The 72,089-nt window shown below is 47.1% G+C and overlaps 1 protein-coding gene across 1 annotated transcript; it reads left to right on the top strand.

Annotated features, from left to right (window-relative positions):
• Positions 1-17,497: 17,497 nt before the first annotated feature.
• Positions 17,498-68,553, top strand: LOC144153216 (beta-hexosaminidase subunit beta-like). Its single transcript, XM_077684869.1, has 14 exons — positions 17,498-17,544; positions 26,205-26,406; positions 28,915-29,212; positions 32,502-32,570; positions 36,860-36,909; positions 39,501-39,611; positions 40,518-40,616; positions 44,578-44,719; positions 54,585-54,777; positions 55,406-55,562; positions 55,838-56,033; positions 65,581-65,671; positions 66,848-66,952; positions 68,466-68,553. Exons 1-14 carry the CDS (start codon positions 17,498-17,500, stop codon positions 68,551-68,553), a joined length of 1,848 nt encoding a protein of 615 aa, XP_077540995.1.
• The last annotated feature ends 3,536 nt before the right edge of the window (positions 68,554-72,089 follow it).

The raw sequence follows: 72,089 nt of genomic DNA, 5'->3' as shown, positions 1-72,089 counted from the left end.
AGGGCAGAGCACCCGTAAAGGCCCGTTCGCCTTCAACAATGGCCGGAGATAGCTGTGGCTGTCCGATAGTTTGGATACGCAGGTGGACTTGCTCACAATCGATGTGTACCTCCACGTCATTTGAAAGGAGGTAGTCCGCCCCCAGGATGTCTGCTGGCAGGTCCTTAAACACCGGGACTGCCGTGAAAGACCTCCCGCCAGCCACCGTCCGTATGGTCATGTCAGGGGCTCCGACGGGCAAAGCACAGTACCCGAGGACAACTAGCGGTGGCCGTCCCCGGCTTCAAAACGTCGTCTGGAAAGTGGCTTCGGTGGATGGAAGTGCGCTCGGCCCCCGTGTCAACCAGGGCCGCAACGTTGCCGATTTAATCGATATGCACCTGAACTTGGGCAGGGGAGGTACTTGGTAGCGCATCTGCTGGGACGTAGCTGAAAAATCCCTGTTCTTAGGGCCAGGACGCCCGAACGGAGCGCATCCCCGGAACCGTGGCACGCCGTTCCTCGACGTTTACGGGCCGCTCTGTGCCGCGCTCACCGCAGTGCGACAGGCAGCCGCCGAGTGCCGATGTCCCGAACTTCTGCCGCCAGGCGGATGAACGCTGGTGGGCTCAACCCCGGCGGCTGCACGGTCAAAATTGCAGCATAAACAGGGTCTGTCAGTCCTTCTGGTAGAGATTGTCTTGCAGCAGCAGGCTTAGCAAAGGTGGAGCCTGCGAGCAGGCGTAGTTTATCAGAGACAAATCTTGCGACGCCCTCGCCAAGCCCTTGGCCGCGAGCACGCATCTGCATCAGGCAGTCATCGTGGGCGCCTGGTAAGTCCCCAAATTCAGTTATCAGTGCCCGGCTCCAGCTTAGGCAGTTAGAGTGTGAGTGGCCGCCATAAAGATTCCACGCTCTGGCAGCATATCATAGACGAGTTTCCGCGAAGGACCGCTAGATAACTCAGCACACGCATGGAGAACGGCAAAGGCGTCTATCTTCTGGAGCCAGCTCACCCGGTCGCCGGGGAAGAAGCCATAAAACTCTTGTATCCCAGCATCTATCGAAGTAGCCGCACTGCTCAGGAACGAAGCAGGACAGAACTGGTGAAGCGTTCAAGTCGTCGGGTCAACTCGGCGACGGCTTCAAGAATATAAGTGGTGCTAGTTGCGTTCGGCGGCGCATTAGTACTCAATTCGCGCTCGTGTGCGCTGCGCTCGGACGAAGACGCTAGGAGATCTGGAGAGAGAGAGAGAGAGAGAGAGAGAGAGAGAGAGAGAGAGAGAGAGAGAGAGAGAGAGAGAGAGAGAAAACTTTTATTCGTGGCGAGGCTTAGTCCTAGCCAGTGTCCCTTAGGTGGGGAAGGCGCGCCAGGTAATCTTGAGCCCTAGTGGTGGTCAGGAGCTGTAGTTCGGGTGAGGAGCTCCCGATCACCTCCAGCCAGGAAGGACTCGGCCGCTTCGAAGTCTTAGAAGCCGGATGACCGTGAGGGAAATGGTTTTCGGAGGCAGGGTCGGCTGGGCTTTGAAGGTTTGGAACCAGTTGCGAAGTTTGGCAGCGGTACAAGAACTCCCGGGAAGTTCTTCTGCATGTAATCTTGCTTAGTTGCCCAAACTACGCTTCGTAATATAAAATATGTCTTCTTCAGTCACAGGTCCGTGATGACCGCCACGATAACGCAAACATCGGTCGTGAGATTACAACAGTCGATGTAAATATTATAGTTGTAGCGCGCTCTTAATTATCCACGGTCGAAGACAACGGCTGTGGTACAGAAGAGGTCAACGAAGCGCTGGAGCAGTGCGCGTGCAGTTTTCTGGAACTAGCGGAGGCAAGACAATACAAGTGCTGTCAAGTTCCTTTGCTAACCATCATCATCATCGGAATCAGCAGCAGCCTATCTACGTCCACCGCAGGGCAAAGGCATCTCCCATACATCTCCCATTATCCCGGTGCTGTGCTAACTGCCACCAAATTATCCTCGCAAACTTCTTGATCTCATCTGCCCATCTAACCTTCTTCCGCCCCCTTCCAGGTTTGCCTTCTCTGGGGATTCGCTCTGTTACCCTTAATGACCAACGCTTATCTTGCCTTCGCTTTACATTCCCAACCAGGCCCAATTCTTCTTCTTAATTTCTACTAATATTTCCTTAACACGCGTTTGTTCCCTGACCCACTCCGCTCTCTTCTTGTCTCTTAATGTTACACCCATCGTCTTCCGTTCCCTTGCTCGCTGAGTCGTCCTCAATTTAAGTTGAACCCTTTTAGTGAACCGACACTGGTAACGCATTTCAAATCCGCAAGGGCATTGTAAGAGCTAAAGGCTAAAGTCATTAAGAACTTTTGGAGTAGGATCAAGGGGCATGCAAAGTATCTTCTCCCCACAGGTAGCGCCCGTAGAGAACTCAGCAAAAACAGGTTGGCCGCAAGGGGGTGGGATCTGAGCGACGCCTACCTCGGCCATTTGGGAACAATGTTTGTTATACCGCGAAGGGAGGCTGTGTGCGTTAAAGAAGACACGAGCGAATGCAGAAGCGCGTGCAACATACGAATCAAATGGAGTGCAGCTAACTTCACCACCGAAAAAAGGGCGCGCGGTTTTGTCAACACTTTCGGGCCGCACACTTCCCTGAAAGTAAAGTGTTTCCTCAGTTATATAAAAAGCTATGCTTCACTGCGCTGCTGTGTTTCGTCATCTATTGCTCAAATACCGGGAAAAAGTTTTACCTGACTGAGGTAGCTGATGAACGCCATGGGGCTGCTACGCCATCCATCCCTCCTAAAACAAACTGACGGGGTTACTACAGAGCTTCGGCCGACAGGAATGTTGTCTCACTCGCGAGTAGCAGGGAGAAATGTCGAGGTTACCATACGAATTAGAGCTCTAATAACAAAGCACTCGTTGGCGCTGATGGAACAGATCCGTCTGTGAATATGGCAATGATGACGGCGCTTACCAGTTCGACGATGATGATAGTTGTTTTGATCTACTGACACATATCCAAACAGATGTGTCGCTCGATAAGCATTGCATTTTCAGCTTCAAGTTACAACTTTGAGTAGGTGGGCTAGCGTGTTTGCATCTTGGCAATGTAGACATCCTGAGGAAATCCAGTGAGCCGTTGCTAGAAGAACAGACACAAACGACCTGTTAAGGGCTTCCAATATCGAACGCAAGGCTGAAACTATGTCACTTTTATTGTGAATTATTCATATTTAAATGATTTTCCAGTCTCCTGTAACACACGTATGATTTTGAGGCAACAAACGAACCACTCAGAAGAGGCAGCGCGCAGGATACCACTAACCATATTGACTTAGAGCAAAAAAAAGTGCCAGGCTGGACTTTCTTTATTCAGTGGGCAATCCCCCGAAGGAACGGTGAAGAAGACGTGCGAGAGACCAAACGTCGCCGAGGAATACGGAACATTTAAATAGTTTTGCTCTCAAACTCATAGAATTTCTTTTGGTGTATACAAGTCCTGCCAGCGCTTTCTTCCTTTCTATATTTATTTTAACATTCCGAATGATTTCTAACTGCTCTGAATTAAATTTAAACAGGGCCCTCTATCCAGACAAGATCTTTCTCGGCAAACCCTGATGATTCGCTGATTCCTTGATTGGGTACGTGCCATTCACAAAGGAGCAACATTATCATCATCAATGTTTTGCCTTCGATAAGCTTGTCAGTCTCCAGCCACCAGTCAGTCTAGAAGGCCACCAAGAACTAGTTCTAGCAGCGCTGACTGGCGACAAGCCAACTGAGTTTCTTCGCCCAGAGTCGAACAATTCAGCGACTGCCCTTCAACGACGCATCAACATATACAGCGTGGATAGCCACCTTGCACCCGGCTCCACCATATCATATGTCGACGCCAGTGTTGAATACAGTGTGATTGCCACTGCCATTCATTGCACTATCCACACATCCCTCAGCATGACGTCCAGACTTCAGGTCCCGGAACCTCCAGCATCGTTCTGTGCGGACCTTATAGCCATTAGAGGAGATCTGCTTGCCATCACCGGAATCCCTTTGCAGCCCGGGGCGCCCATCATAATTCGCACCGATGCCCTTCAAGCATTCCGCTTGCTACGGTTAGCTAGCCCTAGTCCTGTTGTGGCCCAGAGTATTCACCAACTTGCGGGATGAATCACTCACAAGATTATGATTGAATGGGTTCCGCGTGTCCTTCTGACATCCCACTAGAAGGCCGACGTAGCAGCCCGGTTAGTAACCTGCATTCCATCTCCGACTTTTCCGTTGGAGCTGGACGATGCGACTCTCCTGGAGACAAGAAAGGAACACCTCCGGCGCCGCACACGTGCGCTTATTCCACTGTGTGCTGCCTCCCTTCCCCCGGGTCTTATCCGTGCCGAGGAGGTTGCGCCTAGGAAGATCCAGGTGGGTGGGGCCTTAACTCCGGCGGTGACTCACCAATGGCCTCACTCTCAAGATTGTTTTACAAACCCCGGTTGCCCAGTTTGCCACCCCAGCTAGCGATACAATAGCCGACATACACCACTTGTTGTAATCCTGCCTAGCCTTGCGTCCGACAAGACTGCAACACCTTGCGGCGACGGGCCTCCGCGTAGGGGACGCATCCGCATACAACGCGTGGAAACATGGGCCCCACCATCGTTCCTTCCTAGACTTCACCCACGAAGCAAACATTTTCATGTTCGTCTAATCATCTTTCCTCATCAGTAACTCATACTCGTATCTTTGCCCTGTGGCAAAATAAACGCCCTTAAAAACAATTTGACAATGATTCGTGCGCCCGAGGAATCACAGGCCAATCGCATAACGTGCCGAAGGGCGAGGAAACAATTATGCGCTAGGAAACAATTATGCGCGAACGAGGCATGCTCCCAGGAAAAGCGTCTGTTCTGCTGCGGTCTCTAGCAATACCTGATTGGTTCTGTTTTTGAATGTTTGCAGCACAGCAATTCAACATACTTTTGTTACTTCTTTGCTGTGTTTGGGAGACAGTTGCGGGTGTGGAGTCTATAATGATTCCGAAAACCCGCCATTTGCTTCATCGAGAATCGGTTAGATAAATCCTCATCCATAAACTAGGGGTATATACAACGACAGTTATTCTTTCTGCTTAATGTGGGTCCAAAAGGCTCTACAATGAGAACCTGCACGGCTCTGAAGGTAAGCTCCATTTCGCTCGGCCGTGTTCGCGGCTGGTATGGCACGAGCTGCATAGAAGCGGGTGGGGTAAAGCATGCGAAGTACGCACACACGCGCAAGGACAGACAGACAGACAGAGAGACAACGTCTTTCCTGGCTGCCGCTGCATGGCGCTATCGTCCATTCTTGGGGTGGCGGTACTGCTTTTCGTGAAAGCGGGCGAGCTACGCACGAGTGGTTGGTTCCACGCCAACAATCGCGAGGCCTTTCTTATTAGGGGCCATATAAGCTATCTTATATCAAAATATGGAGGCCCTGAAACGATTTTTTTTAATTTAAGGAATGTTTGAACTTTTCATACGCTAAACACAGGACGATGAGTAAATTGTTGCCGCTGGCGCGAGACCATACAACACAAGCCATTCACACGTTCGCTGTAAAGAGTTTTAGCTTTGCGCACGTAGCTGCACGTACATAGAGCTTTCACGGGTGACCAGTCAGCATGCCCAGGACGCAAAGAGTCGCCGTGAGTCTCACGGACCTACGGGACACTCGAAGTTTTACGTTGCGGTATTTACGCTGCTTCCTTACTTAGGGTTGACCAACAGGGTGGCGCCCTGCCCTCCCGCTTCGCAGCGATAACAGCTGCGTCGCTAATCCCTTGGTGCGACATCGTGTTCTAAGCTATTGATTTCGCCTTCGATTTTCCTATTGTCATCTTGACATAAGCTTTAAATTGACAAACAGCCCTGTTTTTTATGTAGAAGAGCGATTTTTCAGCTGTTAAGCCTCGCGAAGAAGCGTTTGTCGTCATCATAGCAACGGGCTCCCAAGGTCACGAGCATTATGTGTGTCTGCTAGCAGATGGCGCTACGAATAACGCGCAGATGTGGGCGGAGAACATGTGCACCTACACACCCTACGCGTTGAGTGCGTCGTGTACGCGTACCTAGAAAGGTTTGAAACTCAGTGCGCGTGGGCTACGTATACTTTTCACGTTTACGCACGTGAACTCTACACCCACGGTAAAATAAAACTGCTTGATGACTAGACCTCACGAGAGACAGACCTCTCGTATCGCGGGAGGTCTAGTCAGCACGTATAACTGAAGGTCTAGTCATTATACATTTGTATGTCTTTCCGATAAAAGCAGTAGGTGCGAGTTAGCGCCGTGTCGTCCTTCCGTTTCTGCTTTGTGAGTGCTTTCACAACCAGGGTGGATACCTTCCAACTAACGCAGGTGGCCGTTCTGCTGCTGTGTATGGCAGAATGATTAATTTCATTTATTTACTGAGATACCCCAAGGGCCAAAAAGGCGCTACCAGGGGGGTCAGGGGTGGGTTATTGCACGTCAAAAAAGAAATTCTATACTACAAAAGTCAAATGACTGCAGGTGAAAAGCCGGTACATGACTATAATTATGAACGTTTGCAGCACAGCAATTCAAGGTCCTTTTGTTAATTGTGCAATATGCTTGGGATGAGATACTTGCAGGTGGGGAGCGTATCGTGCTTCCGGGAAACCGCGGTCTGCTTTATCATTAATCGGTTAGAGATGTCCTCCCCCAAAAACCGAAGGCACGACTGAAGGCACAGCCGCTTGATAGCCGTTTCGCGTGGCTCCTGGAGAGCCGTGCTGCGCATGCGAGAGGAGCACTGACTGGACTGGACTGGACTGGACTGGATTGAATTGGATTGGATTGGATTGGAAATCGTTTTAGCAGCAGTAAGCATGATAATCAGCTAATCCTAGACAACCAAGAAACCCAAGAACAACTAGCTGAACCATAGCTCACGTTACGTATATCCTCACGTTACGTACTATAACCAAATACCAAAGGAGGCTGACTTGAACTCAAAAATGTTCGGTCGGTAAAGCTATAGCCGGAGCCCGGACACGAAGCACACTACATGGCATATACATAGGCCGCAAAGCACAAATCGACAGCAACAAAGCCAATAGAACTGCAAATGCAACGGTAAGGAAACTATAACTGGAAATAACAGCAAAAAAAAACTGCCGTCGTTCAGCTACGCGAAGGAACATTGTGTCATATATAACCGCTAAAAATATAACATTCACAGGCATTAGATGAAGTTAAACCAGCTAAAAATTATGTTCTTTTTAACCAATGCAGTCGAATGTGCAACCAGAACAGTACGTAACGGGGAAAAATTATTGCTTCAAACTAGGTTAGTATTATAATGCACCATCTTTTTAAAAGAAGAAAAAGCCAAAGCTGAACTGGCGGAGCGGCAGAGTCAGTCTTTCTGAACCAATCGGTGAGCTGTCAGTCCACCACAAAAACGCCGCTGAAATCCAGTTCCTCGTTGTTGTCGCAGGGCAGGCTGTTGAGAGGGTGCACCGAGATTCCCCTCCTGCATGTGTCGTAGAGACCCCAGTGAGGCATTGTGGGAATGCAAGTGGAGAGAGATTCGCACAAGTAACCGTGCCGGCACAAGCCCCTTACAAGTGGCCCTATTTTGCCGAATATGAGTCCCAGTCGTCAAATATCCGTACGATCTAGGTCGACCTGAGACACCTATCACAACCAATGTTGATGGGTCGTCTCTTTTCAAGCGCACTACATACATATATCTGAAATAACCCCTACAAGTGTATGCGGGCTACATTTTCCTTTCAACGTGGCGCAAAAATAACTAAACCGTGGGAGAACACGGGAAACGTAGATGCCAAATGCCTACTCATTTAGTTCTTTGGAAGTCCAGTCGTTTGTATTAATTTGCACTAAACAAAATAAAACGCGTGTTAGCAATTGCATGTTTTCTTTTTTTCGTTTTCGTGTTAGTATTATTTTTAGGCAGTTTCCCACATAGCGTGCCCCATAAACTCGCGGTAAGGAAGGTCGCTATCTGTTGAAGGGGGAACCATGCCGTAACTTGCCGTAAATCGCACTTGTCTGTCCATGTTACTGTTTCCGTTAAATACTGGTACCGCAATGTTACAGCAGAAACCAGTAGCGCGGAGCCCCTTCCCCTATGCTAAATTACTGCCCTTCGTCCGTACACGAATAATACAGACACTTCACTGTAGTTCTGGAGTGCGGTAAAGGTGCACTTAGTTTTAAATTACTGCTTACTTAAAATACTTAAAATACCTGCACTTAAAATACCTTAAAAATACCTTAAAAGTCCCTTAAAATACCTTAAAATACTGAAAATACCTTTACTGGGAAATTAAATAATGTCAGCCATACTTTTGATTTTCCCGCTGAATCGTATGTTCCGGGGCGTCTGTGATGACATATCTATGGGAAGTACTGAAGCGAGCGTAAGTGGACACGAGGGATGCAGCTAACGGCTGATTACGGGTGGAACGCCTTAGTAGCTGTCAGTCCTCATAGAAGGCGCCACCACACTGCTCGCGACCGCTTTTCACTCTCGCTTTGTTTTTGAACGGATTTGTGCCTGGATGATGTTTGTTACGGATGATAGTACTCGTTTTGTGAAGCATACGGTATGCTGGACAGAGTCACAGTAGCCAATGTCGCTTATTCCAGTTGGCCAATCTAAGCTCAACGCATCGCATGGCTTTACAGTTTATTTATTTATTTATTTATTTATTTATTTATTTATATGACTCATTTCCTGTACAATGGGTTTATTAATTATGAGGTTTTAACGCGCCGACGCTACACCAGCGATGAGGAGCGCCGTAGTGCAGCGCTCCCGATTAATTTTGACCACCTCGGGATCTGTAACGTGTGCCCAAAGCTTGCACACACGGGAGTTTTCTCTTTCAGCCTCAATCAGAGAAACGACGGCTGTGCAGCTATAACCGGCCTAGTGCGCGCAGTGTGCTCTGGTGCTCCTATGTTTACGCGTGCATTCATAACTACTATTGTGTACGCCACCATTCTTGCTGCTATAAAAAGAATGTTCATTACGTTTAAGCGCGAGCATCTCGTACTGCAAGCTGCTTAACACCTGTTTAATTTGCGTTGTATTTTGCCGGCGGCAGCCAATCTCACAGCTGCCCAGATTACGTCATAGGTTGTACTGCGGGAAATGAGCTTGTGGGTAGCATGACCATTCTCTTCTTTCCTAATTATATAGCTTATTTGAGTAAAGCTCACCTTAAAAGTGGTGTCACCTTTACTCTAACAAAACCATGTTTCAAATGAACCAAACTTGCAGTGTGTCTGCATGGCCCCTTTAGAACAAGATAAAGTAGCCGGGCAGGGCCATGCGCTGGTTCAACACATAAGCAAAAAAAATGAAAATGCATGTTTAGGGGAAGTATAGCCAACAAGAGTCATGCTACGAAGATTTGATGTCTTGTTATAAAGAAAATGCAATGTTTTAATTGTCATCCTGGTAATGAGGAGTCTTGAGATATAGCAAGTCTTAATTGTTCGCGGAAGAGTTGTTAAACGTATATTGTACAGTCATGAACAAATTAAATACGAATGCGCAAATATGAACGGGAACGCACAAATACCGCAAATTATTTCTAAGCGAGTCAAATTGTCGCATCGCCCAGACAAGCTGTGCTCTTTCATTCAGACCTTTGTTACTAAAAGATCTTATTCAAGGCTATGGCCACTTCACAACAGTTAGCGGAGTACCTCAGGGGTCGGGTATTTCGCCCCTCCTTTTTATTGCTATGACCTTTCCGCTTTTGGCATCTGGGCTGCATACCGGACCTGCATTTTCTCTATATACGCGGACGTTATAACGGTATGAACCGTCCACCCAGACCTACACCGGCAAAGCGTGTGCCTTAAACAAGCCTTGACAGACACGCAGACATGGTGTCAATACGCTGGACTGACACTTTCAGCTGACAAAACAGCCGTTCTGCCTGTGGGCAGTGCTTGGGGCCATCGCAAACTGGTGATCTCTGCCATAATACTGCAACCTTCCGGCCAACTCATATGCACTGCCAAATCTCTGCGCATGCTAGGGTTGGAAATTTCTGCATCTGGGTCGGCTGCCATGTGGCTTCACTCTGCCCGAAAAAAGCAGGCCAGATGCTTCACCGGATTCGACGCATATCTCAGATGTCTGGTGGTTCCTGTTCCAAGGTGACTTGCCTCCTGGTGAGGTCAGTACTGCAGCCTCGACTGGTTTATCAGGTGCAATTCCGGTACATGACTCAGACGGAGTGGGCCCGACTTGAGGCTATTAGCAGAGCCGAAACGCGCACCGTCACCTGCCTCTTTAGAATGACCCCGATACCATCTCTACAGGCTGAAGTGCAGCTGAACATGCTTGGCGAACTGGTTCAACGTCACCCAGCCTTCATGCACAAACTTACTGTTGTCACGGAAGCACCGGCCTTAGCTAGTTACATGGGTTGGTCCCTACCTGCTTCACCAGATCGCCCTGTAATCAGGGAGCCATGGCTGTATCACCAGGTTACAGACAATCGACCACTGTGTCGTCTTCACACTCTACCTACAGGAAAAGTAGGAGCGAGGGGAACACTAGTGACGGCTGAGACCCAGTACGAGGCAACGTTGGTACGAGTAACGTTGGTACGAGGCGGTAGAGGCCTTCGCGGACGCTGTGGCCCAGGATGGCGTTTTATATACCGTTATGCAGTGTTCCGTCTACACAGACAACCCTCAAACTTGCCTCTACCGAACCATACGCACCCTGCCATCTCTACTGACGCACCTCACAGCCATCTGGGATGGCCTACACGCACTAACACCGCCACTACAGCGCGCCCAGTGATCTTCATCATGCATCTTTATACGGACTCTACAGTGGCGATACGGGATTTAAGCCGATATCCAACAAATTCATTAATTCAAGGGACATCCACACACTACTAGACACGCGCCCCTGCCCTCTCTGGCTGTTGTGCGTTTGGCGGAACACGCTTCCCGCTTGTATTGCAGTGGATAAGGCTTGTCACCCTACGTCTATTCATCGGCTGCCGCCAATGTTAACAGCCGGTCCATTAGAAAAATTTCTCGAACAGAAGGACGATCCGCATGGCGCTACACGTGCGGTCATCCCACCGTGTGGAACAGACGTCCCCAGTAGACTTGCTCGCTGGGAAGTACCTTTGCTGCGTAATTTTGCTGCCGCATTCGATGACACCTGCCTCTTCTGCACAGCTCCTGCCGAATAATCTCATGAGGAACATCTGATATGGGTGTGTCCTTCGCTGGACTCCGCCAGAAGGCTACACCTGAGAGGCACAGGCCTCCATCCTAGAAGACCCCCCGACCTCCAGCGGTGGCCACTGGATACCCTACCACCGCTTCGTTCTTGCTTTCCTCCGAGAAACGGGGGCCCATCTCTACCTGCAAATGTGTTATTAAATGCAGAGCATTTCTTCAACTCACAATGTCACCCGGCGTTGTCGGCATGCCTCGGCGTCCGCAACAGCCGTTCCAGGTGCGCCCTCTCCCCCACTCCTCCTCTCCCGCATCACGCTACCCTCCTCGCTCTCAACAACAGGTCCGCACCCCTCCCCCTACACTATATAAAAAAATAATACTTACCGGCGCCTGGTTTCGATCCCACGACCCTGCGGGCGGAACTCATTCAAACTACGTCAAGAAGCTGCTGATACAACGCATTCACTACCTGTGGGTGGAACGCGAGGTACATGGTGCTCTTCCCACTGCGCCACAAAACCGACACAGAATAAAAGGCTTCGAACGCGCCTTATATCCTTGACTCATTCAACTACGTCAAGAAGCTGCGTTTAAATGGGTGTAAATGGGAATAGCTAAGGTCACATGCCGAATTGGTTCGGTGTCTGAGCTTGTTACGCGCGGTGGTGTAAACCCAAGCTAGCACACCAGGATGGCTAGGTTCCGCTGTCTCACCCTTCGAAAGACCCTCCTCTCCGTTTTCTGCCGACGCACGGCCGGGCTACAGCGGCGGCGGGTCCGCCTCTTTAGCCCGGGCGTGGCCGCCGCTGCTGCGTTCGCCCCCCCCCCCCCCCCCCCCCCTCTTCCTCCCTCGCGAATTCCACGTAACGGCTTGCAGCATCTCTGGTTTCGCTCTTTGCGGAGCCACGTGTGTGAATTCAAGTGACGTCACATGGGCAATTGTTATGGGTGTCGTTTAAATCTTTGCTTTCCAACCGCGTTCACATCGTAGATTGGAGCTAATTTTTTTCGTTTTCGTGTTAATATTCTTTTTAGGCAGTTTCCCTCATAGCTTCCCCCTTATACTCACGGTAAGGGAAGCCGCTAGCTGTTGACGGGTGAACTCCGCCGTAACTTAATGTAACGCCACTGACATCGCACTTGTCTGTCCATGTTACTGTTTCCGTTAAATACTGCTACCGCAGTGTTGCAGCATAAACCAGCAGCACGGAGCTCCTTCCCTTATGGTAAATTACTGCCCTTAATTCGTACTCGAATAATACAGACACTTCGCTGTAGATCTGTAGTGCGGTAAAGGTGACCTCAGTTTTAAATTACTGCTTCAGCGGCGCCTTACCGTATTACGAAAGCATACCGGCATCAATGGTTAGCTATTTCTTTTACCGCATATTTGCGGGAAGAATTCCAACAGTGAACAGTAGTTATAGCGCTGCAATTTCTTTTTATTTTGCTTGGAAAATTTAACGTGCGCCAGGTTTCACGCCAGCCAACGACGCAAACGCGGACTGGCGCTTTGTGTTGAGCTTTAAAAGGAACAGGTGTTACTTTTCAGGGCCAGTGGAAAAAAAACGAACGAAGGCAGCTCGAACTAACGCGCAAGACTTGAAGATAACGAAGCTGTACGCAATCCTACCGACCGTCAAGGTTTAAATCCACGATTGCATCCGATTTGCTTCTTCTTCGCTGCCGCAACGACATTTTCTCCATCATTATTTCTATAACTGTGAGCTTCCTTCATTTTTTGAAAGGGACAATCATCGGACATCACAATGGAGGGGCGAACGCTTTGACGTCTCTCTCGTTGCGAGCAAGTGATGAGATACGGCGAAAGCTGGAACCTTCCTAGTTCCGAGCAATGTTGCCACGATTACGGCAAACGTTGTACTTTTTTTTTTTCAATCATGGCCAATCTTCCTTAGTGGATATACCAGGCTTGACAAACGTCCGCCGGCGATGTCGGCCGGTCGCCGCGAGGTACGCACACACGAGGGGTCGTCATTTTCTCGTTTTCTTTAACTGCCCGGCGGTCGCCGCGAGGCACGCACTCACGCGGGCGCGCCCACGTGCGCTCGGCATTTTCTGCTAACTGCCGGCACGAAACTGACAATTTGCTGAACAGCTTCGCTGTTAAAATTATTGTATATTTTTGCCTTCAACTTGTGTAGTCTACCAGCTGACACGGAAAGAAAATAAGCGTCCCACAAAACGTGCAGCGTTTATTGCGTGCGGAGCGAAAGCTGCATGGCGCGCTATGCGCTGGGTTACACCAACACGCGTTAGCCGAGGGTTAGAGTGGTCGAAGTGCTAAAGGCTTCCAGTTAAAATAATAGCTGATGCGTTGCGGCCACCACGTGCAAAATGCTTTCTTCAGCAGTGCAAAAACATTTAGTGCGGGCAGTGAGCATCATTCCACACAGGAAAATGAAGTATCTGCTACATAGACTTGCCATTCCTCGTCGATTGAACATTTGCATTTACGATCGCAGCTGGGATTGTGTGGCTGTGTATTGATATGATTAACGCGTGAAATTTTCAGTGATGAAACAGATCTTGTTGTGGGTATGATAAGCCTGCACATGCTGAAACTACGTTAATCGAGAGAGACTCTCAAAACACTGAAACAAATATATCGGAACAGCAAAGATCTTAAACAAGAGATCCAACCCGTCACGAATGTGCGCTCGAGGCACGCGGGCACGAGCGCTAGGCTTCTTCTTGGTATTTTTAACTACGGACACCATCATAGCTCGGCAAAATTGGATGCCACTCGCACTCACTAAAAAAATCTATTTTAACGCTCTCAATCGCACTCACGCTCGCCATTCCGCCCTCACCACTCGCACTCACTCGTACTCACGCTCGCCACTCCACCTTCCCCAATAGCACTTACTCGCGATCACACTCGCCACTGGTCCCGAATACTCGTACTCACTCCCGCTCACACTCACCACTTGCCGTCATCACTCGCACCAACTCGCGCTCGCGCTCACCGCTCGTCCCCACCACTCGCACTCATTCGCTCTCACGCTCACCACTCGTCGTCACCACTCGCACTCCCTCGCTCTCACGTTCACTACTAGCACTCACTGGCGATCACACTCACCAGTCGCATTCGCCACTTACACTCCTTCGCACTTGCACCCACTACTTGCAATGGCCACTCACACTAACTCGCACTCACCACCCATTTCCCCCACTCACGCGCACTCGCTACTCCCATGCCCCCTCACGCTCACTCACAACCACCACTAATTCGTATCCCAAATCACTTTCTTTCTGTACAGCATGGGAATTTTAACTTCGCTTTGTTTGTAAACAACGTGAATCGTTCCATTTGTGGAGACCTCCATGCGGCCTTATTGACACCGACACCACAATGATACCGTTACGTGAAGCGAGAAAAAAATCGGTGTTTTAAGAGAGAAGCTTCACATTGGCCATGAGGCATTCCCCGCAACAATCATGGACTCCCAACAACTTGATCCAACACAGAAAAAATAAAAATACCATGTATTACGAGAATTAAAACGCGAAGCTTTCTCCCGTGCTACCTGAATCACGGTCGCTGTTTAAATTCCAAACTGATTCAGCAGTGTCGCAATAGCGCAATCGGGTAGATACCGGCATCATATCGCAGGGGACCCAGGTTCGACTCCTACAACGAAGGAGGAGAAGGAATAACATTTATTTTTCTAAGGGAAAGGGAAGGGGGAAAAGAGTGAGTGGTGGCCTCAGTCCAGGCCGCCTTAACATGGCAATTTTAAATCATATTTCACCAACTGTTTTTCCCTACAACTGCACAACATGCAATGCACCAAACACCACCTATCATCTCGTATGGGAGTGGGTCAAACATCCCAACCCAATTCCATCACCTACACTGGAGCAGTGGGAGCGCAGGCTGACCAGCTTCCAGCTCGAGGATCAGGAGTACCTGATCTCCGACAACGGGAAAGGTTTTTTCTTGGGGCGCTTGATGTGCCTTCTCTTATAATCATCATCATCGTTTTATGAAAACCACTGTGCATAGTAGTTGACTTTCTGGAGTGAGTTTTACTCAGACGACGACGCCTCCAGTCAGTAATAGACAGCTTCACATAAAAAATTTCGAAGCTTGCACAAAGCCTAGCAAGGCTTGCACAAAGTCTAGCAAAGCAAGGACGCGTTTCATTGCCTGGGCAGGCAATGAAACGCGTCCTATAGTGGAGGGCTCCGAATTAATTTTGACCACATGGGGATCGCCTCCATTAGACAAGCGGCCTCCGCGGCCGGTATTCGAACCTGCTTCCTTGAGCCCAGCAGCACAATGCCTTAGCCACTGATCAACCTCGGCGAGTCGCCCAATCCCGAGCAATTCTACATTATTCACATTAAAATTAGGTCTTGGTGTATTCGTAATATGCACCACAGTCGGCTTTTGGTGCGCTCCAAACTTAGCTCATATAGCTATTACAGCTTATTTTGAATAAATAACACAATACTTGTTATTTTTCAGCTTCGTTGTGTGACATATTAACCGTTTTATAATTATAATAATAAAATTATAATTATAATAAGGATGAAACTATAAATGTATAATATAACTATATTCATAATATAACTTTGTAATCATAAAGATACAGGGGAAACAATAAAAGGGAACAAGTGTATAAATAAAAGGGATTTCATAAGTTGCGAGAGTAAACAAATTTAAATGCTTCCTCTTCCTCTTCTTCGTGTTCCTCCACTCACGCGCGCTCCGTCTTCACCATCAGCTTCGGGGATTTCCCACTCATTACGATATTCCATTTGGGCCGTTTTACTTGCCTGAAGTTGATATGGTTAAGCCTATGCTGGAAGCAGCCTCTACTCACTGGTTGTATACTTGCCATTAAAATTAGATATGCTCCATCGCATATAAAAACGAATATAAAAACGAATAGTTGCCACCAAATCTGACCGAATTGCTGGCATGTTTTAAATACAAGAAAAACTGCGCTAAAATAAGGACAAAACAAAGCGACTACACACAGGAGGCGCAGTGTGGCCTTCTTTTGTACTCGTTTTTTGCACAGTTTGTTCTTGTCGTAACAAACCGTAACAACTGTAACAAACTCTAACACTAGTCGTAACAAACAAAATGTAACAACTCACCGAGGTTTGTATTCGAGTTATGTTTTAAATATTTTTTTTCTTTGTGGGGTGTCGGCTTGCTAATAACTACCATCTTACCCTTAATGTTAACTGTTGGCCCCTTTCCTGTTATTCGCTCAGCCAAGGGATTAAAACAGCCGAACCCGTTTTTATTTTACTGGTGCTGGCAAATCATGAACAGTGGTTCTGCTGGCAACGCCGCTCCATTAATGCTCAGGATATTTACATTGCCAAGATGCCGACACACTAGAGCAACTTCCCAAAATGTGACTTGGGGGGAAAAATACAAGGCAGCGCATGAACTCACGGCAGCCGTGAGAATTACCTCCGGGAAATTCTCACCGCAGTTTCCATAAACGCTGGCTGACCTACAATTCACCGAATAATAGTAACTTCCAACTTAACGTAACCTCACCGAACCTAACCTAAGGTAACGTAACCTATTGCACCCAAACTATTCTAGCTTATCGAACGCATCATGACCTACACAAATCGGGCACAAATGCAACAAACCAAACCTAACCCAGCCCTACTACACAAAACACCACCTATAATAAGCATAATTTAACCCATTCTAGAAGTCCTGAGCGTCGATCTCTTGATATACTAATATCCGACATGGAAAAAAAAAAGCATTAACATAATTACGGCAAGCGAAAGCTTCAAAAATTCTGAACGCAAAAGAAAACACTTGCCCCACACCAGACTCGACCGTGACCTTTTCGCTTCAAAACAATTGCTATACCACAGCGCCTGAAAAGCAGCTGTAGGAACTAGTTTTTAGAGCATATTTGTCCCAAGGAATCTCGGTGTGGCGTGCTTAGCCAATCAGCGGCGACTGCTGTGAGAAATTTCCGACGGTAATTCTCACGGCTGCCGGGATAATAGTATACAATGCTCATCTAGCGACACTTTGCTTGAGTATGCGCCAGTATAGGAATTCACTACTATCATCATCACCAAAATCGTAAACGTCGTCATCCTCGTCATCATTGCCGACGGATCTGTTCCATCAGCGTCACCGAGTGCGCTGTTATTAGAGCTATAATTCGTATCGTAGAATACCCACTGCTCATTGCTACTTGCGCGCAAGACCGAATTCCTCCCGGTCGAAGCTCTCAAGTGGCCTCGTCAGTTCGCTTTAGGGAAGAATGGACGACCTGGCAATCTCGCCGCGTTCAGCAGCTATCACAGTCAGGTAAGGTTCCTTACCCGCATCTCAACACTGGAGGGCGGAATACAGTAGTGTAATGACACATTGATCGATTGATCAATTGATCGATTGATCGATTGATCGATCAATCGATCGATCGATCGATCGATCGATTGATTGATTGATTGATTGATTGATTGATTGATTGATTGATTGATTGATTGATTGATCGATCGATCGATCGATCGATCGATCGATCGATTGATTGATTGATTGATTGATTGATTGATTGATTGATTGTGGTGTTTAACGCACTGAAGCTACACCTGGGATAAGAGGCGCCCCGTAATAGAAGGCTCCTGATTAATTTTGACGATCGGGCGATATTTAATTAACGTCCGCCTAAATCTACACCCACGGGCGGGCGTTTTGACTTTTCGTCTCCAGAATGAGTAGTAACCGCGGCCGGGACGGAATCAGTGACCACGCACAATGAAACATAGCTTTATATAAATTGCCAAGTCTTAATTTTCAGGAAGGTGAGTCGCCCGGAACGGTCGAAAAATCGTCCACCCTTTTTACGGCGGCGAACATAGCTGTACTCACATTTGATCGGTGTATTCGCACGCCCTCTCCCATTCACTCTTGCTTTACTTAGCGGCATAGTTTTTCTTCGCAGTATAACAAACATTGATGCCAAGCGACCGAGCTAGGTCTCGCTAAACTCCCACCCCATGGGGGCTTACTGTTTTCGCTGAATCCTCTGCAGGCGCTACCCGTGGCGAGAACATAATATGCGTGTGTTTTAACATCCCTCCAAAGTTCTTTGTTTTTAGCCTTTGTCTGTACTCCTACAATGTGTTTGCGCATTTTAAATGCTTTACCAGTGCCGAGTTTGTGGCATAGAAGGTCCATTCAGACGTTCCTGGCTATTATCCACAAGTATATTTTGCCTGACCTGCTCGGCTAGAATCGAACCAGACAGAGGCGATGGCATTGTCCGGTCGGCGTGTTTCCAAACGCTCCGCTGCACAGAGCACCCACGTGACATGTGTGATTTCACTGCGCGTTTTTCTTTTGAGTGCCTGCTAGAACGAGGACGCCCCGTTGGAGATTTGTGGCCTCGATACTAAAGATGGGCGAAACGGCTCACTTCAGTGAACGACTCGGAACGGCTCCGTTCACTGAAGTGAACCGGTTCATTTGAACGGCTCAGCGGTTCATTAACCTTTAATAAGCATACTCTAAAATATTTCTTGCTTGTCTTTAAGTGCATACATCTGATTTTTCCTTATGCCTACACACGGTTCTTCGTTGCTTTTAGGCTACCTCCTTTCTTTACAGCGTGCTCGATCCTCTCCATAGTGTACTTCCGTATGTCAGCTGTCTTACGCTTATTGATTAACTCCGAAAGCTCCCCTAGTTCTATTCTGTCTGCTGGGGTGAAAATTGTCATGGTTTGCCTCGGGGTACGAACTCGGGATAGTAACTCGGGGCACGAATTGCAAAACATGCTTACCACACTGGACAAATAGAGCAGAACCGTGTGCCTGAAAATTAATACGCAGAAGACTAAAGTAATGATCAATATCCTCGGGAGAGCACAGCGGTTTGAGAGAGGTGGCGAGACAGTGGAAATGGTAAGCGAATATATCTACTTAGGCCAAGTTTCGACCCCAGATCCCAACCGTGAGGCAAGAGATAATTAGAAGGGTAAGAATGGGGTGGAGTGCATTCGGCAGGCATTCTCAGATAATGAGTATAAGCCTACCATTGTCCCTGAAGAAGAAAGTGTTTGACAGCTGCATCTTACTGGTACTCACCTGCGGGGCAGAAACTTGGAGGCTCATTAATACGGTTCCACTTAAACTGAGGACGACTCAGCGAGCAATGGAACGGAAGATGATAGGTGTAACACGAAGGAACAAGAAGAGGGCGGGGTGGGTCAGAGAACAAACGCGTGTTAAAGGCATATCAGTAGAAATTAAGAAGAAGAAATGGACGTGGGCAGGGCATGTCATGCGAATAACCCTTGGTCATTAAGGGTAACGGAATGGATCCCTATAGAAGGCAAGCGTGGCCGGGGGCGGCAGAAAGTTAGATGGGCAGATGAGATCAAGAAGTTTGCGGGAATAAATTGGTCGCAGTTAGCGCAGGACCGGGGTAATCGGAGAATAATGGGACAGGCATTTTCCCTGCAGTGGGCGTAGATAGGCTGGTGATGATAATGAGGATGATGAAAATATTTATGAATTTAAGTACAACTTTTCCTTGTAGTGGAAGCCTTTCTTTTGTCACAGCATCCGTTGTACTTGAGCAGAAAAGAATTGGCTTTCCCATCATTGCAAAAGTCTTTTTAAGTGTCTGTCGTATTTCGAGGTCCCTCTCGGTCGATATATGAAGAAAAAAACGTAAATTTTTTGTCGCCTTTATTAGCTCACAAACATACTCTCTACTAGTGAGCTGTGACGCCAGAAAAAAGGATTCTGGAAAACATGATACAAGAATGTAATCTTAATACATGAAATATAAATTGTGGTTTATTTACAACTTTTTGCTCAGTTCATTCGAAGCGAGATCTCGCTGCTTCGCACCAATAATAGATGGCGCGAAAGTAGCACACAGGCCCCGGCTGGGTCGGCCGATACGCTTCTACTAACTCTACCGGAACGTGCCGACACGACTCGTCCCCTCCGCGATTCGTCCACAGCCGCCTGGTTCATAACAGTTCTCTGATCAAGCGAGCAGCTGTTGAGCGGCGGGTCTTTGAGAGAGCCGCTCTGCCAAAGAACTGCCGGAAGCCGAGAACCGCCGCTGTACTGAGCGGCTCAGAAGATCCGGCTCGTTCCTGACTCGGACTATTGGCCGTGAGCGCGACCACGGGCGGCGCTGCGAAGCGCGAGTCCGTGACGTCGGCTTAGGGAGGTTCGCATTTGTCGTCTGCTTCACTCGGGATCGCTCTCCCTGATGTTTCTTTGCGCTCGGTTGACGTCTTATGCTTGTCCGCACAAGATTTTACGTGTGCGTAACTTTTTATCATAATACTAGACTTAAAATCGCATACACCAGCTCAATGCGTGAGTTAATGTATAGTTTTGGATACCGCTACGGAACAAACATTGCCGGCGTCGCCCCATTCCTGCCGAAGCCGGTCCAGTTCAGAGCGCGAAGAGTCCGAGCTAGGCGTCAGCTTCCGTATTAAGCAATCTTTCGAACAAAGGAAAGAGCCAGCTGTTAGTAACGGACAGCAGCGAAAATAAAGACCAAAACAAATTCCAGGCCTTCGCGGCTGTCCTTTTTATCAGAAAGCATTACGATTCCCGCTAATCATACGTAATGTAAAAGTTTTTGCAGCCTTGCCGAATGCTCGAGTATCATATCACTTTACGCTGTCATGGCATGAAAGTATGCGACATGCACTATGTGCCGCAAAAACTGTAGGTTGAGTTCGAAACAACCCACTGTGTGTATAGGCGCGTGCTGGTTTTATACCAGGCTTCTACCAGGCTTTATACCAGTACGGAGGCTTATTGCCAAAACGAGTCACGTCTACGGTAAAGATACACTATGGTCAGACCTGGAGGGATATTTCGGTACATTTCCCACAGCCATATCTTCCCAAAATTTAAATGTGCGTTATAGGAAAACTGCACTAAGGAGGAGGAGGAAGTGCAGAAGGAGGAGGAGGAGGAAAAAACTTTATTTAACGGTAAGGTAGAGATGATCAGTGAGCCGGGTCTTCAGTCCAGGACAAGAGAGTAAGAGCAATTTTCTTCAATTCAAAGCACGCCATCCCGAGTGGACGAGGATTTGTTCTTTCCACCTAGAAGGGTTCGACAACAATAAAGAGCTGCTTGGAAATATTCATCGATTTCGATTCTTGTAATATTTATTATGTTAATATTTATTGCGTTCGTTAGCTAGTATATGAAGCCTTCAACACCGTAATCATGGCATAATTGTTCTGGTTGAGAGTCAGTTCGTTATGATAACGACGGTTAGGATAGAAATTCGGAGCACAAAAGCCGGCTTACTCGGACAACGTTGTCTGGGACGCGATTGCGGTGGCGTAGCACAAACCGCATTGTATTTGCCTGTGAAGAAACATGGCATGCTGCGGATATGCACCTTCTTGCTCTCAGCCATAACGAAAGCCAATTCGTGAAGAAGGGGTTGTATGCCATACAACCTGGAGAAAATATCCACACGATTTTTGTGAGCCTCCCAAACATCCCCAAACCTCCGAATAAGCCCTCATTCCCACAGCCGTTTTTCACCCTGTCACGTCACCGTTCCGTCACCGTCTTCCGTCTTGGGCGCCGTTTTTCGACCGATTTCTCGCCGAAAACGGTGCGACGGTGACGGGAGGCCGAGCTCTACGTTTCCGTCACGTCAACGTGACGGAACCATGCCCCGCGCTAAACCAGCTAATCAGAAAACAAATTTTTACGGCTAAATTTCGCGAAAAGTGAGCACCAACCATTTTCTTCACTTTTCAGATTAAAAACGCTCAATTCTAGGCTAAACTGATCACTAGGCAGACAACCCTGTAATCTGACGGAAAGCTCCCGTGTAGATCCAGTCTGAACACTTCTCCGTTCCGTCAACGTCGCTTTTTGTTGTCGTGACGGTGCCGTGACGGAGAAGGTGACGGCTGTGTGAATGAGGGCTAAGACGTTTCTGACAGTTCATAAAAATTCATGCATTGGGCACAGATAGAAACACTCATCTGATACAGGTCAAAAACAACGACAGGAATAGAGGACAGCCGCTTTATTTCCTGCTGGGCGATGCGCGTGTAGGGGCGGCCGCTGCTTGGTACGTAGCGTTAGGCTGTTGAGTCTTTATAAAGGCATCTCAAAAATACTGTAGGGAAGCCTACGCACCTTGAATACTTATCGAGGAACTCTGAGCACTGAACATCGTGAATAAGCTAGAAAGGACAAGTTACACACGATCTGCTGACCGATGCCTTGAAGAAAGTTGATCTCTCTCTTCTCGTGTGTTGCAAACTTGTGGGCGATACAGCTTGAAACTATTAAGAGGATTCAGAAGCTGGCAAAAAGAACTGAATTAGTAGAAATATGCATTTTAATGCACTAAAGCATCAAATCGGGCGATTTCTAGCACAGGCACTGCGGCCCCTCACAAGCGGAGTGTAGCAGACGACAGTGGCGCGTGTCCCTAAGCGCTCATTCGCACAGCCGTTTTCCCCCCCGTCACGTCACCGTCACGCCACAGTCTTCCGTCATGGACGACGGTTTCTCGGGCGATTTCTCGCCGAAAACGGTGCGATGGTGACGGGAAGCCGAGCTCTACGTTTCCGTTCCGTCAACGTGACGGGACCACGAACGTGGTAAGCCAGCCAATCAGAAAACAAATTTTAAGGCTAAATTTGGCAAAAAGTGGGCGCACGTAAAAATCTAAGCCCTTTTCTTCACTTTTCAGATAAAGCAAGCTCAATTCTAGGCTAAACTGTTCACCAGGCAGACGACCCTGTACACTGACGGAGAGCTCCAGTACGAACGCTACTCCGTTTACGTCGCTATCGCGGTTTCTTGACGGGGCGCTGCCGTGACGGAGAAGGTCACAGCTCTGTAAATGAGGGCTACGCTCACGTCAGAGCCAGGGGGCGCCACTCAAACATCTCGCCGCAAATAGCTGAGCACAGAAATGTAACTGTTTTGAATCATAAAGGTCACGTGAGTTTATTTTCATATTACTTTCAAAATGCAGGCGCAGTTCGTTCACTGTTGCCATTGAGGCCTTGCGATCTGTCATTAACCGCCGTAGCCGCCGCCACGGTCTCTCAACCGCAGTTCTCAAAGAACAGCTCAGAAATCTGAGAAGATCCGGCTCTGAGAAGAGCTGCTCTAGAAAAGAGCGGGTCAGAAGTTCCGTAGAACAGCTTAACATATCAGGCTCTCCTGACTCGGATTGTCTGCTCACACGACAGGAATCGCTGGAGGCATATGGAAAATTAGCCCCACCTGGGCCCGGCAGGGCAGTTGCTTTCTCGCGCCGATAATAGATGGCGCGAAACTCGCCCCTAATAGCCGGCTCATACGGCTCAAAACTCCGGCTCTCCTGATAAGGATTGTCTGCTCCGACCACAGGAGGCGCTGGAGAAATTTGGAAAATTAGCCCCACCTGGGCCTCGCAGGGCAGTTGCTTTCGCGCGCCGATAATAGATGGCGCGAAACTCGCCCCAAAGAGCCGGCTCATTTGACCCGGCTCTTCGGCTCAGTAACTGAGCGGAAGAGCCAAAGAATGGCTCAAAAAATTCGGCTCTCCTGACTAGGATTGTCTGCTCCCACGACAGGAGGCCCTGGAGGAATTTGAAAAATTAGCCCCACCGGGCCCGCCAGTCAACCGTCAGTAGTGTTAACTCTATGCGGGAAGCATGGCTGGGCTAGAGCGGCGGCGCGCGCTGTGCATGCCGCTCGCCGCTGCTCTAGCACGCCGCCCGCCGCTGTCGTGCATATAGAGTTTCGTAGTAATGTATACCAGAGGGAAATGTGTCACTGCAGAAACGGGACACCGCGGGCGCTAGCGACGTTCCTCGCCTACTTGGCTTAGCTTGCCATATGGCTTCTTTTTTGTCTTTAAGCCAAAATCAACAATAAGGGTAACATTTTTAAAGACGGTAGTCTTTCTTGGGTTACTTAAACCCAGAAATTTTGGTCTGTCTGTCTGTCTGTCTGTATGTATGTCCGTCCGTCTGTCCGTTTGTCTGTCTGTGACTCGATTCAGCCACCCGGCCAAAGCAAAAAAATGCCTGCGCAATAGTCTTATATAGTCACAGCTAAATCTTGGGCTACTTAAACCCAGAAATTTTGGTCTGTCTATCTCTGTCTGTCTGTATGTATGTCCGTCCGTCTGTCCGTCTGTCTGTCTGTGACTCGATTCAGCCATCCGGCCAAAGCAAAAAAATGCCTGCGCAATAGTCTTATATAGTCACAGCTAAATCTACCCGCCTATGTCCGGTGTAATGTTCATACTTGTCAACATTGTAGAAGAAGAACAAGACATTACGCAAATATGAGACAACAAATCAATACAGCAGTGATATTTGTAGTGTTCCTTTATAAAAAAAATCAAACATGCTTGACTTCTGAGAAATTAAATATTTCATCAACTGCAGAAAAAGAATTCACTCCGCCGTCGTCATTTTAAGAAATCAACCGGCAACAGTTACGCAAGGTTCCACTAGATAGGTTCCACGCTCTGTTTGCCACGCACGTGGAGTAGGAAAACGCGGTTCTATAAACGTTGAAGTAGGACGCCTCGATTCACGCGCGTCTTCGCCGTACGGTAGCGTTCGCATCGAGACACCCGGTTTGGAGCAGTGGAACGCGGGAAATTTAAAATGCTTTAAGCAAACCTTTTTCATCTTTACCTTGGGAGGAGCGCGACGCAAGAGGAACAACATGATAGGTGAGCGGAAAAGCGAAGGCAGGCATTTACTTCGCAAAAGCCGATAAAGACTATCGTCTTTTGACGGCATTTGCAACGAAAGGAGCAGATACGCGGCCAATTTTTTTTTCTTGTTCATCGTGCCTGAAGCTTCTACTTAATTGAGGACAAATTAATCGCCTTGGAGGTTCAATTTTATAATAACCAAACAAATTTGATTAACGTTCTGCAGTAATATTGTTGTTTTTTGCAGTCAGAGCCAACTTTTCAGCCTTTTCATGAGCAATGTCAAGGACAAGTGGAACGTGCCTGCCCGGTACCTGGCGGAACGCTCGCCGAAGCGCTACCGGTGGCTTTCGCATAGTCTAGCAAAAACAAGAACTGTCCTTCAACAACAGCACTTTGGTTGTTTTTTTATGTACTTGTTTATATATATTTTATTAGAAAGCCCGCAGTGCGTTATAACTTTAAAACCTCCTCCTGTGCTTCGTATACTTACGTTTTGAAACTTGAATCAGTGGCACTACAGTTATTAATAAATAAGAAAACGGGGGCGCAACAGGCACAACGTTAAATATAGGCAAGACACATCCATTACTCAGAGCTTGTGGATGTGGGTTGCGTTAAATTATTTCAAAAATGCCCCATTTACGTTGTCCGCGGGTTAAGCCTCAAACGGAGGGCAGCTCTCCCGTCTTCAAGAGGCTAGAAAGTCGCGTGAGCCGAGAGGAGAATGTATAGGATTATATACATGTATAAGAATATATATAGGAACATAGTTCCGAGAGCAACATAGTCGCTTATAGGCGTGACACAGCAGTCGTCGCGGCCTTCTATAGCATACCAGTGAAGATAGCAGCACATATTAGCTGTTCGAAATAGTTATTAAACTCACCTACTCCAACACCTACCTTAAAGCGTAGTAGTCCATAGCGATTGCCATCGGAGATATTCCGCAAACATGCAGACACGTTACAAGTGCCATTTAGAGCAGATCGAAAACGGTGTTTCCTTTTTTTTTTGGTGGGGGCGCTGAAATTGCACAAACTTTCACATATAACAGTAATTTACTTGACGCTCGCGAAAAAAACTGCTGCTAAAAACGCTATGCCCGCTTGCATTTGCAACAATATAACACTTACTGCTAGATTATCTATTCATTATGCTTGGAATTTCTCAAGAAACCCCGATTTTACTTTATAAAGCGTAACTAAAGCATGCGTACACTTTTTTTTGTTTTTGAACGTTGCTCCTAGCGGTCGTTTAAGTGTTTATTCACCCCTGTGCAGAAGCGAGAAGCCAAAGTCTCTCGTGTCAGGCTATGGCCGCCTGCTGCTCGCCGTGGCTGGAGCGGTGGTGCGGCGCACGCAGCGTCCCCCTCGGATTCTGCACCGCTGTGTGCCCAGGCGTTTTTTTAACGTCGCCTGGAAGGGCCTTCAGATCTTCGCCGTCTTTCTGGTCGCTCTCTACATCAGGCGCAGCGCGATCATGGTGCGTATTCCGATGGCTTTTCTGGTCAGGCATATGCATAAGTAGCTCGAACAACAAAATTCTTAAGGGCAGCCACGAGCAGCAGGGGGATTAGCGTTCTTGACGGAGAGGTGTTTAGCGCCACTTCATTCCACGGCATACCGGTGTGCACAGCGACCAAGTGCACCCTAATTTATCTTTTTATGGCTGGAAATGACAAAAACGCGCTTAGATGAGTGTGCTCTGGCCGAGGAGAATGTTTCTTACGAGTCATTGCAAACATTGCTCATTCGAGTAGAGTTAATTGAGTCGACGAAGGTCGACGGTAGGTCGACGATAGAGTTCCTGCCTCCTGAGCTGTGCGGCGGCTGAGGAGATCCGTGTTCTCTGATAATAACCTGTTTGAGAAACTCTTGTCTGCAAAGAAATACACAGTGACCTTTTTTTTCATTCAGGGTAGACCCCGATGGCTTGAAGACGAAAACATCACGGCTCTGAGGGTAAGCTTCATTCCTCTCACAGCTTTTAACTGCACCTATGGTGTTAGCACTGCAGAAGCAGCTTTAGTAGAGCGTGTTCATCTGCTCCCGCAGGTAGGCAGGCAGGCAGGCAGGCTTGCAGGCAGGCAGGCAAGCAGGCAAGGAGGTTGGAAGGCAGGCTGGCAGGCTTGCAGGCAGGCCGGCACGCAGGCAGACAGGCTGGCAGGCAGGCTGGCAGGTTGGCAGGCTGGCAGGCTGGGAGGGTGGCTGGCAAGCAGCCTTACAGGCTTGCAGGCACGCAGGCTGGAAGGCTTGAAGGCCGCCTGGCTTAGAGGCTTGAAGGCAGGCAGGCTAGCAGGCTGGCAGGCAGGCCGGCGGGCTTGCAGGCAGGCAGGCAGGCAGGCAGGCAGGCAGGCACGCAGGAAGACCGGCAGGCAAGCGGGCGGGTGGGTGGGCGAGATTTTGAGTGAGAGGGGTTGCCACACGTTACTCTTTCCTCCACAACGGACTGCTATAACACAAACTTTAATTGAACTTACGCAACTATTCTTAAAGCACTCACCCTATATTAGCCTGCTGACACACACTGATGTCACAATCTTTTTTCTCGCATTAAAAAGCACTGCCCCTCACCCTGAACAAAAATCTTAACAGAAAGCACTATCGTCAACAAAAAGTAATGAGCCCTTCCACTCTGGGAAGAAGGACGAGCAGTGAAGCAGGGGTGTGTTTTGTCTCAATCGACGCATCTATGCACGAAACTAAATGAGTTTTTTGTCATTTCCGATAGCGTATACCACTGTAGGATTCACAGTGGTAGGATTGAGAACGCACCACGTGAGACTTGGTCGGTATATATTTCTGTTTCTTATCAATAAACCAATAATTGCGAGTTGGCGCCGTTTCGTCTCATCCTTCTGCCTTCGTCCCTGTTTGAGAGCGCTTTCAACGCCAAGATGAACAAGTACCAACTAGTTAAATTGTCCGTTCTACTTCAGATTACACGCCTGCACTTCTTGTCATCGATCCAACTAGCTCTTGCGCTCTAAGTAATTGAGGTACTGTTTTATGAATCGTTCCTTTCCGTGCGTACTCCAACTATGTAAGCCCCGCAGGTGGCAGCATCTGTTGCAACGCGCACTGAAGCAGTATGCATTCAGGCTTATATAGAGCGTTCTGTCATTAATGAGTTATATTCCGTAAATTATTCGCAATTAACAGAATAACACTGATACGGCGTTACACCATACGGTTCGGCGAAATCCTCATCTAGTAGATTAGCGGGAAAGCTTCGCATTACGGCGATGATGAAAACGTTTTTTGGCTTGGAATATCCGCACTCGTAATCTTCCTCCTTAAACGAGAAATGGTTTTCTGATATCGACAAATTCTGTTCGACTGTGCAGAAAACACTGTTTATGCGGAAGGTTTATCTGGCTCGCATAGTTTAAGCGGGCTGTGCGCGTTTGGAAAAAAATGTGCAACAGACTTGATAACCATCGGAGACTCCTCGCAACTTCGTTCTGGGGGACACTTGCTGATCCTATTTGGCAAGAGCAGTCGCCATGTACATTTCTTCACAATTACACTGGGACGAAAGTGAGGTTGCAGTATTCCGCAGGCTCTTGCCTTGTGAGCAAGTTCATTGGTTCGTATTTTACACCGCCACTTCGCGATTTTTACGTTCAGTGTTGTTTTTACGTCTTGCAAGACGAGCAATTTTTCTGAAACAAACACAAACGTTGTCACTTTTCGTCAACACTTTTGAATATGATGGAGTCAACCCATGGCGAAAGTTGCTTCGCCCTGTTATTTCTGGAAGTTTCTTTTTTCCGCAATATGATCAATTTCTTTTTCTCGTGACTTGCCTGCGCAGTGCTGCTATTTTGCTTCTTGTATACCTAGCGATACGTGGGGCTACTCCAACTAAAAGTTTCGAGTCTTCTTGCAAATAAGTCATTGTGCCTCCTAGAAGTGCGTCTCAGTTATTCGCAACATTGAAAACTAAGTTTAGTCAAACCCGCAGACAGGTCCACTACCCCTGCCTCAGCTGTGGCCCGCCCCGCTGCACGTGAAGCTGCACACGTCACGTGTGCGTATGCTCGACCCTCGGGAGTTCCGAATCACATCCAATTGTGACTGCGACGTGTTGGAACGAGCCATCTCTCGCTACCACAAACGTCTGGGGCAGTGGAGCACGGTGGCGCCTTTGCTGAATAGCTACGACGACGGCGGAGTCAACTCAGTGATGACCACGAAAGTGAATCTGCTGACCAGACTACGTGTAGTGGTGGCGCGAACTGGCAGCCGGCACTGTGGATACCCGTCGCCTGGAGCCGATGAAAGCTGTGAGTGGCATCAAACGCTGCTATTCACGCTTTATTACTCCAGTGCACGTGCGGCTCCACTGACGCTTTAGCAGGATGATGATAAAGATTACGCCACAGCGAAACTATACTTTGAACTCCTAGGCAGACATTCCTTCGCTTTCTTCGCCAGAATTCGCTTGAGCTGCCAGTGTTGGGGAAACTACTTTATACGCCATGGGGGCAGATATATAGATGTTCGGTGTTGAATCGCTGGGCATGGCAATCATTTCTTTTAGGATCATAGCTGTGAGCGTTTTCTGCAATAATTAAAAAGGGACCAGCCGCGGTGGCTCAGTGGCTAAGGCGTTGTGCTGCTAAGCCCAAGGGCGGCAGTTATATCCCGGTCACGGGGGATTCTTTTCTGATGGAGCCGAAAAGCGAAAACATGCGTGGATCGAGCTTTCGGCGCTGGTTAAAGATCCCCATGTGGTCAAAATTAATCCGGAACCATCCACTACGGGGTGACTCACAGCTCTGGTGTAGGTTCGTCACGTTAAGCTACACGCGAGGCTGCACATTGAACTGGCATCGGCCACAAGTGTCTGCTGTGCTACAATATCAATCCAAGGAATAGGCACATTCTGGCATTCCCGTTTTAACTGCCGCCCTTTTGTAGTCGATTTAGGCCAGCACTATATCGATCAAGCGTCATACCGACGGTATGCCAATCTGTCGGAGTTGTTCGGATTCCATGATTGCTCAAGCAGCAGAGTTAATCGGCTGGGTTGCCTATACTGGTATATTTTTCTCGCTGTTTTAAAGACCACTCTTTTGAACATTCTTGAAATCGGAAATGCTTGCAGAACGTAATCAACCAACACATATAATACTTATAATTGGTTGTCGCAAATACCTCAGCCAGAAATTACTGCTCTGTTATCATCAGATAACTTAGAAACTTGCTCAATAGATTTTTCTTTCTTTGCGGTCTTGGCGTTCTTCGACCGCTGTGATAACGTCAGTACAGCGGTGTAGCGGCTATTGGCCGGCTTTTCTTCAGTAGCAGCAACGAACGCGTTCGATAGGCGCTTTAAAAAGAAAGCCATAAAAGCAAAGCAGAAACACAAGGCGTATCTGCTACGACGAGCAAATAACGCAGTGCCGCTCCATGCTGGCGATAACTTTAGCTTTCGCAGTGCTTTCTAACGTGAAGTTAAGAGTGAAAGCGTTTATCAGAAGTGTTCCAGAGTCTTTTTGAGCTACAAGGAAAGGAACTACTACTAATTTATTAGCAATTCCGGAAACGTCCCTTTGTCATTACGAATTCCAGATACCTTAAACATCCATAGAAAATCAAGGAAAGTTTTGGAAGCAGATACTGCAATATAGCCCCCAATCAAGTCATTCCTTCAGGTATCCGAAGAAAGGAAGTATACGGAAGCGTCTTCAGCGAAATAATAATAGAATGGCTCCTTCCCAACCTTTCCACAGAAGCATTAACACGAAGTTTTACGTAAACTATATTATAGTTGTGTTTCGTTTTCTTCGCATTCTAGGCCTATACTTCTTTTTGTTAGTTTCGTACATTCCCTAATACGCCTGTATTCTCGTCGCAGGCCGACGTGTTACTCAGCGCGTACGTGTTGTGGGCATAGAAATCGTATGGGTGACCTTGATAACGCAAAGTGTCTTCGCTGCGCAGAATTTTGCTAAATTAAGCAACAATTTCACTTGCTCCCGCAGAATCTAGTAGATTCTGCAGGAAAGCCCCGGTGCGTCGCTCGCAATTTGTAGACGCCATGCTTACGTAAGCCTACTTCCTTATTCACAGTTTTCCTGCGGGTGGTCAGGACCCCTCAAGCATATTCGACCTTTTAGCCCTGAAATGCGTTTAGCACTCCCCCTAGCCACGCCATATGTGCATGCGGAACGGAAGAATTGTAAGGACGCTTTTTACGCAACGCTGGAATACAAGACGCGCCGGGCAGTTAGTAAACTCTGGACTAGGCACTAAACCAACGCGTTATTCCTTCCAAAGCGGTAATTATATAAACACTCGGTCGCGAATACTCGGTTGTATAGTCCTGGGGTGTGCTTTTCAAGTTTTGCAGAAGCTTCACAGTGAGTGCAAGATGAGGAGGCAAAATTTAGCACCGCGTGTTCATTTTTTTGCGGCTGAAGATAGCGACAGCACTGTGGCTGGCTTTGCTACCAACACCTTGCTAGAATGACGAGGATAGCCATATTGAGTGAAAAAATTGCACCGAAGAAATTCCCACATTGCGGTATTGACCGAAACTAAATAGAAGCTCCGTGCTCTAAAAAAATGTTTGTCGCTTCATTGCCTGCCAGCATTCTGATTTCGAATATCTGTTTTTGCATTTCATGCACACGATGAATTTATCAAGAAAAGGCTGACCGCCATTTTTCATGAATAAGCAGGGCAATATAGTACATAGGCGAATGCAATTACAAATTTCAATATTCTCAAACCAGCGGAACCAGTAATTTTGCGCGGGTTAAAATGAAATCATGCGGGTAGCATGGGTTGTATTTAAAACTGCTGCGTAATGCTAAACGTTATCATGGGGGGGGGGGGGGGGGTATTTCTTAAACATCCTAAAAACACACTTCGTTGAGGTGATGTTGCGCACATTCTGAGAATTATTGCCTCTAGATTAAAATATTTTTAACTAAAAATAGTGAGTATGTAGGCGAAATATTAAATGCAAATAATTTGTACACTTCCCTTTACGCCGGCCGGGCACTGTACTGAAAAGCATCGTCTGGAATTGTTCTTTTTGGAACTGGTGGATATAAACCACTAAAGTGTAATCTCAAGCTCCTAGAACCATGCGTAATTCCCTGTATTTTGGTGGTTTCCGCCCAAGAACCAATGTTACTGACTAAAAACCATTGGCGATGAACGTTACTATTGGTAGCTATTGTTTTATGTGTAGGCCATCTCGGAATGTGGAGAGAGAAGCAAGGCTTAAATCAGATAATGTATCTCATTGCACAATGTTCCGAATTTGGCGGAATAATACTTCTTTTTAGGTTATATTGCTACATACTGAGCACGCCTAGCGTTCCTATAAAACTCTTTCTCTGGGAAGCATATATGTTTTGCCCTCTAACCAGCCCAATTTTACTTCGGACAGTTATTTACTTTAAAGCGTTCATGTCAGCAACTCTTGTACCCTTACTTGGTATTCACTACAAGAATCCCGCCTTGTGGATAACGCCTCGGTATGTTTTGGCCTCTCTTTCAAAATGTTGCATAAAAGTAGAGAAAACCAGACATGCACGCGGTTATTTTATTTCGCAGATCTCCTGAAAATTCCCGTAACCGCGGACGCCTTGCTCAAGTCTGAGACGGTGTGGGGAGCATTGCGGGGTAAGTGCCTGGATGAGCTCTAACCACGGCATCTCGTTTGTGACTTTATTTGCATGTCTATTCCAACAAGATGATTTTAAAGGGGATAACCAAAATCTGCTGATGTTACATAAGTAGCAAGGGTTTTAATGGGCAAACTCGGACATTATCTTCCTCTGATGCCGACTAAAATTTCAATCAAGCTTCTGAAAGATGTAGCTGTCTTCGGCACAAAATGGTATTCTGAGATTATTGCGTGCTTTATATGCAATTGTAGATTTTGCAAACCCCTCATCGCCTTTTAAGGCGCCCAATGTTTTAAGAATTACCAGTGACAGATAACCACCAGTTGAATTTAAACAAAAACCAAGTCGGCTTCCCGCGAACGTGTCACGATTTTCTCTTCTCGCCAAACTTATGAACAAGTCCTGAAGATAATGCCAAAGTGTAACGAACGTCTTCGTGTCCCAACAAAGACCAGCAGTTACTGCTTGACACTAACACCCTCTATATAATCCCTGAAAGTAAAGAAATAGCAGCGTCCCTAGTCTTTGTTCAACGCTTGCCACGAACATCCCGAGTATTGGCAGTGAAAACTAAGTAAGCGCATGGTCAAGACTGCGCTTGAGGAGGTCATCTTATATGTAATTTTTGGCACATTAAAGTGTCCTGAACGGCATGCATAATTACAATTTCAACATCACAAAGTTTAGCGCAGAGATGCATTTGGCCTGCTGTATACGAAACTGTACTTGCTCGACAGGCATTGCAACACAACCTAGAGTAGGTTGTAAGTACTTATCACAGTGAAGCATTGCGCGCGCCGTACTAAAATCGGCTTGCAGAAGCAGAGTGCATAACAATAAAATAACCACACCTGAGAGAAAGCTTCCGACCTTCGGCACCACCGGTCGTCAAATTTTTTGGCAAGACCATAACATCGTAAAAACTGTGTAGAAATCGTATGCCCAGAAAAACAGCGCCATGAGGCAAACTCAGCGAGGGTTCACTTGCCATAGCTCCTAAATTTAGGTGATTGCACTTTGCTCCGCTGCTTGCCTCCAGTGTAAGTGTGCCAACCACATGTAACAACGCGGTCATTGACAGTCCTTGGCCGTACTGACCCCCATGTAATTACGAGTAGCACTTACGTGTGTACAAGCGGTGACTGGTCATCCCTTACCCTAAACATTGTTGTACTGAGTCAATGTGCTTTAACTATATCAGTTAAAACTCAACAAGTCACCTAAGTTCGTTTGCAATTTTATTCAAATCGTTTACCTAACCCATCTGTGCTGAACCTCAGACTAGTCACATCAACGGCGGTGCTGTGACCCCTATGACTACCGCATGCAAACAGAAGACGCGTAGTTATAGAACAACGCCCTAAAAGGAAAGGATATTTTTGGAAAATTTCTGAGGTCGGTGCTGCTGCTTGCGCAGCTGTTAGAAATTAATTTTTGTTGCCACACTGCCTAAAACGTGTATGTCCTATTTGCATGTTTGTAAAACGTTTCAGGTTTTTGAAACATGGATCGTTCTTTATATGCCTTGTAAACATGGTACTAATTTGAACAATGCTAGTTATCATCATACGTCTGAAACATCAGAGCACAGTGGTCGAACACAAAACAAAAATATTTCCTGAGTGAAACACACAAAATATTTATGCAGCTGATGGGATGCAATGCCGATGACCTGGAATTGTTCTGAGAGTTGAGCTACAGAAACTGGTGTAGCTACTGTTTTTGGGTATATATGGGAATAAGCAAAGTTTAAACAGCATCACATGTGTTAATTAAAGATGATGTAATGGCGTAGTGTTAAAACAGCTAGCTCCCAGGGGGGCCTGTGTCTGGCATGGCACCAGAAATGGCATCGCATGTCCCGCTGTTTTGGCAACAACACGCAGGTGCGGTACAAATGTTTTCTTTTTGGCTTTCGACAACTCCTATAAAGTGATGTCCTGAGCAAGGTGTGCTGTTGGCCGTATTGGCAGTTCATTTTAGCACAGCTACAGCAGGAGAAGAAACAAGCTCACAAGAAAAGCGACGTGGCGAGCGCTGACTTGCAACTGAGTTTATTATGAGGAAACTTGCACTTTTTCTACACACCCATTATGTTAACAAAACCTAATAACAGACCCAAAACTTTTGATAACACACCACCACATGAACACGTGTTCACGTACTTGGCACAAGGTATAACGATAGCAAGTTATGTCGTATTCCTATGTATAACACGTGTTAGAAAGAAAACCAATTGGTTTTGGGGACAACGTGAATAACGCCCTGCTCACACATTTACTACCCAATCTGTCAATTTCACGTGCTTAAATTATCTCTCGCGCAGTTTGGTTTCCGCTCCTAACTATCACATTGCAAAGGTCAAGCTGAGCTTTACACCCGCAAGATTTGCAATGCAAGGCTAGGAGACTCATTCCCATTCGAACGTTGTTTTCGCGTTCCCTCAATCAGTCATTAAGACATCTGCCAGTTTGACCGACGTATACTGAACCACATTTCTTTAGCGGGATGCAAAAAACAACACGCTCTCCACATGGGACGTACTGCATACGATGCTTTACGGACCATCCAAGCTTTTTCGCGCCTGCCTTTGTAGTGTCCTTTGAAAATTTCACGAGCTTGTCGGGAGCGCTAAGAGCTATCTTTACGTGTACATGGTTGGTGAAGTTTTTCAAAGCGTGAAACAACCGCGAATGTGCGGAGAAATGGCAAAATTCCTCGTCTCGCTCTCCTGAGGACGTCCATCACGCCCATCCTTACAATGGCGAGATTTCCTGTTCCTAAGGGTGCTTTCCGTCACCGATACGAATATTTTAGTGTCACTAGATAAGGTTACAGAGTATCGGCACTCTTTTCTCCGGTTGTTCCGTGCCGCCGCCGTGACCATTTGTCCGTTCACATCACGCGACATTTGTTTAGACTTCGACGGTACATGGTTACCGCTATTTTGTTGTTTATGCGTTTTCTGTCGGTCAAATGTGGTAGTCTCAGCTGGTCCTCCCTGCTCAGCGGCTGCGCGTGACTGGCGTCGTTCCGAACGCGAATCGAAGATAACGCGTGTGGCAGCATTTCAGCGGCAGAATTGTGTCCAAAGATGCCGTGTCGCTGCGTCTTCGGCAGTGTTGTTTACAAATGACCACCTCAAATTTTGCGGTGAAGCCGCAGACACGGCAATATGGCAACACTGATCAATACCAAAATTGCCGCCGTCGCTTCCTTGCGTTCCTCATTGATGGTACTCTGTATGTTATCCAGTGACACTCAACCAAGTGAAGTGGGTAACGACCGCTTGGATCCGACTTGTTCGTTGGAGGCAGTTTTTTTGTTGGAGGCAGTTTACACTGCATGGCTGCTGATTCTCATTTCTAACACGGGATGTGCATTGGGTACGACATGACTTGGCCTCTCTATAGATTGTACCATGTGCGTGAACGCGTGTTGACGTGGTGCTGTGCTGTCAGACTTTGTGGGTATTTTTTCGGTTTTTTATCATATATTTTAAATGCAGAGCATTTCTTTAACTCACGATGTCACCCGTTCTTGGCGTCCGTAGTTGTCCGCATCGCTCGCCTCGACATGCCCGGCTCAGACGTTTCGCTATCGGCGCGATCAACATTCGATAGCGCGCCCAGGCACGTTTCAAGGACACTCTCTCCCCTCTCTCGGACTCAATGTGCGCCGAGGCTGCCATTTTTACTGCTGACGAGCGCTCTCTCGTCAGCAGTTGCCACAAGTGCAACAACATTAACGTAACGCAAACTACTTAACGTCGTGCGCCCCCGGAAATGCTCTGTATTTGATCGTGCCCCTCGCGAGGGGGATGTTTCACTGCGTCGCCATGCGAACAGTTTGCCACGCTTTAGTTTCAGTTCCGTATCTCCCCGCCGCGGCCGTGGAGAGAAGGCGGCCGGCCGCGACTCTCGCCACCGCGGCGCTGCGGTTGCGAGTTGCGCTAGGAAAGCGAGCGTCGTCTGCTAGCGGGGAGCGGAACGCGTTCCGCTCGGCATCTCCGGTCTTCGCCACTTCTGGCTGCGCACTGCAAAAGAAATAACTTTCTTCGGCGCCCATTTTTAATTAGTGTTAACATGATGTGTGCGTATAAAAGCCTCCTCCAAATAAATTTATTTGAAGGTCAGTGCTCGTCCCGTCGTCTTTCTACTGTCCTTGTTTCTTCTCGCGCTCTAGCTATTGTAGATATCCAGGGCTGGGGGCCAATTTCCTTTAAAGTTCATTCAAGCAATAATGTCCTATGTAACTGTCCAGCCTATTGCTTCTTTTACCCAGGCTTGGAAACCTTCAGCCAAATGGTGCAAGCACACCCGCTCCTAAATTACGTAAGTATCGCTTACATAAAGTGTATTAGAGACTTGTAATATTACGGAAGGCGTCAAACAAACTGACACTATCGCCTAATGTATCCCCGGGTTACAACAAAAATTGAAAAAAGCCTAATTTGGGAAAGTGTCCTTGGCCGTCGAGGAAACAAGGTGGCTTAGAGAGCCAGGCGAAGTAGGTCAATTTGGGTAAAACTTGCGCAGACCATTTTCACAACGCGGTTAAGACAACAAAAATCCACACACCTGCACGCATAACAGTACCATAGCCCAGCAAAACAAATGTAATAAAACTACAAAAATGATTCTCCCGTTTTATAAACCCTGGCTCTACCCAACAGCGTTAAACCAATTCATTAGACGTTTCGCCAACTATGCGTATGGTATCATCATAACAAACTGTCCCGTATGAAATACAAACAACCTATTTATAAAGCCCACCGTAAACTTCCAGTCGGGTGCCAAGTTAACATTACACCTTTTTGGTTCACGGCGAATACACCATGATTCCAAAAATTATCGGGGACCCCATCATTGTTCATGTGGTAGTGTTTTGGTGTGTTAGGATTATCAAACACATAACCATTTTTGAAACAGCGGTCGACCAGTGCTATCTGCCCGTGTACCCATTGTAGCCTCAAAAACGTCTCTGCCATGCTCCTTCGTTCGTGCATGGCCTCCATGATCACCCCGCACGCGCTGACCAAACGCGTGCGAGGATGATCGTGGAGGCCGCGGATCGTGTTCCTCGTCGCCTTCCAGTTTCTGCGATGCACAATGCGTCGCACTCCTGGCATGCAACTTCGCAGATGACACCACTTTGATCATTTGCTGGGACGCGGTCTTTTGGTTTCGGGAGCTGGTTTGCGAGTGTGCAATCAGGTTTGAAAGCCGTCCTAACACACAAAGGTATGAGAGCCCTTGTCATACCTTCAGACACTTCCTGAACAAATAATATTGCAGCAAAAAATGTAGGCCTTTTTTTCGATTGACAGTGTATGTGGCATCGGGTATCGCAATAAATGCACAAGGACAGGTACGGTTGTGCAAAGAGACAAATTTTTGAAGTTTTGTGCGCCTCGTTGATCACTTGATGACAACGCATCACATCCTCTGTCACCGACGATGCCACCCGCATAGGCCGCGAAATGTCTTATGAATCGTTTAAACGCTTTTGAATAAAGCCAGTGTTCCTGAAACCTAAATGGACGCACAACCGATTTTTGTCGAATATAGTTTCTCCATTCAAATGAAGGCGCGTCCCTTAACACCTTAACCCGAAACGGTTTTGCTGATAGTGCCCTTGAACTTTTGAAATAAGAATTTTTAGATGTCTCGTCAAAAGGAATGTTGGCAACCATGACAGCTTGGCGGCAACATACTTTCAAATGCATGTGAGATTAAAAGAATTATATAAAAACTTGTCCCTGGCTAAAACAACCACAATTTGCAACCTTTTCTATTCTTTTATGGGGTTTTTGAACAACGCGTTGAAAAAGACTGAGCTCCTTGGAAACGTAACGTGGTGTCACATTTAGCCACTACATGGCGCCACCTTTCTTGCTTGAAATATTTTAGTGCAAATTTTAAAACATTTCCCCCCCCGTTTGTTTAGAAATATCTTGCCGTTACCCCAGCATATAAAACCCTGCCTTTCTATTGAGCTAGAGGACATGCACTGCACAAAAACCGGTTGTCTGTCCCTTTAAGAATAATGTTCCCTGGTTTTTGGTACATTTTATCAACACAAATGATATTGCGCCATATGCGACCACAAAGTATACACATTAAACAGCGGCACATCAACGAATGCAGGCATTCCAGAGGCGATTGTGCACGGGAACATAAAAATATTGGTTTTTGAGCGTTATGTGACAACGAATCGACAACATCCACTTTTTGGAAATGTAAAACTATCTATCCTTGCCAAATGCATTCGCTGATTACTACGACGGCCATGAGTAAATTTACCGCCACGCCTTTTCAGCTAGTCGTTGAACTAGTCGATAAACCAGTCGCGGAATCATTCCATATTTTTTTTTATTTGCTAGTGTGGTTGTTGTTGAAAACGTGTATTGATAAAAAAGGAGAAGAGAGTGGGGTCAAAAAGTGGAGCAATGGGTGGTCATCCCATTCCGGTAGGCCGCGGGCTTTGGCTGCACTCTTCACCCAGAGAACCACGGCTTCCTGTTCTTCGAGCTGGGCGCAGCGTAGCGCGCACTTCCAATGCTCAGCAGAAGGAGAAAGAGGGGTGAGGAGGGGCTCGGGAGGACATGTCTGAACAGGGTGGCTGGTGGTGTTGGGAGAGTTGCAGTAGGGGCAGTTGAATGGGTAGAGGGCGGGGAAGACATAGCGTAGACGAGTGTGATTGTGGTACCTCTGTGTTTGTAGGCGGTGCCATATGCGGGCGTCGGTGGTTGTGAGGCAGGGGTGAGGGGGTGATAGAGTTCCTAGAGCTTGTCGGAAGAAGCCGCTGCCCGCTGGCGGGTGACTTAGCGAACGAATTAAACACCTGCTTTGACAAGTAGGAATTCTACGCCCGAAATGCCTCGCCTAATGGTCTATGGTTACTTTCTACATTTGAAACGCAGGGTGTCATCAACTGCGGCAAAATCCGAGACATGCCGCGCTTTTCCCACCGAGGCATTCTCATAGACTCTGCGCGGCATTTTCTACCCGTTCCTGTCATAAAGCAGAACCTGGTACGTGCGTGAACGGGGACTAACGCACTCACTTTCGCGATCACATCAGCTAGCGCGCTCGTTTCCTTTTTGGCTTAGAGGGTACTACACTGCCGTAGACTAATGTGCATAACGAGGGCAGTCTGCTTGTCAGAGTAGAGCCAAATACGAATGAACAAAAGTGACGAAAGTGACGCAAAGACTGTGTAGCAGTAAGGAAGTCTTTCATAATATCTAGGCTTTCATCTTCGAGTCATGAGCAGGTTGAAGACCCCGAGCAATATTTGCACTGGTGTTGGCAAACACCAACGGTCTTTAATCTGGCAGGCAACTCTCTCGATTGTGCATGCTCTGCTTCACCCTTTTACCGAAGTTACGCGAAATCCTTTTACGGACGCACAACCCCATCGCACAACAGCATGTAAGTTCTTTGCCTGTGAGGAATATAATTCGTTGAAACACCGAAATACCGCTTTTCTTGTTCCTTCCTTCGTAACTTTCGTTATGACTTTAGCCCTTCAGTTTTCAAGCGGAGGCAACGTCTCTTCGATTCTAAATAACACGCACGATATAGGTCAAGCGGAAACGGAAGCCGACCTTTGGAAGTTCAATGGAGTGCTCGCTTTGAGAACGGCGAAATTCTTGGCATACAAATATCGTTACCAACGAGACTGAGCGAAGTGCTAATGTTCCGTTGCTACTCGAGCCGACACTGCATTTCAATAGACGGTTCAAGTGGTCAGGGTTGTCTTTCTTCAATGTATACCTGCGGAGTAATTAAACCTTGACTATGAGGAATTATATCCCTCGTCAAAGCTGATGGCCGGCCGTTTGGCTGTTTAAAATTTTAGCGCTTCTCAGGGAAAATTACCACGCAAAAATTTGGTCTTTGCGTCCGGTACTCATTGTTTCCTTGGCGTTACACAGGACGCAATGGCGTACAACAAGCTCAACGTCCTTCACTGGCACGTGGTGGATGACCAATCATGGCCTCTCCATCTGGAGGCCTTTCCCAACTTGACCTTGGTAAGCACGGTTATCTTCATTGGTCAACGTATCCGATGGATGTCACTATATAAATGAAAAGCGCAAAAATATTTTGAGAGAGAAGTATGCCCATTACTGATGTAGACATAGTGCAAAAGAAAACCATTTCGACTGCTTCGGGTGGGTCGAAGTGTTTGCGTCTATACGTTCTTTCCGCTCAACCAAGATGATGAATGAGACATTGTTTGCTGAAGGGCACATAGCTTCCAGTACCAGCTGGCTGGCACTGTGAATACACTGGAATTTGGTGAGGAGGTACACTGGGAAATTCCATGCATGGGTGTGTCAAAAACGAAAAGCCTTATAGGATCGATGAAGACAGAATACAAGTTTGGTTTATTTAAAAGACTGCTTTTTCCCGGTAACAATTAAATATTTTATCGCAAACTACAACCAATCGTAGAGATAATAAACTTGTGAATCAGTGTCGACTTTTTAGCCACTTTACGTTAACTTTTCCATGACTTCACAAAATCTTGTTTGTGCGATTGGCGGCCATCGACGTAAGCGACCGCCAGAAAAACATGACTGGGCAATTGCAGTGTGGCCTGTAGTTCAATTGGATCGCATCACCTGACCACTAAGGTGCAGCTAACACATTGGTAACAATTTTTTAGTGCTGGCCTATATAACATCCCTCTTGCCCACAACGCGTCACTGCAGCGCGAAATTTGAAAGCTTTTCAATGCTTCTTGCGTTTTTCGGTTACAACCGTCCGCGAGGCCCACCACTGGAGAGGCCGGCGCTGCGATCGTTTTGACGTCACTTGTAGGATCACCGTTCCTATCTTGCTGCGTAGTTGGCTTGCAACGCGTGACACTTCGCTTAGGAAGGGCGTTCTAAAAGTATTTTCGTGTTAATTTCCTTCGTTTGAAGTTAATTCTCAGTGCATCAAGCGCAGATCGACCTAATAGTGACTGTATAACCGTATCAACCGTGGTAGATTATCCGCAAACACCATGAGCGTGGTGGTGTATGCGACCGAAGCGTAAGCAGCGGCTTGTTTTCCCGATCAACAATGTGGACTATGACGATCGCCGAGTGGAGTTTCTAGATTTCCCTTGTTTGCAAGAAATGTATAATCGTGAAGCGTTAATTGCTCGCAGAAGCACACGCACCCGCCGCGCCTGCCCGCACGGGCGACGGTGCGGCTCGAACCGACGCAGGTCGCGGCAGCAACAATTTGTCGCCGCTTTTTAAAATCACACAAGTCGTGGAAAAGAAGTTTCAGATTGGTGAAAGTGGATGTTAGTGTGATGAAAATTTCTGATAGGTAGGGTCATCAGCTGTGGTTTTCAAAGCAATGCTCAAATATCTGCCGTGATTTACGCCGACCGGCCGCGGAGGTCGGTCCCGGCAGCGCCGGCCCGTTCACGCACGGTGCGGCGAGCGGCCGAAGGATGGCTATGCTTGCGCGCAAGAATCGGCTGAGGCCGTGCAGGTATCTTGATTGTCGATCGCTTCAACGGAAATCACCGCGCTTACAGAGTTCCAAGCGCGGTGAAACGTTCTGTTAGGGACTGTCACTCGCAACTTTAACGGCGATGAAATATCTGCTGCGACGCCAAGCCTAAAGTTCCCAACATCCGATTACGTGCATCCGTAGCCAGCTGCGAGCTGTTGGCGAAGGCCCTCCCGTCGCACACGTGCGTGTTGCCTTTGGGTTCCTCTAACTTCTTGGGGACCCCCAGCGCTCGGTTCTCCTGTTCTAAATATCCCCATTACCCGAAATTATTAACGACGTGTTTCGCCTCCTACGCAGCCTCGCCTTCTGTGAGCAGTCGTGAGTTTCGAAATTGATGCTTGAGAAATGCCGGCTCACTGTAAACATACAAAACACACTGCAATTATAAATTACCAAGCCGAGCACCTAATGAAAACTAAATATAACCTTGTCCAAACCCGCTCGAAGGCGTTAAAACTCGCGTTCATACCGTTCATACATTGCGGAAGAGTAGCGAAAAGTAAACATCAGCCGTGCAGAGTACAGGCTACGGCAGTGATCGTTAATCAAATCCGGACATGACTATAAAAACATCGTAGGGGAAACAGGCACTGATTAAGCCAAACTGCAGACCATAGCAATACTTTTAAGGATGTGCGGCTAAGCAATCCGATCATCGTTCTCGCATAGTCATTCATTTACCAGGCAAACGCGAGCAGTACGCGCGGTGAGATCACAAGTGAGCGACGCGTTTCCGTCGGTGTTACAAGGTGTTTGCTTGCACACACATGTCCCGTCACAAGTATTTCATAATGAATTTACAGCGTACTTTTCTCGACATCAGTTGCATCATCCTTAATTGGCGTTAGCTGGCTGCATATGTAAGAGCTGTGGGTCGCGATGGTAGCAACTACCTAAACGCGGCGGCGTCGCCGGGAACAAGCGAGTCGCTGATTGCTTGCCCGAATTATTTGGTTTACAGACAACTTTTTTGGTAATTTGCATCAAATCCACAAGGAGCGGGCGAGATGGTGGCTACAACAAAAAAAAACACGCTTCCGCATACGCACGGGAAATGTGTTGTAGCAGACGACAACACGATTCGGCGTCCTACAAGTGACGTCACTCGTAGGTGGCGCCACGGTATGTCCTCGAGGCCAATAATGAAACTTAGTGAAGCACTGAAGCCTCGTTCTTTCAAACTAAACACAGTTGTATTTTGACTTTATGGCCCTTTGTTAACCCTGTTGCGTGAGAAAGTGGCCGAGACTGGAAAAAGGGAAGAACACAGGCTAAAATGTCTGACTTTGGGTCAAACCATGCACGTGGATGAACTTCCATTATGTAAATCACTTAGTTTAAAAAATTGCGTATATTGGGGTTTCTATGGGTACAGTATCCGGGTCTCCAAAAAAGGAGCCGAATGTGTCCCCACCAAGCTACACCAGCATGTTGCCAGCTGCAAGCGGAGAAACGCGAATTAGCCTAGCATTGCGCCGACGTCATATGGCGTGACGGGTAAACGTGACGGCGCATGCGCAGAACAGGTGCATCCCAGCTACCAAGAACTTCAACTGTGGAGAAGCTGTGCAGTGAAATGTCCCCAATTTTCTTGTCGTAGTAGTTCGCGGAAAAGACAAAGTAACGGAAGTGAAGGAAGAGGCGCAAATCCTCTGTAGCGGTTAAGAAGCCTGATAAATATCACCGGGGGAGTTCAGGCATTTCATTTTTCGCCTAAAAAAGCGTAAGCAGACATCAGGGCCACAAGGAGCATTTTGATTAATTTTTAAAGCGAAGCTTTCTAAGCCTCACCAATGGCGTCCTCGATCGGAGCTAACCGCACAGCAAGAAAGCCCCAAAGCCCCCCCCCCCCCCAAAAAAAAAAAAAAAGACGCTCCTCGGGCTCGGAATCGAACCTGGGTCCCTCGCACTATGAAGCAGGTGTCATTCCATTGCACCATTCAGACAATAACGAAGCAAGTTGTATTTAAGGCTTTGACATTGACTCAGGTGGGATGGTGGGAGGCTTCGCGTGTTAGCCATATTTCTCTGAAGAAAGAAGCTTTGATTTTTTTTTACCATACTGCCTCCACGGACAAAAGTAACAAATTTTTCTTTTTAAATGTGTGTCTTCTTAGCCTTGGCGAAGTTTAACTGGCACTAGAATAATAGAAGGCAGGAACGTATTTTTGTGGTATATTCACGAATAAATTGTTAGTGTTAATATTATGAAATTATTGTAATTCGTGCTTCATTTGCTGACACTGGTAAGAATGTTTTACATTTTTAAGGTCCCTCTTTGGGTTTCAAGTTCTTCCTCTGACGTATCCGGGTTTCGCAATTGTGTAATAATTTTCTCTCTTTAAGCGTTCCTCACAACTGAAATTACCCTCCTGGAAACCTTAAATGTTCAAGCCCATACGCCCACTGTTTTGAGACTCGGTGTACCAATGAGCGCAAACAAAACCATCTGCTCTGATTGTCTTTTTATCGCAGAAAGGCGCGTATTCGCCGCGACACGTGTACTCGCCGGAGGATGTTCGCAGCATAGTCGAATACGCCCGGCTTCGTGGGATACGCGTCATTCCCGAGCTGGACACGCCAGGTCACACGCAGGCCCTCGGCAAGGCCTTTCCCGGTACGTGCGCCTAGTAAGGCGAGGCAGAGAAACATCCGAAAGGCAGCTACAAAGTGGATTGACCAAAGGGGACAATAAAAACGAAGCTAATAGAGGGCAAGATGGGAACAGGCTCCTTTGCCATTTTTCATAATGCTGTTTCCCTCGAACGTGGGTATTTGTAAACAGCTTTACGCTAAGCTTGCTTTCACTGTTTCAAAGAAATGTGTACACTGAATTCCAGCTACTGCGAACGTGCTTATTAGCTATCTATGATTTAAATGACGATACTTTCGGCTTCGTGTAACTCAATACGGTGAAGGAGCAACAGTTGGGGCGAAATTTTGATTTCACAGACTCAGATTTGCACTTTTGGGGGGTTTGTCTGAACAATATTTTTCTTTCTGACAGATCAACTTGCACGTAGTTACGCTGTCGTGAAAAGTTTAAGCTTGATAACGTGCCCAACACGTCACGATCAATCTTATTTTCATATCAGTTGTTTGAGACCCCTAGACAGCCATGAGCGGTGCTTGCACCGGTCACGCGTACTGAGTTGTCGTTTACCAATGAGCTGTCATACGTGTCAATGAAACAAAAACAGCATGGTTTACTTCAAATTCGGAATGAATTGTAACGCATTAGGATGACAGGCTATTCTAAGAGATTCACACAGTACTCGCAGGCACGCACGCACGTAAACATCCTCCTTGTTCTAGTCGATGCAGTCGTTGGGTTAGTGATCAGTGGAGTACACGCCGCGTCGTTCCTTGGGCCGTTTGGTTCTTTCTTGTCTTGACCACATACGTGCGGACGGCGTAATAACAAATTCTGATGTCATTCAATCTTGACCACATAACTGTACATGCGGACGGCGTAAAAACAAATTCTGGTGTTATTTATTCCAAGTTGGCAGATCCTTACTTCTTCTGCGCTTTCTTCTTCCTTTCGGCCATGACGTCGCCATTTGGTGACACTACACAAAATATCCTCTAGCGCCTTGAGAACAAAACGAAAACTTCTAGTTTTTTGGGAAGGAGTTCTTCAGGAATACCACTTGGGATGAACATCTCATTGTGGCGCTTTCGCTGAGTTCGACGCTATCTAAAACAACAAGCTAGAGCGGACAGAGGGTATGACGACGAGGCGCATAAGAAAACAGAAATCCTGGTTTGTCAAAATGTCCATAAATCAGTAAATGCTCACAGTACAGTCTTCATCTTTATCAGTAGACTAAGGGTGCCGCACCTTTGAGGAAAACAAGAAAAAAAATTTTGTTCTCCAAATAAAAGTTCTAATTGCCTACAGACTTAATTAGTTAAGAGATTAACATAATCTTTGTAGAACTGAATGCATGATACAAGTCATAATATTATAATTGTCGCTAAGCATGACTGGCTAGAGTTTGCTCAGAACACGTCACCACGCGATTTTTAATACCTTTAGTATTGGTAATTAGTAACATGACATCGAAGTCATCTCGGGTAATAACAATAAAACAACCATACCTGAGCAATATTTAAATGACGTCACACATATTAGCTCCCATTAAAGTAAAGGACAAGTTATGGTCCCCGTCGAAACCCGCCCCTATCTGTGTAGCCTTAAGAATGAAAATCAAACAAGCAAGGAACAGCGTAAATGGCATGATTAGTCTCGCTAAGCCTAACCTCATCCGGCACGAGTTCTACAATTCCCGCATAGACAGTAAAAACACGTCGTCGTCATCATCAACAGAAGCCTACTCAGGTCCACTGCAGGACGAAGGCCTCTCCCATTGACCTCCACCCGCTCCTGCCCTTCTCTCCTCCAGTCCGCAGTTTACCCTCGAGTTTATTTATTTCCTCCCTTCATCGGGTTATTGGCCTTCCACTTGTTCTAGACCCATGTCTTCGCTTCAAGAAATGCCAAGAAAATGGCATGGTGACTAAAAAATGAAATTGGATGTGAACCTGCATATAGTAAACGCAATGTATGTTTTTTCTCACATTTTTATTTGGGCAGATAAAGCGTCAGAAATAAATTTAATAGTTACATTTCTCGTTTTTCTCGACAATTGAATCCTGTTCTACAGAAGTGTACTACGACGGAAAACATACTGAATTTCGCATGTGTCACCTTCTTTCCGAATGCGATGTAAAGAGTATTTTTTTAGACTCAAACCAAACAAGTCCCGTGGAATTGACTGAATTTCAATAAATGATTTCACAATTTATGGCGTAGTCATTCAATAACATTTTATTATCTCTTTTAAAAGCTACAATAGACAGTGGCAAAATCCCTGTTAGTTTGAAAACCGCGTTAGGTAAACCAGTTTTTTTTTAAGCTCCGCACAGAAAGACATAGAAATATAGGCCCATCTCTAGCTTGCTTTGTATGATCCAAATATTGGAAAAAAAAATTGGCTAAAACGATGACAAACTTCTTAGATGCGCATGGTGTGCTCGCTACGCGTCATTACAGATTTATTGATGGCCGTGACACACAACTACTATTCGATGATTGTTTTCTGATCTGCTTAACTATTCTTTTTAGAAACTCAGTGATGTGTGTTGTATTACAAGATATCAGTAAAGCTTTTCACAGTGTTTCTCCCCCTTTTTCGCTCAAAAACCTTTTAAGGTTATGTTTCGGGAAATATTATAATTTTTCCATGAAAATGTTTTAATTGACAGACACCAGTGTGTCCCAGTGGGAAAATTTCGAAGTGATTTCCTACCAATACTGTTCGGTGTTCCCAAGAGATAAATATTGAGCCTTTTGCTATTTAACTGATTTTCGAATTACTTGTGTTCTTGTGCATGTGGTTCATTATATCAAAACGCAGATGACACCATGAATGTGCCCAAGGTGCCTACTTACCAAGTAGCGATATCAACATTACAAGAGGCTGTTCAGGAAATGATGCATTGTTTCTCGGCAAACCTTATTTCTGTCAATCGTGTTAACACTCGGCTGATTTGTTTCAACAACCCACTGCGCCAAGTTATTATTGATACCCCTTCGTCTGTAAAGGGCTCTCATTGCTTACCTTTTAGTTTCTCTCCCCAGGAATATATGCCGTATTTTAGGGTTGTTCTTTTTCGGATTTCTTTTTTTTTTTAAGTAGTGGGTAAAAATTGGGTGCCATTTCTCAACTAATAATCGAGGACAAATCGGGTTCTCTTTTTAAAACCATTCCCAAATTCGGGTTTTTTCGGGTGAAGTCTACACATATACTAAGTAATACACTCTGTTTGTTTTATCACAAGGCATCACGAGCTTGTCAACTCTAACGCGTTAAACTTGGTGTTTCTTTCAAGGTACAAATCGTAGGCACATCAGGGTTTTCTAGAAAATACTCCCCGAAATTTGTCGTTTTGTTTGGAAATGAATCAGTAATGATGACCGTAAAGAGCATTGACAACTTCACATAAATAACACATGCTATTCACAGAGCTGGTTAACGTTTTTATACATCCTTGCTTGCACACATTAACATCTGGATGCGCCCCATGTCGATCTCCGTTCGAAACCTGTCCGATCGTTGAACGTATTTCAGCCGGGGTAAAGTTCTCTCAACATCACAGCTTCCATTACATAGGCACAACAATGTAAATACAGCATTTGCCAGCCGAAGGTAGCGAGCGCAGAGTCATGCCAATACTAAATGAATTTGACAGTGGTGTTACGGCGGACCGTCAGCCCACGATTGTGCCGATCGCTTCACTGAAAAGGTCAATTTGGGGAGAAATCGGGCTTAACCCGATTTTCCCAAACATGTTGGGGGGTGCTAAAATGGGGCAAAATCGTGTTTTACCCAAACAAACAAGCTTACCGTTTTTAAATACCTTGGTACGCTTATTACAGGTGACTTATCCTGGAACACTCACTTAACGTACATTTGTCGAACCTTCGGTCTGTTTTGTGTCTTTGTGTGAATTAGATACTTTATTCCCTTGTATTTTCTTAAAACTGTAGTGCATGGTTTGGTCTCTACTGTTCTTCGATACAGAATCACAGTGTATGAATTTTATGTCATGCGCCGGATAAATAGGGTCGATTCAATTCTTTGTACTCTGTCAACGAACATAAGATACGATGTAAATGTTAGTTTACGCTTCCCCAGCTTTGGTTTTTTGTGGGGCGAAACAAATATTTTTAAACAGTTCGAGACAAATTATTCTAAACCGTTGTATATACCTACGCTTAATTTAAAAAAGCCTGACATCATTTGCCGTCTCAATAAAAGCTATTGACGTAAGGCAAGGATGCTATGTTCCGGCTGCATTTAACCAACTCCATAACCATATTTATATCATAAATTGAAGATCCAAACTGAACAAATGTTTGAGAAATAGATATAAATGTATACTGACAGTTTCCCCCACTGTGTGTATTTCCCATGTATCTTTAAGTACACTTTTTGTCTGAATTTGTTGCTCACTTAGTTGCAGCAATACTGAAAGGCTTAAGTTCAGCAGAGAGCTTACCGTAGGAGGGGGTATACAGTTTCTGGACCTAAGAATAACGTTTGCAGAGAACCATATACGTCGGTGGTACAACCCCAGATCAGTAAAACCGCTTCTTAACTACGCATCTGGGCACTCAAAAATAGGGAAGAATAGTGAAAAAGAGGGCCATCTCTATGTCAAGCCTTGGATCCACTGTAAAAAAGTCGCCCCAACACTCCGTGGGAACACGTGCTTACGTGCGGGTTAGTCGCCTCCAGGCAGCCAGTTTACCAGACGCAGTGCACTGAACGGGAAAAGAAACTGGAGATCATGCGATATACGCACAAGATGCTACAGTGGTTGAAGAATGTCGGATACCGATATGGTAGGCTAGTCATATTCTCAGCGGGAAATAAAACAGGCTAACTGTGTCCGTTGACCAAGAACAAAAATACCGACAAAAGAGAGATCAACCCAAACAAATGTAATTGAATTCAATTGCTTTATTTTCCATAAAATATACATAATTTTATGGTGGATTTGTCTGGGAAAAAGCCACTCTAGGCAGCTTGACAAGCCTTAAAATCCACTGACAGAGGCAGCAGCAGGGGTGGAGTGAGAAAGAAAAGAAAAACAAACAAAAAAGGAGCACGCATGCCTTTGTGCCGTGTATAACATGTGTAGTGTACCGAATGCCCCCGTCTTGTGGGAAAGTGTACGTGGGGTAGGGGGGTCATTGCTTGAATATTCTACTCAGGGGGCACGGCGGGACTATAAAAAATGGCAAATCTGTAAATCTGCCTCCCCATCAAAAACGTTTAAAATACGTGCGTGTAAGTCACTTTTTGTTAGCCACGAGGGGCTCTTCAAGTACAAAAATCAGACGATTAGAGGGCATGTACAAGCCTTCTAGATTAGCCGTGATAATGACAAGTGCGTCAGTTCAACTTTGAGCACGTACCACGAAAAGGAAGGCTGCGTAGTCAGCTCCATGTTTGTATGATTTGCCGGCCCGTCTGCGTTCACGTGCTCTTTTCGCCTCTTTTTGATCAGTGCTTTCGTTGCTTGTCATCCTTTGTGGTCAGTGCGTATGCGCATGTGCACTTTTTCTTGCATATTCTTTGTTCCTTCCTGATGCGGAAGAACGACGGAAGCGATACTGGGCCTTAGCTGCCCGAAACAGGGTAGATAATTTTAATTACAATGGAATCTCCATAACTATAATGGTGATCCCTGGCGCATTACCCAGCGGGAGACTTAACATCCTCCGCACCCGCAACGTTCACCATCGCTATTATGGGGCACAACCAGAGCCCTTCAATTTTCCGGTACACACGTTGCCGCGCAAACCGAACTTTCCAACTGTTAGACGGCTTCAGCTGGCGCCGCGTCTCGATCCCCTTCCTGTTTATTCCTCAAACACATTCCTTAAGGACGGTGCTTCCGCTGAGAGCCCGCTAGGTCGTCGCATAGCTTGAGTGACTGCTTGGACTCCTGGTTGCGTTACGAGCTGATGCGCCGCTCCTGGAGCGTTTGACACTTCCCTACACTGAGTTGCGGTTCCGCCTTAAGCGCACGGATCGTTTACGCGTCATTCGCAACCATGTGGTTGACTTTTTCTTTGCGCCTCGCGACGGTGCTTATTTTGTTGACGGCCGGTGCATGCACGTGTTCAGGCGTCTTGCGAGCATAGCGAGACTGTGACTAAAGACAGCCTGCTGGATTTGTACCGAAGTCATCAGACCGTTTACCATAATCTTCCGTTTCACTGTTTGAACAACTGATCACATCTTTAACAAAATGTAATGGAATAACTACGGAAGCGAGACCGGAGCCATGGCTGCCCGAAACGGGGATAACAACTTCAATGACACGATTGCTCTTTATGATGATAGTTACGACGGCCGCATACCCATGGAGAGATTAAACATCCTCCCGCGACTGCAACGTTTGTATCTGGCCTTAAACAGAAGAGCATCGAACAATAAATCCCCAATCGTAACAACTACTTTTCGGGTCCATAAGGTCAATCCTCGTAAAGCTGTCGATCAATTTTGTCCTCTGTTGTCTCCAGCTGTGCATGCACTACCGCGCAGCTTTCTGCACAGCCTGACGTCGCCAAGGCGAAGAGGGCGACAACCGACCCGTGCTCCCAGGTTCCTCAAAGGTTTGTAGTCCCTTAGGCTGGAAGCAGCTTTACTGAAGATGGTGTCGGGCAACTCTCCATTTTTCTGTTTTGCTGTTGCTTTGGTGGAGTGATGTGAGCAGTGTCCTATACGAGCCTTTCGCATGGCTTGTGTCTGCTATTGTTAACTTCCGGTTCTGGCAAGTTTCTCTTCGTGTTAAAGGCCAAGTACCGATACTGCGTTTCTGTTGTTGTTTTTTTAACACGGAGCCCAAGCATTCCGTGAGGGTGGTTCCGCTTTTATACTTTCAGGGAAATGAAGCGGCTCAGACTACTGCATGTGCGCGACCTCCGGTGCCGATGTGACGGTTGGTGATTGTCGGGTTTCAAGAAGTTCCGATAACGATTTCACCTTCATGAGGTCTGGAACCATGACGTACTCAAACTCAAACGGTGGTTCTAACCTTTCTTTCACGTCCTTAACTTCGCGTGCTTAGACGTCTACTTTGACCGGAGCGGCTGAGTCACCCTTGCCTGTGGCACGCGTAGGCTTGTGTTCCTCGCGCTTTGTTTGCTTTGAGACGCTCGATGCTGCCTCGGTGCTGGCACCCACGCATGCATGTACTTTCGTTGAGCGTCACCTTCGGCATTTGTATTGGTGAAGCATGGGATGTTGGGACGGCTCGGAGACTTCAGGGACATTGGGGAATGAAGTGATCTCAATTGTCTTTTTTCGTCCGGCAGGGGCAGGAAGCCCTCTCTCGTGACGCATGGCGCACTGGGCGGATCGTGGTCTTTCACCGCCATTCTGAGGCAGTTGCTCTCGAGAGGAATTCCTGGCCTCCCACTATTCTGTCTCGAAGTTGCGGATGTCGTGGTGTGCGCAATGCGCTCGAATGTGTCCTTGCCTCGTTTGTTCCACGTCCTGAACACGAGGGACATGTTCGCCGCAGTCACAATAACGCTACGACGTTGCTTCAAATCAAAGCTTTGTATCGGTAGGGTTAGGCGCATTTTCCTTGTGCGCGTGCGGCGTTCTTTGCTTTCTTAGAATGCTCGTCACAAAATTGCCTGCAACCCATGTTTTATGAAAACTTTCCCAATAAACACTATGTGACAATTGGTCGCTAAGATTACGCTGTCTATATGTCGATGATAAAGTCCTTTGACATAATTTGTTCTGAGGACGATTCACTGAGAAGCGGCAGGTTTAACTGGTTGACCTATCACGGGCAAGGTTGTACGTACCACCTGTATATTTTGATTACTCAAAGCCGTATTTGCGTGCGAAGCTTCAATGCTTCAAACTGCAGCACGAGACGTACGGAAGTTTTGCCCAATTCAGCACCAAAAAGGTACGGAACAATGACAGGGATGACCACTACATTTGCGCGACAGTTGGAGCTATTTAACTGAAAACTGCAGCCAGAAGGCAAATATTTTCAGTTCGTTCCCATAGCACGTTTTTTTTTTTCTTTCGGCAACCGAAGCATAGTCATAGTGCACTAAAAACAAAGGTGTTTGACTAATCTGTTTTGTCTTTGGAGCAGTATTTTGGGGTAAAGACGAGGACGCCAAGTAATTCTTGCGCTACTGTTTAGGTATTCAATCTTAAGCTCTGTACCACCTTGCCGACACAATGGCCTTTTCCCCCAAATACAGATACAAATATTAATATTTTATGCCGGGGTACAGCAAGACCTCACCGACGTCATATCCGTCACGCAAATGACATCGCCAGAAAAAGTTCCATTGACGTGGTGGCGCTAGAATTCGAGCCCACGATCACTCTGGCCGCAACAGGAGCTGTGAACGCTCCGCCAACGGGGTATAAACTCAAGCCTGTGTAGGTCTAAGAAACCACCTTATATCCTTTCTTAAACATTGCCCATTCAGATGGTGCTGCCGTCTAGGAGAGGTGAAGCGAAGTAGTGCGTCGTAATGATAATGAACACCGATGGTTGCCGCCTCGATAGGGCAGCGTGTAGCAGCGTAAGCTGGACCATTTATCCGCCGCCTATGCTGCGGGTGTGACGGTCGCGTGCATGGTTTCTCCACCGTGGCCCCGCGTAAGAGAACTGTTTCATTAAGGCAGAAAGGAAACGACGCCGACTGGCGAATGTCGCTCTCCTGACTGCTTTGGTGCGGCGAGAGACGCGCATACGGAAAGCGTAAAGCCGCACGCGTTCACGCATTCGCGGTCCAAGCTACGAACTCTGCCTCTCGCGTTCCACAAGCTGAGCTCCTCGCAACGCAAGCGTCGGCCGTACGCGCCACGGGGCAAGAACGAAGTGGTCGCACCTTTGCCGAAACAACCCGCCAACAAGACGTCGCTCGCCAAGAACACCCACAAGACTGCCGCCTACCCGAAAATCCTGCTCCTTTCCCATTAGCAGACCGTGACTTCACCAAACGATCCACTGACGACCCGTTAGGTGTCGTTCGCACGGTTTGCGAGTGCCTGGGGTTTCAATAAAAGTTACGCAATGCTCCGGCGCGTGTAATCCAGTGTGTAATGCTGATGCCTCTAATGGTCCCATACCGACTAAATATAAGTAGGAATGTGCAAGTTCATATCGGTGCACAATAAACATTCAGATGATCCTGTGAAGGCACATTTCACTTTCGTGTTTTACCGATGCCTTTTAAACAGGGATCGACTACATTTTGTTTTTTCCATTAGGGCGGTGTTGATTGCGGTACTTTCCGGAACTAGGTGACGTAGACTCTCATGGAACGTTCTTTTAGATACAATGCTGCAGTGGCAAGCAACATGTTTATTCTATCTGCCTTTAGCTAGGAAGGCCATAAGTACTACAAGAGCGTTTTGTTTACACATCTCTGCGTTTTTCTGAGAAGCCACAAGAGTTTACAAAGTGACATGAGACTTGAATGTTGCTTGGTATCGCAACTTTACGAAATTCTTAGTCAATCGTGCATCGAAATGGCGCTGATGGTAATGATGAATCTCTTTGCCCATAGGTGAAGCTGAATTACCATAAATCTACAACCACGAGACAAATATGCTTATTCGCTGCTCTTTTTTACTACAAAAGTAGCCTTTGCCGACTGATAAAAAAGTATTTGTCACCTCTGTTTCTATCTCGGTTTAGTAACTACTCATTCTTTGTAGTAAAACTCAAGAAACATCAAAATCCTCGGGCTATCATTTAGGTATTCACTATTCCGATGAAAATATATTTGCTAGCTGCCAAGATCACCTTCTTTTCAACAGAGATTTTTGAATTTCACTTAATATGCGGCTGGTGATTACGTCGCTGACAGAAACGTGCTAAAGAAGACTCGTGTCACTCTTCTCTATTCGCAGACGTATTGACGCCTTGCTACGCCACCAACGAACCAGGCACAGCGGCATTCGGGAGATTTGCGTCCTTCGAGATCCTCGACCCGACGAGAAATTTCACCTACCAACTGGTGCACAATCTTCTCTTGGAAATTAGGAAGCTGTTCCCTGATCCTTACGTGCACCTTGGCATGGACGAGGTCTACTACGCATGCTGGTATTATGCCGACACGGTGTCTCATAATCACAGGAACATTCTTCCCAGTCAATCGAACGAAATAATTTGTTATTTTTCTCAATAATAGAAGCACCTCACTTGCTTTTATAAGAGCTCTCATTTTTAGTTCTCACTCCTAAATATTGGTGCAGAATAGCCAAGATTTCTGTGTTATTGCCACCAGGGGATAACATGACTAAACAGGACAAAACAAAACACGGCAAATAGTCCAGGGTTCAAAATAAGTTCATTTGGCCCAAAACGTGGGTTTAACGATGCTAATAGAAAACAAAGCATAAAAAACGTAAAAATTAAACGCAAACAAAAACACGCGTACAACGCGTACGAAGGACACATTTAACAAGTGGAGGGACTGAGGTTTCACGTGCCGACGCTATAGCTGACCTTCCACTCTTGCAGTAGGGGTGGGCAACAGAATAATGTGACAATGTGAGGCTCCTCCGACGGAAGTGGAAATCACGTACACCCACCAACTGTTACACTCGTTATACGGATGTTATTTTAAGCTTTCATGATGAGAGGCGCGTTTACCTAGCAGATGTCACTTTAATTCTGACCAAGTGATTGAAAGATGCCTTGTCTATCCTTGTTGTTTACTCTTTCGAAGGACGTCAAATCCCAGACTGGAGGCTTTTCAGCGGTACCATGGTCTGGACAGAGCGAACGAGCTGGAGCAGCACTACGTGAACACGACGCTGTACTCTCTGGACGAGATGGGCTTGAAAGTCATGATCTGGCAGGACCCCATCGACAATGGCGTCATAGTAAGAGCGGCTGCACTATACATCGCTAGACAGCAGAAACAATTCTCTTTCTAGAAGAGACCCTTGTGGCTTCAACGTGTTCTGTAGATGAGGCGGGAACCAGAGCTTGCGTTGAACGTTAAACGTGCCACACTTGCGCCATAATGGCGTTAACCGAAAGGTCACTCGCAACTGATTAATATTTGCTCAATTTGCTTTTCTTTGCCTCAGATTCCAGTTATCAATATTATTGACCCGGTGTAGAAAACGTCATTCGCTTCGCGTTCACACTGCAGGCGCCAAACAATACTGTTGTCGAACTATGGAAGGCCCCGGAACATTATGACAGGTCCACCAGTTGGCAACACTACGCGGCTAGGGTAGCAAAGAAGGGCTACCACATGGTCGTGTCGAGCTCCTGGTACGTCGATCATTTCAACTATGACAACGACTGGAGCCACTACTACAACACCGATCCAACAAGTTTCGACGGTAAGCCGGCTTTTGTGCACACTTGGCGTAACGGGATCGTCGATAACCATTAAAAATTCCCCGCATTTCCCCGAGGGGAAGAATGTGAAAGTGCGAATGCACGAGTTGAATTTGCGCGGTTCGGTAATGTTCGCGAAAGAGAGATCACACACACACACACACAACTACAAAGAAAGAAAGATGCATTTATTCACAGACACCTATTTGTGTTGTCGTTGTACTTGTTGCTAGAGCGGATCTCAGCTTTGAAATTTCGTGTCAGTACTCCTTTAAGCGGGTGCATTAGCCCTTCTCACGCCCGATTCTTGGCCAATCCCCCACGTGGGTATGTGCCATGTCAGCGGCCAGGCAGCGCGCGCCCATCTCCCCCCGTTGCCAAGGAAGACGAGGAGATTCCTGGCCAATCCCCCACGTGGGTATGCTATGCGGACATCGCCGGTGGACGCAGGTTCAGGGTCGCTTAAGAAGTGCATTCGCACTTAAAATTACTTTACTACTGGATGGTCAGTAGTTACACATGTATTGTGAAGAGCCTCGTAGCTTTTCGAAGCGGAATGCACACCTGCATTTGTGCCGTTGGATAGCCAGACCAGAAGTCTTGTTTTTACTTGTGGGAAAAAGGAAAGATTCCCACATGACGCCAACGAACATGAGCGACTGGCAAGGTGTCAGAATGTCACGATGTATACGTGGCATGCCCCAATTCCGCAGCGTGAAAGGAGTCGCCTAATAAAGAGTGTCGGCAGCTAAGTGCGGTGAGCACGTATCCTGTAAATGAATAAACTCTGCTCCGTGAACTGAGCCGTTCGTTTTTATTTCAATAAACAAAAACCCGCGGTGACCCAGCAGCAACGGCATTGCCCGGCTGGTCCCAAGGGCGAGGGTTGAATCTCGGTCGATAAGGCCGTTGTTCTAATCTTTGAGAAAAACCAGAGCCCCCACATTTTTCGAGATTGCAGCGCATTTTAAAGGTGCCCAGAGGGCCGAAATTAACCCGAAGCTTTTGTTCATGAGGCCCAAATTTTTCGTCATTGTTGTTGTTGTGGTATGTACTTACTAAACTTAATTACAATCCCTGCATTGACTTTGGTCATCGCCGGAGGTGGAGTTGGGGCAGGAGAGTTAGAGGAAGAGAGGGGGAGTGGATTGAGGTGGTCCTGTATGCTGGATTCTCGAATGTAGCAGAGAAGAAAGTCGAGGACCCTCTTTCTGTTCTCTGTACAGCCTTGGGGATAGGTCCACTTCCGCAAAGTTTGTGGCCTGACACGAGGCATTACTGAACTCCTACTTGTAGCTGTATTCATCACCCTGCCATCCTTTAGCTTTTCAAGTACTGAGAAACTGCAGTTGGTAGCAGAAAAAAAAGGCTCTGTCAGCGCCAAAAAGTCATTTTTATAGGAATGCACTGATAAATGAGAAATTTAGCCCCCCTCGCAATTCACATGCGAAGAGTGAGAAAACAGACCAGCTGGTGGTCTTCACAAGCTTTAATTTCTTAGGTCTGCCTTTTTCTTAAGAGAAAGATTGTTAAAAAGCGAAGCTTTCTCCATCACAAACTGGGTTAAAGCAAAGTCCCCAATTAACCCTCCTAAAGCCCAAAATTTCAGCTGCTAAAGACGAAGTCAAAGTCCACTTCAACTCAGCCAATGTCCAGAGGCAACGCCCCCGCTACGTACCCAAACTAAATGCTCAGCGTTCCGAACGCGGGGATAGCGTAGTAGGTTAGCGGCCACTTTCACTACGCGAGGGGCCAGGTTCGATTCCTACCGAGGGAAGGGTCTTTTGTTCGTTTTATGTGCAAATGGTATCTGCTCCCCGTACCCGTCGGGCGTTTTGGATGGCCGAGTCGTAAGGTTGCGTCTTACGCGGCGTAAAGGTACGTGGTTCTATTAACGGGACCTCCATAATCATTTTTTAGATGCGACGCATCTCTTGCTCTGGGGCATGTCCCTCTGGCGTCGGCGTCGGCGTCCGCACACCACCTGCGCATGCGCAACTCTCCCCCGTTCTTCTCTCCGACAACTATGCGCAACGCTCTCACTCCGTCGCATTAGCATAACAACAGTTGCACGTGTGCGCTTCGCTGCTCTGGGTGCGCGCATGTGTACGCACTCTCACTCCGTCTCATTTTCATAACAACAGCTGAGCGTGTGCGCTTCGCTGCTCTGGGTGCGCGCATGTGTGCGCATGCGCGCGACTCTCTCTAGTGAAGGGCCGGTGCAGTGTGGTGACCAATCCGCCGGTACCAGTGGCGTAACGTTTGGGCAAGCGAAAGCATCATCGAAGAGGAAAAAGAGGGAAAGGAAGGAGCTCGGAAGCGGTCGGGCAAGACGGCAGCAGGACGGCGCCCCTCGCGGTGTAGGCCCGAGGTCCGTCGCCGGCGCATCCTTCGAAGTTTCCGTCCGTCGCGGTGTAGGCCCGACGACAGCCCTGGACACGTCTCGTCTGCTCTGCTAACCGACTGCCACCTCGCGTCGACTCACCGAGGTCCTCGCTCCATCCATCGTGCCAGCCCCAGCGGACTGTAGTGGACCGGTTCCTCGCCAGTCCTCTGCGAGTTTTGTAAATATTCTCTTCCCCCTTTCGATACCTGCCCGTTTGGATTACCTTGTGAATATAACGCGTGAGTTGGATCAGGAACGGTAGTCCGGCTTATTGCTCTGCACGCGGTCCGGCCCAACATTCATTACAAAAGTGGCGAGCCTGCCAGGATTCGCGTGTTACCAATAGTCCGGTTGTTGTTAGCCCTACAACCACGCAAATATTCGAACATGTATATCGCGGGCTTGGAAAGAATAATGAAGGCGGGTCAAGACTTGAGACTGACAGGTGCAGCCCTCCGCCACTACTTCGACACGGAGAAGGAGAAGCTGAAAAAGGAGCTATCCTTGAGCAGGGAGGAGAGGCGACTCGGTGTTGATGTTGCTCTCTTGAGAGACGCTGGTGAGCTCGAAGATGCTATCCTGAAACAATGGCAGCAAAGGAAAGAAGAAGAGGAAAGGGAGGCACTCAGAGAGTGTGAGGAAAGGAAGGACGCGGATGAACGAAAGATTGTCGCACTGAACAAGGAAATTGCCGCTCTTGAATTGCGCATGCGTCTCGCTCGTCCGGCTGAAATATCGCGTACCCCCGTACAGCTGCCAGGCTCCGCCTCCAGCCACCCTGCTAATTGCTCAGTGCCTACTAAACGAGAGCTTGATTTGAAAGCACCGGAGACTAGTGACGACAGTGCGGAAGGTCCTGAGGAAGACAAGGCACCGGGTTGGATTATTCCCGAAGCGTACTCAAACAGCAGCCCGGAAGTCAATATTCCCAAGGGACTCGCAGCCGCCAGTGAGACGTTTTCGCGCTCCCAAAAAAGACTGCGGAAACGAAAGCGCCACAAGGAGACTGTGACGCATTCGGCCTCGAAAAAATCGGTTTGCGCCCCGAATTGCCGCACATCCCAGCAGCGACAGTTCCATTTGATTTCCAACCATCTCGACATTCGGTGTTTTCGAAAGTTCAGCAGAAGAAGAAAACATCACGTAACGCGTCGAACTAAAAGATTTTCAACAGGCTCACTACTCTGTGAGAGTGTGAGGTTGGACATCTTTTATGCAGGACCAACCACTGCTTTCCGGATCACCCCGCGAAGTGGTACGCAACGTAAAGGAACTCCACCCAACCGTTCACGCAAACCCCTTAAAAGCAAGCGCCAACGGAGGCGAAAGCCACAAACCCGAAAGAAACGTGACCTGTTCACCGCATTTCAATCCTGCTTTTTTGCTACCGGACTGTCAGGACACAGACACCCTAGTAAGAGGCGCAGGAACAGACACCAGTGGGTCTTCCATAGCAGAGGGTCGTGCCGCCCGACGCGGAAGAGGTGCCGAGTTTTTTAGGCAACCCTAGGCTTTTCTGGCGTACACACATGCCTGGACCTGGAAATATGAATCTGAACAAGGATGTCCGGCTGTACATAGCTCCGTGTACTATTTTTTTAACTGTTTTCTTGTGAACTGTTTTCTTGTGTGAACTGTTTTCTTTTCTACGAACTCGAACAAAGTGACTGTGCTGTATGACTCTGCTACATGAATTAGTTTTTCGACCGTCTCTTTGATACGGACTGGCCTCCACCCTCAGCATCTCCAGAATAGTTCTCCTAAGAACTTTCTGAAGAGGGGGGTAGTGTAGTGAAGGGCCGGTGCAGAGTGGTGGCCAATCCGCCGGTACCAGTGGCGTAACCTTTGCGCAAACGTTACGCAACTGGTACCGGCGGATTGGCCACCACTCTGCACCGGCCCTTCACTACACTCTCCCCCCGGCCCCTCTCCATTCGAAAGCGAGAATATAAGCGGGGGAGCGCACGGCGCCGGATCAGTCCAGCGCTCTTTCTCGCACTTGACTTGACTTTGCTTGACGATACATCCGTGCAAGATCTTCCGATGAAGACGTGATGGAAGTGACAGTCCCTTCAGCGAGTGGACTGACGCAATCCAATACCAGCGTCAGTCCAAATGCTTCCCCCTGATGCGTTGCATCACATCAGGGTTCCCTCGCGGGAAGATGGGCGTAATTTCTTCTTAAGTTCCGCACCCACAACACCAGCTCGTGGGCTCCTTGGTTTGTCGCCATTTTTCCTCATACTTCTTGTCATAGCATTTTACCCCTCTCTCCTTCGTCGATGATGATAATTTTCTGTTAACGATCAGCACGGACGGAGCTGAAGCTTAAATAGCTCCGCTATTTAACGTTCCATCCAAATGTGGTGGTGTACTGTGGCTGAGAAGCGACGCAGCCTTACAAAATGTGGAGCAATTACCTTGATAACATGTGCTCATGCTACTTTGGGCCAGATCATTACTCGATGCGGCGTTTTAAGGATTACCGCAAAAGTGCGTAATTATTATGCGTGATATGTCAGTAGACGAATTTCATTGCTGCTTTGATGATCCTGGTACCGATGGGGATAGTTGCGTTAACGCCTCCTTTACTATTTAAATGCGTGCGGCGTCACCCCAAAACGTGCCACCTCGCCCTCTCCCGCTGCGCCTCCATTCCGCGTGTTTGCGCCACCCACCCATCCTCCGGCTACCGATTCTCTCCCGCTAGGTCGCATGGTAGCAGACGATCCGCGGGCATACCGCGCACTGAGCATTCCCGCTTTTTTCCAGTGAACGGCTCTTCACTTTACGTACTTTTACAATATCTGCGAGAATACCTGCCGCTAAATTCATGTAAGTAATACCTGCCCACTAATCAAGCGACGATGTTTTGCTCGTGAAATTTAAAACCGAAGAACGCGATGTTTTTGCGTCCCATTCTGCAGCATGCGGAAGAAGGAACTGGATTTCTCCTACCATGAGTTCTCAGTGAACGAAGCCCTGAAAGCAGAGTGTGTAAAAAATATTTGTATAAATAATTGGGAACTCAACTCAACGTCCAATTACTCAGTCGCCTGCCGCCTGCACTTCCGGCCAGAAGACTTTCAGAGTGACACAAAAAGACGTAAGATGCTGCACCTATAGTGTTTTCCCGCACTACCCTTCGTACATGAAGCCGGCACAGAAAAGAAAAGGAAGAGACGATGGCAGCTTCAAAAAAAAAGAGAAAGCGGGAACCCGCACCGGCAAGATTGTCAAGATATTAAACGTAGCAGCTAGTGCGACTGCTGCATGCCTTGAAGTGTTCTGGTGCGTTGCTTTCGGATCGTCGGTAGCTTCGAGGGGTTTCGTAAGCTACCGATGATCCGAAATCAGCGCACCACTTTACTTGTGCCCACAAGCAACGAGCTCTGGCTAGCCTCAACCGTTTCACGGTCTTCTTCCTCTTTCTCTTCGTTCGGATTCGGAGCGCACTCCTCGTCCTCCTCCTTGCTTTCGAGCACCGCCTAACGGCCAAACGGGAAGGTACACCACTATGGACCTGGCGGGAAGTTCACACTGTGCCACGGGGCTGCTGCATTTTCCCTTGATCTGCGGTCTGGATATTGGCAGGTACCCATGGCGGAGGCCGAACGCGCGAAAACGGCGTTCATCACTCCTGGCGGCCTGTATGAATTTAACGTCATGCCGTTTGGCCTGTGCAACGCTCCTGCCACGTTCGAGAGGATGATGGACACCATTTTGCGCGGCCTGAAGTGGAAAACGTGTCTATGTTATCTCGATGACATAGTCGTTTTTTCTTCCGACTTCGACACTCATTTAAAGCGCTTGGAGCAGGTTTTGACTGGCCTTGCTAATGCCAGATTACAACTCAACATGAAGAAATGCCACTTTGCGGGGCGAAAGTTGACCATACTGGGCCACGTTGTATCGAAGGAGGGAATTCTTCCCGACGCCACCAAACTTCGCGCGGCCGCCGAGTTCCCTAAACCGACCACCATGAAGGCTCTACGAAGCTTTATTGTACTGTTCGTATTTCCGCCGCTTCATTCGCAACTTTGCCGCCATAATTGCGCCCTTGACGGCGCTTCTCGGCAAGGAAAGCGGTATTGGCGCTTGGTCGAGGGATTGCGATGAAGCGTTCGCAAAGTTACGGCGACTCCTTACTTCCCCGCCTATTCGGCGACACTTTGACCCGACCGTGCCAACAGAAATCTACATGGATGCCAGCGGCGCCGGAATCGGTGCAGTGCTTGCCCAACGAAAAGCTGGTTTTGACGATTATGTCGTCACTTATGTCAGTCGTACGCTCACAAAAGCTGAGTTAAATTATTCGGTCACGGAAAAGGAGTGCTTGGCCATCGTATGGGCGCTTGCAAAATTTCGACCATATTTGTACGGTCATCCTTTTGACGTTGTGACAGACAACCACGCATTGTGTTGGTTGTCGTCGCTCAAAGACCCGTCTGGCCGCCTTGGACGCTGGGCTCTGCGACTTCAAGAGCATGACATCCGTGTGCTGTACCGTTCCGGTCGGTAGCATTCAGACGCTGACGCTCTGTCCCGCTCCCCCCTACTGGCGGAAGACTCGCGTTCCGTTTCTGTTGATGCCGGCCTCTCGTCCCTCGACATCACGGATATGCCAGCCGAGCAGCGCAAGGACCCCTGCATTGCTTCGCTTATTGACTTCCTCTCTGGCGTGCCCTCTCCTCAAGAATCACGTGCGCTGCGCCGACAAGCTGCCCACTTTGCAGTCCGCGACGAAATGGTGTTCAGGCGCAACTACCAATCAGGAGGTCGCAAATGGTTACTGGTAATACTTCGCCATTTGCGCACGGGCATATGCGCATCCTTCCACGCTGACCCCAGCTGCGCTCACGCCGGTGTGTTAAAAACGTATGAGCGGCTTCGCCTACGGTATTACTGGCGGGTAATTAGCACGTTCGTCCGTAAGTACATCCGGTCATGCATCAACTGTCAGCGCAGCAAATGCCCTCCTACTCCCGCGGCGGGTCCGCTGCAGCCATTGCCGTTTCCAGCCTGACCGTTCGATCGCATTGGAATAGACCTTTACGGTCCCCTACCGTGCACTGCTGCTGGCAACCGTTGGGTCATTGTGGCAGTGGATCACCTTACGCGCTATGCAGAAACCGCTGCTCTAGCAACTGCCACGGCATGTGACGTCGCGTCCTTCCTGTTACGCCGCTTCATACTTCGCCATGGTGCTCCTCGAGAGCTCCTCAGTGACCGAGGTCGCGTTTTCCTGTCGGAAGTCATCGAAGCCCTCCTGCGGGAATGTCGAATTGTTCACCGAACTACGTCGTCTTACCACCCGCAGACGAATGGTCTCACCGAACGATTTAACCGCACCTTGAGTGATATGCTTTCGATGTACGTGGCGTCGGACCATTCTGACTGGAACGTGATACTTCCCTTTGTCACGTACGCCTACAACACGGCCACGCAGACGACGACGGGATTCTCACCTTTCTTCCTGCTCTATGGACGGGAGCCGGCATGCACTCTTGACACAATTTTGCCGTATCGCCCAGATCAGACCGAGTTCGCACCCATCTCGGAAATAGTCAAGCATGCCGAAGAGTGCCGTCAGCTCGCCCGCTCGCTCACATCTGAACACCAGCAGCACCAGAAGCATAATCTCGACGCTTCCACCGCGGCTCCCACCTATAGGCCTGATTCACTTGTCTAGCTTTGGGTCCCATGCCCTACACCCGGTCTCTCACCAAAGCTTGTTGCAAAATATCATTGACCCTACAGAGTCGTCAAGCAAACTTCACCAGTGAATTATCTCATCGCACCGGTTGCGCCTGCACCCGACCGTCGACACCGTGGACGCGAGATAGTTCACGCGAACCGGCTGAAAGAGTATTACGATCCTGTGGTCTCCTCGTCACCTTGAGTCGCCAGGATGGCTCCTTTTCCACCGGGGGCGAATATTGTAGCGTAGATCATGGACGCGATTGATGTAATTGTCACAGGCGTTCATGCAAGGACAATTACCCGTTGGGGATATTCGGCTTGGTGCACGCCCGACGACGAGGAGGCAGAAGCATCGCTGGGCGCACGGCCCGATCGAGTATCGCGTCGGACATAGCTTGCTAACCACGAAGAACCGCGGCTTCTCCGCAGCTGTAACTGCTCGTTAGTGGTCCAATAAACCACGCTTCAGTTGTATATATGCAAGCGTGTATGTATGCATGCATGTATGTATGGATGTATGCAATGTATGTATGTATGTTTGTATGTATGTATGTACGTACGTATTTATGTATATATGTACGTTGTTGCAGCAATGCAAAGAAGTCAATAACGCTCGCTTACCAGGCTTTCACTTTCAATTCTAATTGCACAAGAAAGTCCTGAAAACAATTATAATTTTGCAACCACTCGTCAAAGCTGCCGCGCACATATTTCTTTCTGCGGCTGTCCATCTCTGCGACCTTGCAAAGATGTGTGGTTATTTGGGATTTTAGGAGGCCTTTATTCCCAATGCCCAATGCGACCTCGCGTAACCTAAATTTCCAGAATGGCTATTAACCTCTGTAAGTTCAGTAATGCTGCCAAACGCGGGACGGGACCTGTTATGGAACACATATTTAACGCTGTCATCATTTTCTCCTGATATGCATTTTCTTGCATAATTATCCTATGTTTTTATCAAAGCACGGCGGAACCAGATTCTCTTCGTTGTCCTCATGCTACTCAGCGACAGCTGCCTGAATCTGATTGTTAATCGTTATCAAATTCGGCTCTTATTTGCAGCCTATGCGTTTGTGTAGCGCTTAGATTTTTGTATGTCTATGAGTATGTTCCAAACTAAACGCGCAGTGAGGAGTGTGTTTGATTTGTGCACTTATCGGTGCCGGAAAAAATCCACCGCCCTGTTACCGAGGGTACGCTCAATATGGCTTATACAGGAGTGTACCCACACATAATACGAATATTTCTTTCTTAAAATGTCGACTTAGTGAAGCTTAAAAAGGGCGAAAGTGTCAGTGTTGTGCTTGAACACTACAAATAAACCTTCTGCGCTGCTTACAAGTTACAACACGACACGTTAGCTTGCTGTTGCACTCGTCCTGGCGGGTCAGCGGCAACCTCGCTCCACGTTTTCCTTGAAATGAACCGATGCCTGTCTCCTACCTTCTTTGTGCTTACAGGTACGCCGAAGGAGAAGCAGCTTGTGCTCGGCGGTGAAGCCTGCATGTGGGGAGAATACGCGGACATGACTAACCTGGTCGCCGCTCTATGGTGAGCGTTTAGGCAGGAGTGCAAGTACTTTAACACTTGTTATATATATTTCTTCTTAAATTTGAATGCACTAAATGCCCTGAAATTCATGGAATGTGGTCACAGAATTCACCTAAGGTATATATGTCAACACCCACACACACAAAAGGACAGCTGCAAGCAACACCCGGACACACACCTGTAATAAAGATACGGTATATAAAGAAGAGGAGAGAGAGAGAGAGTACAGGGAACAATTCTGTGCAGTACAATACACGCAACAGGGCACGCACAGCAGTTGTATCCTACAGAAATACCCTTTTTGAGGAAAACTATGATAAAGGTGGAAAAGGGGGGTGGTCGTACATTGTGTCCACTGTAGAATGGAGAGCATACGGGCCCGTAGCTGTGACAATGCCGTGGGGTAGTCGTTCGGCTCGTTTACAACACCACAGGGTAGCAATCGGGAGCGTATTAACACAGACAAACGCCACTGCTCACACATAGAGGCCTTAACCGGTTCTGCGCATACTCAGTGGTCGAAATTATGACCTCAATATTCCCTCGTCCATACGACCTCTGTACATCAACCCCGCATTTGCTATCGCATAGTGCATAATTTGACACCGTCGTGTTGGCGACGCCTTTTTTCTCACTCGGAATGAGCTTTTGCCATTATTACTAGTTATTTTAACAGTCTTTATATAGACATTGACTCTCCTTACGATCACCAGAAAAAACCTTACAATAGGAGCCACTGCCTTTTCAGTCACGGTTTCTTATTCAGCCTGCACTGTGCATTACGTGCTCATTTAAATCCCAGTGTTCCCGTGTTTGCTTTCAATAATTCCGCCCCTACAATGCCCTTCTCGAAATAAATATTTCCTGTTATATCTTCTTTTGACGTAGTGCTACAAGGAACTCTAGACGAAAAGCCTCACTTCATGTGCCAGTGCCTTACGGCTTATTTTTGAATACTCTTAAAATGTTCTATTCTCAATTAAAGAAATAAAGATATATAAATCGCTTCTTTACAATGGGAACTCCAGTGTGCGACTAAACACCGACGTTATGAAGAGAGTATGCAGCACTAAAATAATTTTTTGAGCTAGTATATTGATTTGAACCAAATATAAAGGGCTTTCGCTAATATCAATTCATGCACACAACACGTGTTGCATTGTCATTTGCTCACAGGCCACGGGCTGCGGCAATAGCGGAACGTCTTTGGAGCGCTGCTAGCGTGAATAAAAGTGAAGAAACCATGTGGAGACTCAACGCGCAACGCTGCCGGATGCTCAGGTCGGTGAAGGCTTTTACCTGCCGAATTCTCCTCTATACACGCTTACCACGCGTTTTCCACGTTTACCACGTATACACTGTTTACGCTATATATACACGTTCACGACATGCGTTCTGTTTTCTTTAGCGAATATGTTGACTAGCAGTCATACCCATTGTCATAAAGACAGTGGCAGGTTATTCATCTCCATCTAAGGAGTGTCATTTACCTCCGAGGCTGCCGGTTTCGCGTCTACTATCCCGACGGAAACCAATGGTTCGGATGAGGCTGCGAGAATGTTGTCATTGCAAAAAAACTGGGAAGCTCTTACGCACGTTGACAAAAAAAAGGGCGACCAGCTTTTTTCATATGTGCGCAAAATGTCTGTGGCTTCTGCACTGGTGGTTTACCGTAGGTTTACATCATTGAGCAGTTCTTGTCAGTTGTGGTTTCGAGCGTTAGACAAATCAAACCTTGAAATCACGTCTCACGGGTCGTTGCATGTCGCAGTGATAACAGGTTGTATTTCTTGTTTAAGGTCTCTGCTATTCCGATTTCTTTGTTTCAGTGTTTTGAAGAAAGAACCCGTTAAACGTAGTTTCAGCATGTGTAAGCTCATCATACCCGCACACAACATCTGTTTCATGACTGAAAACTCCAACTGTTAATTCTATTACTACACAGCCACGCAGTCCCAGCTGCGGTCTTAAATGCAGATCGTTTGTCGACGAGAAAGAGCAGGTCTATGCAGCAGCTACTTCATTTACCTGTGTGGAATGACCCTCACAGCCCTCTCTAAATGTTGTTGCACTGCTGACGAAAGCATTTTGCACGTGGTGGCCGCAACGCATCAGCTATTTTTTTCGCTGGAAGCCTTTAGAACTTCGACCACTCTCACCCTCGGCTAACGTGTGTTGGTGTGACCAAGTGCATAGCGCACCATGCAGCTTTCACTTCGCACGCAATGCATGCTGTATGTTTTGTACGACGCTTATTTTCTTGCCATATCAGGTGGTAGACTACAGAAGTTGAAGGCAAAAATATACAATAATTTTAACAGCGAAGCTGTTTCAAAATAGTTGGAGTTTGGTACCCGCAGTTAAAAGTACCGAGAAACTGCCTAGTGCTCGTGTGTGCGTGCCTCGCGGCGACCGCCCAGCGTCCCCGGCGCATGTTTGTCAAGCCAAGCATACCCACTTAAGGAGATTGGCCACCATTGGAAAAAAAACTCCAGCATTCGCCGTAACCTTGGCAACACTTGCTTGGAATAAGGAAGACTCCAGCTTTCGCCGTAATCGTGACAACAGTATCGCGGAACGAGAAAGACACTTGTGCGCTTGAGAAGAGTCGACCCGTCTAAACTGGTTGCGACAAATGCCTTATGTCGACCTAGTTAGTGCAAATATTCGACAAGTGGTACCTGTAGTCGAGAAAAAAGGGGCCACATGATCCTTCCGGTACGGTTACATGTGGCGCAGCTCTCCCCATTTGCATTCCCGCAATGCCTCACTCGGGTCTCTACAAAACGTGCAGGAGGGGAATCCCGGTGCACCCTCTCAACAGCCTGCCTTGCGACAACAACGAGGAACTGGATTTCAGCGACGTTTTTGTGGTGGAGTGATACCTCACCGATTGGTCCACAAAGACTGACTCTGCCGCTCTGCTTGTTCAGTTTTGGTGTTATCTTTCTTTTTTAAAGATAGTGCATTATAACACCACCGTAGTTTCAAGCAATATTTGTCCCTGTTACTTACCGCTCTGGTTTCACATTCGACTGCATTGGTTAAAAAAACATGCTCCTTGGGTGATTTAACTTCATTTAATATCTATTAATGTTATATTTTAGCGGTTATGTATGACACATTGTTACTTCACGTAGCCTAACGATGGCGTTTTTTGTGTTCTTTGTTGATATTTCCAATTACAATTTTCTTTTCATATGATTTGCGGTTCTGTTGGCTCTGCAGCTGCCGATGTGTGCTTTACGGCCTCTGAATCTGCCCTTCAGTATGCCTTTTTGTGCGGGCTGCACCTAAAGCTTTACCGACGGAACATTCTTCAGTTCTACGCAGCCTCCTGTGGTATTTCGTTCTCAATATTTAGATAGTAAGTGACAAATGGTTATAAAAAACAACACAGAGACTGTCGGACGGGCTCTCACCGTGTCAGATGCCCCGCTAAAGTCGTCCATCGATATTTTGGTAGAAATTAGGTTCACTGGTTAAAGGACAAACATACACTCCTCAGGTGATTGGTGAGACTGCTGGTTCCCTAATATTATATATATTGCAATGGCAAAAGTCTAATAATAAACGAGGATGGTGTTAAAAGGCGTGCCTATTCACAACTGCCTACAGCCTTGATGAGCTTGTTCAAGAGGAACTACTTTGTGTTCACGTAGGCACTCGATGCACTCACCTATTATAGGTGCATTTGTTTCTGTGTTTTATCAGGGGATAAAAGGGACGGCGAAATATTGGCTGTAAGTTACAAAACAAAGTTCCTCAGTGGGGTAGCTTGTAACTTCTGCCCTGCATGTTCAACAGCGATGAAGTAACCTCTGACATAGTGAACTGTATAAGCTCATAAAATTTTGTTTCAGAATTGTCTTTTAATTCACAATGAGCTTTTAATATTAGTGTAACCGCTGACGTATCAATAGCAATCTAATTCTGGTTCTGTATTTCTCTGCCTTAAATTGATTTCGAAAAATGTACCTTTATTTCTGTGTTGCCACACCACTGGTGGCTGTCCGCCTAGAAAGTAAGAGAAGACGTACGTGCAAGCCGTATGTACGTCTCAGCACAACACGTACGTGCACAAATTCTGCAAACACAGCGATCAAGCAGTTCTACTGGTACAGAAAACAACCAAGTTTTCTTTTTTTAGAACTTCATACATCATCAGTGCACAAAGTGACCTCCAGAATGGCGGAACCTTTGTTCGTTTTTTCTCTAGCTTTTGTAGCTTTTCCATCAACGTTGCATGATCGGTTTGTAGCGTCGACGCCGATTTTAACCATCAACGTTACATGATCGCGTTGTGGTGTTGACGCCAATTGTAACCTTACAAAAATTCTTTCTCTTTGCACCCTCAGCTGCTTTCCTAATTTTATAAGACATGCTAAGTGATTTTATCCTTTATGCGCACTATGTTATAGTTTGATTGAGATCTTTGTAAGCTAAGCGTCAAACGTTCACACGTCACTGATTGTTTACGTTGTGCTTACCCAAAAAACATCGAGAATTAACGGTGAATGTATGAAGTCGAGAATAGGGCGAATGGGGTATAGCACATGCCGATGTACCTGGTCTCCGGGCCAGGTCATCATGTTCCCAGGCTTGAAAATCGCTGAGGTCCAAGTTTGGAATAACGTCCCAAAGAACAAGAAAATCCGGGGGTTGAAGTAGCAGGAGTGGCGACGAACGCGATTCATGGTGGTAGTCAGTTGTCGAAGTTTCGACGACAAGGTCGCACGAGCATACGAACGAACATTTATATCGTTCGTAGATGTGTTTACTCAGTGCACAAGAAATCGTCGCATGGGTTCGTTCTTCGTTGGCGATATGGGTCTTTAAGGGTTTTACGATTGATTGGACGCACTTTTAACAAAGGTTGGACGTACTTTTAGCTTTCGCGATTCTTTCAACTTTGTTTAGCAAGAGATGGTAATTTTTCAGGCAAAGCTGCCGTTTCCTTCTTTTTCTTTGTCGGCTGCACCGGCAATTTTGTGATAGCAAAAAGTGCACCGGCAGTCTTGTGATAGCAAAAACAAGATGCAAAATTTTTGTGTCAGTGCCCTTTTAAGAGACTGTGGCGCGACGGCCCGGGCTAGGACTGTTTAGATAATAAAGCTCTCTCTCTCTCTCTCTCTCTCTCTCTCTCTCTCTCTCTCTCTCTCTCTCTCTCTCTCTCTGTAGCATTCATATGGCAGGAGTGAGAGAGGTTGGAAAGAATGTGAGGGTTCTGATGATAGATAGCGTTTTATGTTCAGTGGCGGCAGAAAGCTATCGCCTTTCCACGACATTTGCACAGAATCCAAAGGTCACAGCCAATTTTTTTATGGCGGAAGTTTGGGAGATCTAAACCGGGCCATTCTGGCTGTGAAGCGAGAATCCTAGCCCCTTTCGATTACAACAGATTGCTGGGAGTTTCAGGTCATGTTTTGCGGATCGTTTCAAGGCCAATGAGGGACAGTAAAAATTCAACAAAATTTGAACGGCCCCGTCATAACGTTTCGCATGGTGACTTTGACAGTACCAGACAGTTCAGAGAAGCACATGAAATACTGAATATACAACAGCTACATATGTACAACTTAGCATTATATGTCTACAAGGAAATGCGCGTAAATCATCATGAATTTCAGCAAACATATCTATCAATGAATGATAGTTTTCAATTCAGAAAAATAAACTACAGGTTACCCCGTATTAGAACAAACTATGGCTTAAAGACCATGCACTATCTCATTCCTAAATTCTTAAATGATAATGCAGATATCGGCGAGATTATCGAAACATGTCCTCCAAAGTCCTTTAAACGAATATTACGAGAATACTGTTTTGCAAGATCTCTATTTTGACTTGAAGTAAATTTAGCTATTGGCATCCTGTGTTGTATATGTACCTCTCTTTTTTTGTATAAAAAATTCCCTTTGAAGTTCCATTCTTTGTAAGTTTATATATATGGTATTGTGTGATGATATGTTGTGTTATGCTCACACTGTTACGTGAAGTGTTGCGAGTGCTTGAAAATTTGTTGTTTTTTTGTTTGCTCGGTTACCAGTTGTACTGAATTTTTTTTTCTCTCGTCTTGTGACTTTGTGCTGCTGCTGATGTCTCAAAGGGAGCAAGGACCCAGTCAGGTACTTATGTGTACCTTTTGTCCCCGTACCCTTAGTCTTTGTTTATGAAAAAGAGTTTTTACATTGAAAAAAAAAACATTATTTCTTGTTTTAATGATATTGTGCCATTGACGTTTATTGAAACGTTTTCTTTCCCAACAAAGGCCTTTTTCGCCCAGAAAATAGCCTCAGAGGAGATATTTTAATAGCAACTTTTCAAAGCGCGGGAGCGGCGCATTAAACGATCTCCGGATTTTCCCAAAGGGAAGGTGTGGAGGGTTTATGCGCACAACACGAACGGCTCGGTATCT

This window comes from Haemaphysalis longicornis, unplaced genomic scaffold (assembly GCF_048455015.1).
Source record: "Haemaphysalis longicornis isolate Haplotype H1 unplaced genomic scaffold, Haemaphysalis longicornis Haplotype H1 scaffold_9, whole genome shotgun sequence".
In the NCBI taxonomy this organism is placed as follows: domain Eukaryota; kingdom Metazoa; phylum Arthropoda; class Arachnida; order Ixodida; family Ixodidae; genus Haemaphysalis; species Haemaphysalis longicornis.
Note: the sequence above shows the minus strand (reverse complement) of the source record. Positions and strands in the feature narration are given on the sequence as shown.

Bases quoted from the DNA above. Each gene is read 5' to 3' on its own strand.
- LOC144153216 (XM_077684869.1), top strand. From the start codon at position 17,498: ATGGACGACCTGGCAATCTCGCCGCGTTCAGCAGCTATCACAGTCAG. The intron at 39,612-40,517 runs GTACGTGCGTGA...GGCGTTACACAG, and splicing joins CTGTCATAAAGCAGAACCTG to GACGCAATGGCGTACAACAA. The intron at 55,563-55,837 runs GTAAGAGCGGCT...TTCACACTGCAG, and splicing joins CCATCGACAATGGCGTCATA to GCGCCAAACAATACTGTTGT.